The sequence below is a fragment of the Antechinus flavipes genome, chromosome 2 (assembly GCF_016432865.1).
Source record: "Antechinus flavipes isolate AdamAnt ecotype Samford, QLD, Australia chromosome 2, AdamAnt_v2, whole genome shotgun sequence".
Taxonomy (NCBI): Eukaryota; Metazoa; Chordata; class Mammalia; order Dasyuromorphia; family Dasyuridae; genus Antechinus; species Antechinus flavipes.
Window position 1 is genome coordinate 162,844,291 of NC_067399.1, and position 72,089 is coordinate 162,916,379.

Below are 72,089 nucleotides of genomic sequence, written 5' to 3' on the forward strand. Positions count from 1 at the left end.
TTACTTTTATGGTTGAGCTCTGCTCCTCGTTAAAAGTGGTAAAAAGGGCACTGTACCAAGCTGTCTGTGCAGCTTTGAGCAGAAGTAGCTTTTGCCTACTCTGTTCAGGAAATAGTCTGGTTTCCCAGAGTTTGTCTTCTGAGTTGGGACTGGAGGCTGCCCCCCTGCTGTGCTCCTCTGCTGAGCCAGGACTGAGGGGCTTAGATGCTGATCTGCTGTGTGAAAGACCCTCATCACTTTCCCAGGGTCTGTCTGTGTGGGGCTGAATACCCTTTTCACCCCAGTAAGACAGACCTTTCTTTAACTTTTTTCAGTCTATTTCGAGCTGGAGAATGGTTTTATTCTTTTGGACTCTGTTCAGAGACTTGGTTTCATGTGATTTTTAAGGGAAACTGGGAGAGCTCAAGCATCTTCCTGTCTTTACTTTGCCATCTTGGCTCCACCCTTGGAAGTAACCATTCACTTTTGCAAAATTCTGTTCTTAATTTCTCTCTCTCTCTCTCTTTCTCTCTCTCTCTCTCTCTCTCTCTCTCTCTCTCTCTCTCTCTCTCTCTCCCCTTCCTCCACCCCAATACAGCAATCAATCTGATGTTCAGTTCTTCTAAACATATTTCCATATTTGCTGTCATGTTGTACAAGAAAAATCAGACTAAAAGGAAAAAAGACACAAGAAAAAAAAACAAGTAAACAAACAATAACAACCACAAAAAAGTGAAAATACTATGTTTTGATCCACATTCTCCATAGTTTTCTCTTTATATGCAGATGGTACTTTCCATCATAAATCTATTGGAATTACCATGAATCACCTCATTATTTAAAAAAAGCCAAATCCATCACAGTTGATCATCATATAATCTTCTTGTTAAAGTCTACAATATTTTCTTGATTTTGCTTACTATACTCAACATCAGTTCTTGTAAGTTCTACCAGGCTCTTCAGAAATTAGCCTGCTCATCATTTCTTATAGAACCATAATATTTCATCACATTCATATACCATAACTTATTCAGCCATTCCCCCACTGATGGGTAATCCACTCAATTTGTAGTTCTTTGTCACTTCAAAAAGTTGCTACAAATATTTTTGCATACTTAATATGGATTTTTCATGACTACTAAGCTTTCTAAAAACAAGTAGGAGTTTCAAGGCAGTTCATAGATATCAAACAATGTCTCAAACTGTATCTGATAGTATTAAATCTGGGATCTATAATCTACAAATTAGAAGTTTTCTGAATACTATAAAAGGCAGAATGATCAAAGACCATTAAACATTTTGATTCTCAGTTTTCCCATAAGTAAATAATAACACTGATACTCCCAATACACAAATGAAAGGTTTATTGTAAAGAAAGCATTTTCTAAACTGAAAATTGTTATCTGGAGTTGAATACCATTTTGTATTGAAATTTTTTCTGAATCAATCCTAGGGACCCTATTGTTTCTAGTCTTGTTTAAAGATTCCCATGTATGCTAATCAGTTATTGTCAAGCAGTCTTCAGCAAATACTTTTAATCCCATCCCTTCATCCTTTGTAGTAATCTAGCAGTCAAAGATTGTCATTTGTAATTTCAAACCACTCTCCATATGAGGGCAATGGGGAAGGAGCTGAGATGCAATGGCCCATCCCCAATTGGAGACCTATACCTATCAGGGTTGTTTTGCTCTTGTTACAAAAAATTGTCTTCAAAAGCAGTTCCTAAATTGAATCCAGTGTTGGCCCCAGCAGCCAGCCTACCAACACATTTCTGCCTTAGTGATTTTAATAAACTTCTTTTTTATTTTTTTCTTCCTGAGTTTGCCAATTCAATTGGGATGAGGGCCCAAACATGGAATTTTCCTTTTAACACTAGATTGTAAAAATAAGAAAGAAAATAATGATACAAGGGGAATGGAAGAAATAGAAATTCCTCAAATCAACTCACATTCTTTTTTGTTGGAGATATTAATTTCAAGATTCCCTTAGTCAGTCTGGCTTTAGAGCTATGAGGATTGGTATATGTAATGTGACATAGTTTTATCCTGATTGAATCTCTGCAGTAACCACACATGGTCACCCAGCAGAAACATCTGCCAGGGCTCCTTGAATGGGAAATGGGAGATGAACAGCATCCTCAGAATGAAGAACTCTAACCAGGTGGTGCTGCCTGGAGCAGGTAAACATCAGAAAGCAACAGAGTCCAACACAAACAAGGCTCCCCATGAATCAAATGGAGATGTTCTTGGAGTGACTAAGGAGGGAGTGGTAGGTGGGAAGCAAGATGCTAGAAGGGAAAAAGCACCCTGCAAGGGAAGAAGGAAGAGAGTTATAGCCAGGAAATAAATAGGTATAAATATTTCATTCAGATTTCTAAAGGAACATTCAGAACACTGAGAAAGGACAATTAATAATGACTTTTTTTTTTAAATGTAAGATGCTCTGCAAATATATGCAAATGAAGCAGGGTGTCTTTGGGGCCTTCACAGTGTGAGAGCAGGAAATGAGCAGTGAATTTAGTTGATATTGTGACCTGCTAAATTAGATTATTTTATTAGGTGATTATGAAGAAATCTTTAAGGTACCTTTCCAGCTAAAAGCCTGGTAACTTTTAAGCTAGCATGTTACAAGTTATGAGTTTGTGTAATGAGTTCGAGCAGGAGGCAGGATTGGGGAGAGAAATTTGTAATAGTCCCAGCTCTAGCCAGTCTCTCTACCCCAGTCATCCAGGTGTAGCTAGAGATAACAGCCCTTCCTTGGGGGATGGACTCCCACAGAATCAGAGGCTTAGGCAGATGCTACTATTAAATGATTAACTGAGATCCCTTTCTAATTCTCTGGGAGCTGATCTCAGAGTCAAGTTCCCTTTTAAGTTGAGAAGCAGTCTTGTAAGTCTAACCTTTGGCACAGAAAATAGCCATCTCTTGAGAGGCTTGGCTTCAGAACAGGTGGGGCTGGAGAGGAAGATAATAGATAGCTACAGATAAAACAGTTGGACTAAGAAGGAAGAACTTCCTTTGAGATTGACATAAATTGGGATGTTACTAAAGATATGGGGGTCAGCAGCCTTTGTCCTACAATAAATTGGACATGTAGGCATCCCATCTGGATTGATAGGAAGTAGTTCCAGTCACTTAATTAAATGAGAGGGATTAATTAAAGGAGGAAATTGCTCTAATCCCAAATAGGACTGAAATGTAACTAAAAAAAAAAAAAAAAACCACAATGGCCATTACTCACATTGGGGGTCTTAGGTATAGGGGTACACCATGCAGGGCAGTAGCTAATTTGGGAGGAAAGAACAGGAGAGGAGAGGGGCAGGGGATGCCCCAGAGAGGAAATATTTGTGCCAGAGGAGCAAAGTATATTAATTCTCTTGCTTTCTTGTGAAGGGCCAGAGCTTTCGGTGTCCATGGTGCTGAAGAAGAGACTTGTTTCTGACATCTTTTTTGGAAAACGAGGTGTGGATAGATGAAGGAAATGATGAAAGTTACTTAGAACACCTGCCTGGGGCAAATTATAAAGAGAAGCTTTCATTTTTCCTTCTGCTTTTTCCTCTTACTAGTAATCCATTCCCACCATCTCCTGGCAACCACTGTCTTTCTCCTCAGGTTGTTCTGTCTCCCCCTGTTCAAGGGCACTGTGTGTGTGTGTGTGTGTGTGTGTGTGTGTGTGTGTGTGTGTGTGTGTGGACTTTGTGGGTTCAAAGTTCATGTTTAACATGAATAATTTGGTACTTCTGTCTTTCCCTTTCCTTAAGGCTTTTTTCCTGATTTGATCTTACTCTTCTCCCTCTTGTTATATATGAGAAGGGGAAGGAGGAAAAAAGAAAAATCAGAATTTCATTTTGAATGAATGACAATAAAAATCACTGAAGAATCTGAGTTGGAAGGGACTTGAGGCATCTGGCAGTTTGACCTTTCTATAGCTGAACAGAAACTTCCGTCAGATTTTAGATTATAGATTGAAACATGTTTGATCCCTCTCCACCTCCCACAACACATACTATTTTTCAGATGAGAAAACTGACTTTAAGATTAAGTGACTTGCCCTAAACTGCAAAGATAAGATTTGTGGTAAATGGTCATCAGTCCTTTGCTTGAAGGACTATCAAGAAGAATCCCAGTACTTTTAAAGGTTACTCATTCAGCTTTTGAGAACTCTAAATTGTGGGAAGTTTTTCCTTACATGAATCTAAATCCTTTTCTCTACAATTCCTATCCAATGTTCATAGATCTCCTGCACACAAGATTTTATTAAGTCTTTCTATTTGCCAGGCATTATCCTAAGAATCAGGAATATAAATGGAGATAGTCTCTACCTTCAAATAGCTTATATTCTAATGAGAGACTTAGGTAGAATGTTTTGGTCTGGTGAATCACAGGGATGGTGAATTGTTCCATAGTGTAGAACACAACAAAACAACCACCAAGCATCTCTTTTTTTAAAAAAAAATGTATATGTTTTGTTTAATATTTACCAATTACATTTAACATGTTTACCATTCATTTAAAAAATTGATTTCTAAATTCTCTCCTTGCCCCCCCACCTTAAGAAGCCATTCAATATGATATCAATTATACATGTGAAATCATGCAAAATATGTCCATATAGCCATGTTGTAAAAGTATGATTTCACACATACTGACCTAGAAAAAGAAAGTTTAAAGTATGCTTCAGTCTGCACTCAGTTCATCAGTTCTCTCTGAAAGTAGGTCACATTTTCCATCATGGATCCTTTGGAATTGTTTTGGATCATTGTCCAAGCATTTCTTAATGAAGCCTGGAATAGTATTACTTTTTGGTGGTCATATTATACTGTTGATTTACATTGAGTAAACTATGTATACTAGAACCAGTTTGTCCTTCCTACAGAAAGTCAACCATTAAATTTTCATTGTAAGCATCTACATTTCAGAAATCAACGAACTACAATCAAATGTTGATCTATTGTTTTGTTGATTCTCTAGCTCTATGTTGGAGAAAATGTTAATTACAGATTAAATTTAAAAGTGCTTTGTGTGAAAATTTAAGAAATTTTTTTCCAGAGAGCCAATTGTTAAATATTTACCAACACAGTTCACCATTTAATACCCAGATGATACGCTGATGAACTCTTATCTAGCCTCATCTCCTCCTAGTTATATTTAATAAAATTGAATTTTTAAATACAAGTTATAGTTGAACCAATTAATAATGATCATAACTAGTATCATCCTCTCACACACTGGCTAAAGGCTAGGTACAATTCGTTTTTACCAGTCACCCAGGTTTATTTGGTACCTGAAGAGGGGTTTGGAGAATATACTTAGGCTCTCTGCTTCAGCCCCCACTACTGTTTCTTCAAGTGTAGGTTCTCTGCCCTCCAATTCCATTTAATCACTACCAATAAATCAGATTTTACAAAGAGATAGTTATTTTGGAAGGTAAAATGACAAATATATAAACAGCTTAGTTCCTATAGAGCGCAAGTCCAGCTTCTCCCAGTCCTCCATCGCTCCCCACAATGAGCTCAAGTTCCAAATACCCTGGATTCTTTGGGGTTTCCTTTTGAGGTGGCTGGCTACAACATCATTTCTGCAATCCTAGCTTCAAGGTCACTCTGGCTTGAATTCCCTTTCTGGTAGGGATTACCTCAAGTACCTGAAACTGAAAAGGACAAAGGAAATGTAAGAGGTTCATTTGTCAGAGTTAGAGTAAAAGAGAGGGTTTTGAAAAGCATACCTCCAGTTAATTCAGGTCAAAGTGTGCTTATGATGTGGGTGAACTGTGATTGTTATCCACTGAAAGTAAAGTCTAAGTGAGACAAAAGGAGAGATGATTGTAGATTAACCAGTTTTAAAGAATTCTGGCTATGCAGCCAATCAAATGAGGCTCCAACTACCCATATGGTAAAAAACCACAGCCTTATTCAGGGCACCTTCATGTTAGAGAATATGTACATGTCCAAGCCACATCAGTGCTTTAAAGTTTGCAAAGAATTTTACATTTTATTATATTTGATTCTTACAACAACCCTGGGAAATAGTTACTATTATTATCCCTATTTTCAGGTAAAGAAACTAAGGCAAACTTGTTTAGTATCTGAACTCAGGTCACCTTGACTCCATGTCTAGCATTGTATCTCCTTCACTACCTGAGTTTTAAGATTTGGGGGAAGGGAAAAAAGTAGAAAAAAAGAAATTTACATCATAAATATTACTTATTTGAAAAGAATAGCTAGTTGTTTATAATAGATTTGTAGTTTAATGTGCAGTCATATTTTTATTATGCAATATTATAGAAATGCTTGTTTTACAGATTTAGATAAAAAAATCATATTTGTAGATGGAGTGAAAATAAACCTGACTTTGGGTAAAACATTTAGTGTCTCTGAGTTTCTCTTTCCTCATCTGTAAAAGGAAGGATTTGGATATTTTTTACAGATGAGAAAAGGAAGACTCAGAGACACTAAGTGATTTATCCAAAGTCTCCCAGAGAGTAAGCTTAAATATGAGATTTGAATCCAGATCATCTGACTAAAAAGTCAGGTTTTCTTTCACTCCATCTCCAAATATGATCTTTTTAAATCTAAATCATTGATAAAATGTTAAATCTCATAAAACCAAGGACAAATCCCTGAAGAACTCCAACAGAGAGCTCTTTCCAATTATATTTTGAACCTTAATGTGTACTCTTTATGACAAATCATTGAACCACTTATAAATCTATCTAATAATATTTTTATATCTCATTTTTCTCTATCTTATCTGCAAGAATAGTACAAAAGACACTGTTGAATGTTTTGCTAAAATCTAAGTAAGCTACATCTATGGAATTCCCTTAATCCACTACTCTAGCAATGCTGTTATAAAAAGAAAATAAAATTAGTTTGGTATGATCTCTATTTGATGGGATGAAGTCAGCATAACTATGTGGAATTACTGAAATATTTTCTAAATGATTTTATTACTTTAATATAGCCTAGAATTTTACCAAGAATTGAAGTCAAATTCATCAGGCTATAATTTTCATATTTTATTGCCTTCTCCCATTACTTTTTTTTTTTTTGAAATCTAGGGAATATTTTTATTTCTTCAGTCCTGAAGTATTTCTTCCACTCTCCACAGTCCTTCAAAGATTATTGACAATTGCTTAATAATTAACCCATCAGTTCTTTCAGTATGCTGGGATGCAGTTCATCTGCGTTTTGTGCCTTAATATGGTAAGTACAGATCATTTCTCTCTTCCTAGTTTTTATCTTATCTTTCATATCAAGTCTTTGTTAGCTATTTTTGTTTTTTCATTAAGATTTTATTTAGCAAAGAAAATAGAAGCAAAAGAATAATTGAATGATCCTGTCATCTATTAATTTTCCATTATTATTTTCTAATTTACCATAAGCAGTAGTCCTATCCTTTCTTTGTTCCCTCTCTCCATCCATCCTATATTACTCGAACATACTTTTTATTATCCCTAGAATGTCTCACCAACATTAGCTTATTATGGGATTTATCAATCTGATAATATTTTTACATGTCCAAATTTTGTTTCTGTATTCACTTCCCATTATTTATTCTTCTGAAGATGCCTTAAAAATTATTTCCCCCAGTTTTTCCAGTTTTTTCATAATCATTTCTCCATGTAATTGTTCCTAGTGTTAATTCTATTAGATGTACACAGCTCTGAAAGAAGAATGTTATATGTCCTATAATTATTGTTTTACTATCTATGTCTTTTTGCAAATTATTTAAATTTTCCATCATAAGTATCCTATAATTATTGTTTTACTATCTATGTCTTTTTGCAAATTATTTAAATTTTCCATCATAAATTTTTCCATCATAAATATGCCTATACATACATATGTGCATATATAGCTATTATATGTCCTCATATATGTGTATATATAGAGAGATACACACACACACATTTGATTTTCCGGTTTCATTCAGCACAATATAATTTTCTTCTTCACTGACCTTATGAATCATTATTTTTCTTTATTTTATAGCATAATTACAACTTTCCCATCATAATCCATCTCAATATATTTTGTCTAGCCTTTAATTTTTATTGTTTATGAGTCTTTATTGTTCAAATGTATTTCACATGACAAATTTTGGAGTTTTGTTTGCTTATATATTCTGCCACTTTTTAATTTTATTATATTGCTTAATTAATGTTTAAAGTTATAATTACTAAACATGTGTTTCCTTCAATCTATTTCTTTGGTATTCATTTTTGTTCTCCTCTTTTAAATCAATAATTTATGTGATAGTTTTACTTATACTAGTGTAATGGGGCTTGATGCATGCCTAGATCACCTAACATGGAGATACCCTACATCCTTCAGTCTCCTACAGCATGGTTGGGAATAGACATACTGAAAATGGCTATATTTTTAAAATATCTCTCTTTCCCGTTAATTCTATCTTGTATCCAGAAGGTAAACCTAATGCAAAGTTCACTGGCAGTGCAGGTATCTTGAACTGAATGGAAAATGAGCCATAACTTTCTTCTTTCTCTTTTGTAACTCTAAACAGTGGGCACGAAGGTGTTTATTTCTGGTCTTTTTTCATTTGTCTTCAGTTCTTAAGTATAGTTGGTAATTTCCACTGGATTTGGGCACTCAGGAAAGCCTTTGCAACCAGTGAGCCCCGCAGGAAAGCCTGGAGGAGCAAGGGATCCTGAGAAGACACTTAAAAACCTATTTCATAAGTCATAAAACTGAAATGGTCAAAGGTAGAAGGAAATATGTAAAATGAACAATCAAGAAAAGTAAGAATCACAGTAAAATCTGAGAGGTTTAGTAAAAGGGGGTATTTGCTTGAAAGTTTGGGGGTTCAAGTTATAATATTAGGAATTGGGCAAGTAATAGGTTCATAAATAAAGAGGTCTTTCAAACATTCAGTTGTTTGGATATCTACCCTGATAGAACTGACTCTTTTCCCCTCCTGTGTTTTATTAACTCCCTCTTTTTTCCTTTCCTTTTTTTTTTTTTTTTTTGGCTGAGGCAATTGGGGTTAAGTGACTTGTCCAGGGTCACACAGCTAGGAAATATTAAGTGTCTGAGATAAGATTTGAACTCAGGTCCTCCTGACTTCAGGATTGGTGCTCTATTCACTGCACTACCTAGCTGCCCTCCCTTTTTTTTGCAGAATTCTCAGTACAGAGTTGCACAAAGTCAATCCCACTCTTTCTTTGAATCATCAAAGTCCAGGGGAAGATCAAAAGTCAAGAAGGCTGGTGATGGCTTGTAATGCAGGAAAGACCTGTAGACATGTTGGTGACTTTGACTCCTGACCAAGCTCTAAAATACCTAAGATACTCTAAGATACCTCCCGCCTCCCTCACAACTCCCTTTCATTGCATTGCATAACTTTCCTAATGTCATGGTTCTCTTAGAAAAGAAGGACAAACAACAAATACTCCACAGAGCTTCAGCGGGTTTGAGTTCTGTCAGGAATACTCAGCCTGTTTTACCCTATCTGTAGAAACCACCAGGATGTAGTTGCTGTATTGCTATTCCTTCTTGGAATTACAGATGAGAGGTGGGTGAATCAGGCGGACACCAAAGGTTTATGAGCAGCCCTGAAAAGGGCTCAATAAGCCCTCACTCTAGAAGTGCCCTTATTAAAATGGGAACTTTGCATACCAGAACAATGAATCATCTATTTTCAGCCCTTAGAAAACTGAGGAAAGTCTGCCCTGCACAGCTTCAAATTAAATTACTTTGCCACCACCTATTTCACTCAATGATAAAAAAAAAAGGCTTATTTGCATAGTACATTATAATGTACAAAAGATATATACAAAGATTATCTCTCTTAATAATAATCAGACAACTCTGATATTGGGTCTGTGTTGGAGCTAGAATTATTTCTATAGTAAAGGTAAAGAATAGGATAACTACCAGAGAAATCAAGTCAATAAACATTCATTACATACTTACAAGTTGTCAGATAGATACTAAGCCCAGAAAGGTAAGGTTAAAAAAAGAAAAGTAAACAAATAAAGATAAATGTAAAAAGAACCAAAACCAAATTCAAAACAGGGACTGTTTTTTTTGGGGGGGCAGGATAATATGCAAACACATATGTACAAATAAGTTCGTATCAGGAATTAACTGGGGGATAAACTTAGGGGGAAAGGTACCAACGTTAAGGGGGACTTAGAAAGTCTCTTTGTAGAAGACAGGAGACTTTAGCTAAAATTTGAAGAAATCCAGGAAAGTAAAGAGGTAGAGAATAAAAGGAAGAGATTTCCAGGAAGAAGGGATAAGCAGTTTAAAAAAAAAAAAAAAAAAAAAAAGCCAAGGACTCAAGAGATAGCCCATATCACTAGATCACAGAGAAGATGGACTTCTCAGATATCAGTGGTTAAAGAGAAGAATGCTTTTCCATATCTTATAGTAGCAAGGTTTAATGGGTCACATGGATTCTGTAGTGTTGTGTCTTATAAATATCCCATTAACCAATTGTGTAGATGGATACATGTCTCTGTCTTATTTATTTCAGAAGATCTGTCTGCTCAAAATTTTTTTTCCTGAATATTTTCTCCATTTCTTCTTAGAAAATAATTTCCATTCCAATAAAAATCAAATTGATGGACAATTTCTGGTCTGCCCTAGGAAATATATTATTAAGCCTTTAACTAGTTTGTAGATATTGAGAAAAATCTGACTTGTTCCATTTCTATTTCCTCCAGTCTCTTAAATTGATGTGGTTTGAACTCAGCCCTTTGTTCTTTTCAAACATCTTTCACCCCTTTTAAGCATTTCCTGAGTCTTCCTGGCATTTCTGCATTCTTCAGCCATACTCGCCTTCAAGATGATCACTAATTCAAACAGAAGGATTCATTAAAGAGAAGTCTCTTCGGAGAGATGCCATTTTTCCCCTTGGCTTCTTTGCTTCATCACCCGGTGATGTGCTTCAGAGCCAAATATTGAATAGAGAACTTGTTCTGACTGAAGCTGTGAAGCTTAAAAGGGGAAGGAAATGAGTAATGAGCCTGAATGCTTGCCTAGGAGTGTCTGGACTTCATTTGGATAGGAAAGGGCATCTCTTCTACGGTGTACACATGACAGGAGTGTTTGAAAAGTTCACAGAATGGCAAGGCATCCACTTCCTTCCAAGTGGGCAGCAGGGAGAGAAGGGCATCTGTGGTCTCCAGCCTGTTCCCCATGGAACGTAACACACATTGTGTTTACAGAAAATGGTACAATCTGCCCAGTCAGATGGATATCACCTCCCTTCTTCATGTTTGTGGCTATAGTGCCTGGAACATTTCATCCTTGATTATTCTCCTTCCTGTGGATCTCATGAGCTTTTAGATGGGCCAGAATACATTCTGGCAAAACAATATGTCCCCTCTCTACCAAATCCATTTGAATTCATCTTCTAGTCTGCAATGCATGACTGATCATGGAGTTGCTATCTTCCTGTTGAATCTAGAGAAATCCGCATTAGTTTCAAACTAAATGGATCATCAGACTTGGAATCTGGAATACCTGAATTCAAATCCTGTCCTAGATACCAGCTGTATAACCTTGAACAAATAATTTTATCAATTCCAGCCTTGATTTCTTCATTTCTAAAAACAGAAATAATAGTACCTAACTTATTGCATTGTTGTGGGGGTCAAAAGAGAGAAGATGAAAAGTACTTTTCAAATTTTAAAGTACTCTAAAATGTTAGCTATCATCATTGTTGTCATTGCTCTTCAGTCATGTCTGGCTCTTTGTGACCTCATTTGGGCTTTTCTTGGCAAAGATAGTAGAGCAACCTGCTTTTTCCTTCTCTAGATCATTTTACAGATGAGGAAAGGGAGGCAAAAAGGATAAGTGACTTGCCCAGGATCACACAGCTAGTACATATCTGAGGCAGATTTGAACTCAGGAAGTTGAGTCTTTCTGCCTCCAGGCCTGACATTATCCATTGTGCCCACTTATCATCATTACTGTGCTATGAATTTATATAGACTCAGATATACGAGTATAGACTCAACTGTATTCAACAGTTGAAAAGTATCTCAGTTTTCATCTACTCCACTTTCTCCTGAAGCACAAATACCCTCTAAAATACTGTTGACAGATGTTCCTCCAGGCTCTGCTCAAACAATTCCAGTGATGGAGACCCCATAACTTGAACTGGTCGGTAATCTATTGCACTTTTGGACAGCATTAATTTTTAAGAAGCTTGGTTCCTCCACACCTCCTACTATTTTTTCCTTAAAATCAGACTGTGAATTTAGGGCCATGGGAAAATTTTGGTGAAGAACCTTCTTCTACCAATTCAAACTTCTGCAACTTGTAGTTTTAGAGAATATTTTAAAGTTTTAAGTTATATTTGCTATACATTAACTAAAGAACTCCAACCAAATGAAGAAGGAAGTAAAATAAAACAAAACAACAAAAAACCAAGGAGCCAGTATAAAGAGGATAGTTGTTAAAATTATTGAACCCTTGGGATGCCACATGGAGTTCTCCTGCCTTGACAACCCAAGGTCTAATCTGTGTACAGTTGCCTCTTCTTTTTCCTCCTTCCTCTTCAAATGTCATCATCCTTTCTTTCAGCTGGGGAAGTGGACACAAGGGTTCCCTTCTCCCTCTACTTTATTATTTCCTCAAAGAAAACCAAACTAACTTTTTTAATATCAGAGATTTCATCAGGAGAAGAGAATGGAGGAAATAAACAAGGGGGACTACTTATAAAGTCAGAGAAAGTTTTTAAAAACCCACATTTATCATTCTGGAGAGCAATTTGGAACTATGTCTAAAAGGCTATAAAATTGTGGGTAGTATCACTATTGGGCCTGTATCCCAGAGAGAGAAAGAGAGAGAGAAGAGAGAGAAAGAAAAAGGAGAGAGAGAGAGAGAGAGAGAGAGAGAGAGAGAGAGAGAGAGAGAGAGAGAGAGAGAGAGAGAGGACCCATATGTGCAAAAATGTTTGTAGCAGCTTTTTTGTGGTGGTAAGGAACTGAAAACTAGGTAGATGCCCATCAGTTGAGAAATGGCTGAATGGTGTATGAAGATAATGGAATATTATTGTTCTATAAGAAATAACCAACAGGATAATTTCAGAAAGACCTGGAAAGACTTACATAAACTGATGCTAAGTAAAGTGAGTAAAACCAGGAGAACACGGTACACAGCAACAACAAGGTTATGCAATGATCAATTTTGAAGGACATGGCTCTTTTCAACAATGAGGTGATACAGGCTAATTCTAAGAGATTTGTAATGGAAAGAGCCACCTGCATCCAGAGAGAGAGCTATGGAGACTGAATGAGGATCAAAGCATAGTAATTTCTTTCTTTCTTTCTTTCTTTTTTCATCTATTTTTCTTGCACAGCATGACAAATACATAAAAATGTTTTAAAGGATTGGACATATTTAACCTATATCATCTTGCTTGCTGCCATTAAGAGGGGGAAGTAAGGAGGGAGAAAAATTTGGAACACAAAATCTTACTAAAAGAAATGTTGAAAACTATCTACAAATACATGGGGGAAAATTCTATGGAGAAAAAAGTCCATGTCCTATCCCACTTTTAAAATTTAAAATCAGCTTCACCTGAAGCTTTTAGTCTTTTTTACCTAGGGTTTTATTTTCAGGTGTGGGAATTCTTTATTTCCTTTTACTTTGTGGGAGAAGCAGAAGGAAATTTATTTTTCAAAATCATCAACCTTGGAAGTGAACCAATAGAGTCTACAAAGAAAGGCACAAATAAGTATTGCTATTTCAGTAGAAATTACATATACATAGAATTTTGTCTCAATACTTTAGGAACTTTTAAATTTATATATCTTGTTTTATACTACCTTTATTTCTGAATGTTCATTTTCACTTCCCTATAGAGAGTACCAGTTTCTGTTGTAAAAAAGAAAAAAGAAAAAGAAAACTTTTTTTAAAAAAAACTCATCAATAAACTAATCAGCAGTATTTATAACATATAGTACCCATAGACCTTGATCTCTGCAAAAACAGCATCTCAGTCATAAAATCAAGTCAATTTCTTGGGGAATCCACTGTATACACAACAAGATACCTTTCCAGACTCTGAATTTGATTCTTCCCCCTATAAAAATTGGAGCAACTATCCTGAGATTCTTCCTTTTGCAAGGTGAGTAAATATAGGACACTTATCTTTTTCTATGTCCCAAGAGTTTATATCTGGGCTTTGTTTGATTTATAGATTTCTAATTCTACTACTCCCCAAATAATAACTAATTGAGAAGAGAGAGAGCCCCAAGCCTGGAGTCTGAAGATCTGAATTACAGCCTTGGCTTAATTATATCAGCTATGAGACCTTGAAATTCATCTTTGATCCAGTGCTGTTTAATATTCCCATCAATGCCTTGAATGGAAATCTATATGGAATATTTATAAAACTGGACAAGAGAGTTAGGGTCCCAAAAGACCTTTCCAGAGTAAGATGAAGGGCTGAATCTAATAAGACAATTTTTTTAAAGTTAACTGTAAAGTTCTACATTTGTGTAAAAAAATCATTAGGAATAGAGAGTTATAGATAGGAAATAATTTGTGTAAAAATGTTGTAGGAATTAGGGAATTATAAGTTTAATATGAATCCGTAGCAGGATGCTATAGTATTCACTCCCCTAAGGGAAATTTTTTTGTATTGCGATAATAATTTAGACTGTGTGGGAGAGATAGAATGTCCAAAAAGGGGGAGAAAATAATTCTGCTCTACTCCTCCCTCTTGAGTGCACATCTGGATTGTATTCAGTTATAGGAAGTGAGTTTTGGGAAAGACATTGAGATGCTGGTATCAGAGATATTAACTAGCAACTTGGTGATCTCTTCAAACTTTGCAAACATGCACAGGATGAGAAACAAGTTCTATTCATTCAAATCAGTTGTTTAAAAATAAATTCCATTTGAAAGGCAAACAACATATTATAGGGAGACAGATCCTTGGAAACTGAGAAAATACTGAGATCACTATTGGTAGGGTTGGAATGAGGCAGGAAGACCTAGGCTGTGATCACCATGGAAAGGGAGTGGACCATGTGGGAACTTCCTATTTTAATTATTCTTATTTATTAGGTGCTAAGCTCAGGTGTTTCTAGATGATCCATTAAGTTCTATCAACATCCTCTAAATATCTATACCTAAGGACAAAACCCCAATCATCCTCCTCTAGTTATAGCACTATTATTATTCAGTGTTTTAATTGTATTAACTCTTTGTGATCCCATTTGGGGTTTTCTTGGCAAAGATACTGAAGTGATTTGTCATCTCCTTCAGTTCATTTTACAGATGAGGAAACTAAGGAAACAGGATTAAGTGACATTTGGAAGGTGTACAGTAGACCATGACTAGGAGGTTTAAGTCTGTGCCATTTAAGCATTTATGAAAAGAAATAGGATGTTTAACCCAGAAAAGACTTCATTGAGATGCTATAGCTACATTTAAGTATCTAGAAGAAAGATTAGGCTTTTTTTGCATAAGTCCCAGAAAGCATACTTAAAAGCAATGAGTTTTAGAGAGGCAAATTAAAAAAAAAAAAAAAAAAAAAAAAAAAAAAAAAGGTAGTGTGGTCTGTTTTGGAGGAAATTGGTAGATTTTTTTTTTTCCTGGAAAATTTTTAAATGGAGGCTAGATGATCACCTGTTGGTTAGGCTGTAGAGAAGAATTACTTTCGGATACAGATAAGACTTGATAACTTCTGAAATTCTTTCTAACTCTGAGATTCTTTGATATGAATTCAAGAAATAAGAATGGAGATTAGTCATTTGACTTACCTAAGGTCATACAATTGGTATATGTTGGAGCCAAGATCAGTTGTCATATCTTCAAACCACAAATCTAGTGAGGTTGTTGTGGTTGTTGTTGTTGTTTATAGAGAGGCTACCAAATTTCCCAGTAATCAGGCAGTATTATATTGCCACAATACACATAGGCACATATGCAAACTGTGCTGATAGACTGGCACACAAAAAATAGAATCCTCTCTTTGATCCCCTGTTTAAATCACCAGGTTATTTCTTTCCATGTTAGCTCTGTGGAGCACAAACAAATTAATTGTTTTCTAGTCAATTCAGGATTTTTTAAAATTATGATAATGGCTAGTTGCAAAGCAATTGATGGGAATTTGCCCCATTCAAGCAAAATAATTGCATCTACTTTTATCATGTAAGACAAAATAAATCCTAGATTGACCAGAAAGTGGTCAATGTTACCATATAGCAGAGATTTGCTCTCTCTGTTTCTGCCCACCAATCTTCCTCTGCTCCCACTTTAACCTTACAGAAAAATATTTAGTAGGACACAAAACTTTGTGCTTTAGGAAAGCTGGTGACAATGACTGGAACATTCTTCCAAGAAAGCCAGTAGAAAAAAGCAGGACAGGCCAAAACATCAGGTCAGCTCACAGCTCCTGTCCTTTTGCATCATTTGAAAGTTGCTTAGAAACCCTGTAAAAGCATCACTGCTTTCTTGGGAGCCTGCTTTGTACCTTGAGGACATCCAGGAAGTCTGCTCCAGAGTGATTGATTAATTCTGGAGTTAGCAACTATGGCTGCATCACTTTTGCATGAAAGATGCAGCTCTGTGCTTAATTAGAGGCAGCTTAGTGATGCCATATTTCATCTTAGGGCACTGATTAACTCCACCTGCTGCATGTAGCTGACAGATTGGGAAGGCTCATGTTGAAGTTTCAGTTTGGTTTATGGTTCTTTTGATTTCTGGTCTCCTTTCCCATATTCCTTTGACCCTCACCCTTTCAAAAGGAATGCTCTAGGTCCCAGAGGTCATTTATAAGCTTCCTTTACTTGTTCACTTTTATTGGATTTAGGGATATCTGACACTGGAGTGAAATTATCTTTAAAAGAACCATAAGGAACAGTCTACCATTGATTTAACTTCATCTGAAACTCCATCTGAAAAATTGCAAAAATTAATCTTATTAGATTCTAATTACAGCACAAATCCTGTGATATGGAGATGATGAAATGTTTTTTTCCCCTTTTTTTGACCAAAGCTGGAAGTAGAAATTCAAAGAGTATCTTATAGTAATGATAGAAAAAAAACACCCAGAGATATAGATGTGCAAATTAGTACAAGTTGAGAAATTAAAGGTACCTAGTAGATAGAGAGTTGGAGCTACAGTCTGGAAGAACTGAATTCAAATTTAGCCTCAGACACTCCCTACTCTGTGGCTTTGGGCAAATGACTTAAATCTCCATCCTTGCCTTTAAAATGGGGATAATTGTAGCACTTAGCTCCTAAGACTCTTGCAAAGATAAAATGAAATGATATTTATAAAGCATTTTGCAAACAAAAAAGTTAAAAGAATCACATATAACTATATACATATATATAAATCCCACAAATATATAAAAAGGTATATTTAAAATATTATACATAATATAACTATATAAATGTTATAATGTGCATAGAATGTATATATAAATGTTTTTGTGCTGGTAATGATGTTGATGATCCATTGTAGGTTTTCCTTTGTTATTTCAGTGCCTTACTACAACTGGGTACATTATTAAAAGCACCAGAGCACTGGATGCAGATGCAGGACTCAAACTCAGATTTGTTTTGTTTTGTTTTGTTTTGCTGAGAAAATTGGAGTTAAGTGACTTGCCCAGGGTCACACAGCTAGGAAGTGTTAAGTATCTGAGGCCACATTTGAACTCGGATCCTCCTGACATCAGGGCTGGTGCTCTACCCACTGCACCACCTAGCTGCCCCAGACTCAGATCTTTTACTATTTACTACCCATGTAATCACATAAATGTCACTTGTCCTCTTAGTTCTTCCAGGCAATTCACTAAAGTTGTAAATGACAGGTGAGTTGCCAGTCTGTTTATGGGGAAGAAATTTTCATCCTGGAGTTCTCAACACCAATGAAATAATAGATGTAGATTCAACCCTCCAAATACTAATCTCTTTTCATCTAAATCTATTCATCTATAAAATGGGTATAGTAATACTTGCTTCACTTATTTCACAGGGTTATTGTGAGGAAAACTGCAACAGCCTTGTTTGTTGCACAAAAGTGAATTTTTATATTTTTGTTGTTATTCTTAATGAACAGCTAGAGAAACAGAGGCACAAAGATTATTTATTTGATGATAAGGTTGTGAATGCTCATGCATCGATGAAGGCAATGAAGACTCAGCAATGAATAGAGTCAGACAGCTGATTTATGGTCAGGAGCTTTTATTTTCTACAAAATGAGTCACTATCCAAGGTATCCCCCCAGCCCATACAGGATACCTGACCCAGCCTGGGCTCTGCCAGCTAAAACTAAGGATTGCTATTTCCCACGTCGTTATCCATGGTGCTAGTCAACATCAAATGTTACATCTCACCCCAGCACTGAAGCCAACAGTCATCTGCTTACAAGAAACATTCTTTGCACTAGCCTAGTGAAGAAAAAAAACCTATTTATCCGGAAAGAGGAATATTCTATAACCACCTGTCTGTCAGGGGACCAGAAGAGAGCCAACTATTGTGCCTCTCCAGCTGTCTGGGCCATGTTCCTGCCCCTGGATCTGGGAGACAATGGACCTCCAGGGAAGCCAGCTGTGCGGTGGCAAATGACAAATGGACCCCAGAGGAGGCAGAGATGAATAGATGCTACCAGCCGTTATCCTCTGCCCATCACAAGGGCTTCTTCCGCATCAGCAGGGGCATTTCTGATTCTTCGGGCTCGGAGCACCCCCAATACAAATGGAAGCAGTTCTGCGATGAGCGTTCGGCCCTTTTCCATCCCAGGTGTGACGTTCTACCACGGGCTGTACCACCTCCTCTGGTCTGTTCAGGTTCTGATTATCAAACGGCATACAAGGGTAGATGCCTGTAAATTAGATGGCAGGCTGCTCCCCAGCAGGTGGGCTCCCCACAGGGTAGTTGATCACTGTCAGCATGGAAGTGGTTTAGGATTTTGTATTCCAGTTACAACAGCTCACAGGGCTCTTTATAATCTGCACGGAGTCTTCATAACACTGTGTGCCATTTTCTGCACCTATTATGGGCTCCTACTCTCCTGGATAATGACAGTCCCCTCTCTATTGCATGACATCCTAGGTAAGCGTTAACCTTTTGATCCTGGGAGGTGTCTGTTCCCACTCTTAGGCTGCTGGGGAAATGAATGAACCTATGCATGTATGCATACATACATACACACACCATTTGGCTTTGTATTCAGATAATTTTACTATAAAGGTGCTTTCTGCGTCTTTCCAATGAACTCTTCCTGAATCTGTGCATGTCCCCAAGAATGATCTCAATCATCTACCAAATACAACCACAGCTGCCTCAAGAAGCCAAATACTTCCTGACTCCATTTATTTATGCCCTGTAGATGGCACAGGTGTCTCAGGTTGCTGGAACTTTGGGAGCTGGAGTGCATTAGATCATGGATTTAGAGCTGGGAGGACTAATGGAAATCATCTGGCTCAAACCCTTGTCTTTCACATAAGGAGTTGAGTGACTTGTCCAGGTTCACAAAAATAATAAAGCAAGATTTGAACCCATAAAACTCCTATATAGTAGCACTTTCTAATGCTGCATTTGTATTTTCTCCAAGTAAGCCACCAATTACTACACATAATACCAACAACACTTCTCATTAAGAGCATTTACCTTCCAAAGGGATTTTGAGGAAAAAGTGAGAAAATATCTGTAAAAACAATAGACACAATGCCTGGTACAGAGTAAATGCAGTATATATGATTGTAGTTAATGCTCTTTCTTCCTCTTCTTCTCCTTCCCCTTCTTGTTCTCCTTCCTTTTCCTCTTTCACTTCCCATTTTCCTTTTCTTTCTCCTTTCCCTTCCTCTTTCCCTTACCTTTCCTCTTTTCCTCCTTTTCTATCTTTTTCTTAAGTCTAAACAATCAACAAAACAACAGATAAGATCCTGAGTTATAATATTTGCCAATTTCCAAGGTTAAATGTTCCCAATGAAAATTTAACAATTGACTCTTACATACCAGCATAAGTTGACTCCATTTCAACTATTGTATAGGGAAGTAAAGCTGGCTTTGACAAATGTCAATTGTTATATCCCTAGAGAACTGGAAACCTGAAAGATTAACTGGTCCAGTGAATAATTGATGGGGATATGGGAAAGGAAAAAGTAGGTTTTACATGATTGTACCTGTATAAACTATATCAGATTGCTTATTGTCTCAAGGAGGGAAGGGAAGAGAGCAGGAGAAAGATGGATAGAATTTGGAACTGAAAACCTTCAAAACAAAGTTAAAAATTGTTTTACCATGTAATTGGGGGAAATTAAAAAGAAAGAAATCTGGTCTCATAGTCAGGAAGGTGTGCATTGCATGGTTTTCTCTACAACATACACACACACACACACACACACACACACACACACTAATAGTGGGACCATAGGAAACTCACCTAAGCTTTCAGTACTCTAGGCATCTTTCTAACATGATACATGATAGGTTGATTAAGAGTTAACAATAAGCAAAGTAGTGGGAATTTTTTGTTTTTTGTTTTTAACTGAGAATTGACTACACAAATGAAATCACTGATCTGGTTCAAAAGGCAGAAACTTGCTGGTAGGGCAAGCCCTCTCACTGAATGGCATTCTTCATCATTTATCATCCATATGATCAATAAAACATTGATATGATCAAACATTGATATGCAGTGACTAAACAACTGAGTTGGTCTTGGGAACTGGAGCAATCCAGCTAAGAAAATTAACTTAGAAATCTTATGTGCATAAAGTCTAAAGTCAAGTCTAATAAAAGAAGTCTGAATTAGTAGATTCAATTCAATTAAATAAATATTCATGGGGCAAGGGTCGATAACACATAAAATATGTTCTGCCCAGCACCAATCCATGCAGTGACTTGATGAACCTGCTTCTGGAAATGTATGCTATGATGGAGGGGTCCTCCTTGATTCACAGCATGAGTAGGTATTTGATGATTTCTGTCAGCTTACACTATGATGATAAGAAGCCTTTTAAATGGGAGCTGAGTCAGAATTAAGTGTGCAGACACAAAGCATGAACAGTCAAAAGTTTTCTTCCTCATTGGTAAATGAGGCAAGAACCGTTATAGAATTCCAGGTAGAGAAAAAGGTGGCAGTTGTGGCTGCTGACTACTTTCCTTTCCACCTGGGCCACCATATGGCTATAAACTCATGGCTGCCTTTGTTTCTTCTATTCTTAGTCTGTCTGTTGATTCCCAATCTATTAAGAATTGACTGGATGACATTATTACCTTGAAAACTTCAGAAGGTAGGAAAAGCCACCAGAGAGCCAGTGATAGAATCCATACCACAATCTTCTAGTAGCTGGAATAATCCAATCCCAGCCAGGAACTAGTCCTGTAGGACAATTTAATTGATGCTCCTTGACCTCCCAAGCAAACTGAGCCAACAGCTAAGACACTTTCTCTAGTAAGCCAGGAAATGATTTGTCCATTGGCAGATGCCATGTTAAGAGTTTTACAAAAATAGTCTCATTTGATCCTCATCATAACCCTGAGAAATAAGTACTATTATGACCCCCATTTTATACTTGAGGAAACTGAAGCAGACAGAAGTTGTGTGATTCAGAGTCACACATCTAGTAAATTGCCTGAGACTGAATTTGAACTCAGGTCTTCTTGACTCTAGGTCCAGTGTGCTATCCACCTAGTTGCCCCATCCAGGGCTGTTCACCCATAAGTGAACTTGGAGGAGAAATAGTTGACGATTATCATTTTAAATTTAATTCCACTCTTTTGAGGTACCAAAATGGTAGAGGAGAGTAGACTCCTGATTTTGCTACTGTTAAAGATCATGCTATATTTTCTTGATGAATATCCCTTTGTAAAAAAAAAATCAACTTGTCAAAATGATATTAGAGCATTAAACATAAGTTAGATGATTTGTGGGATTTATTAATTAGTGTTGCTATAGAGGGAAATACACCAAAACAGGCCTTGTGATTGATAGTCCTACAGAATTCCTCCCCACCCCATGCTTGCCTTTCCCTATCCATATCTCCTCACATCTCCTCCTGGAAATAGGAGGGGATGTAGAGTCTTGTTCTGGGCACTTGACCTGCAAGTCTGAGTGTGAGTTGATAGAATGATCACAAAGTCTACATCTTCTCAATTTATAAAGTGCTTACTATATACAAAACATTGCTAGGGTTAAGGATACTGAGATAGAATACAGACTAGCTCCTTCCTGCTAAGAGCTTTCAGTCCAGTAGAAGAATAAATCAATATTGTAATATAAGATATCTAAGAACTTAGAAGAGGTCAAATGGGGAGAAACTGAGAGATTGGGTAAGACCATTGAGGGAGGAAGTGAAACCAAATTTGAACCTTGAAGAAATTGAAGAATTTCAACAGATTTGAGCTCTGGTGGGACTTCCAGTTGGAGATGTCTAGCAAAAAGATGGAAATATAGGAATGTTGGTTATAAGAAAATCTAAAATTGGAGTTATAGATTTCAAAATCATTTAGATTAAATTATAATTGGAACCATAGAAGTAAACTAAATTACCAAGGAAGAGAGTAGTATAAACAGAAAAGAAAGAGAAGTCCAACCTCAGAGCTTAAGAGAGTACTTACATTTGGGAAGCTAAAGGAAGAAAGAGAATCAGTAAAGGAAATCAAGTAGAAGTGGGTAAAGAAGTAAAGTAAAGATCCAGAAAAGAGTGAGAAGAAAACAGTAGCAGAATGGGATGGCTCCAGAATAGCAGATATTATAGAAAGATTAAGGAGGGCAAAACCTGATAAAAAGAGTTGGGCTAGGTTATATGTCATTGATCACAGGATTTATAGCTGGAAGGATCTTAAAAATCATATAATTTAATCCAAATTTCTAATTTTACATGCAGTACCTTGGCTATTCTCATCTTACATCCTAGAAATAGGAATAATATCCCCAAGTTTAAGGTATTTTGTATATATATATATATATAGCCACTCAAAACCATATTTCTCAAGTCCTCACCAAAGAGTTTACTTTTGCCATCAGCCAAATGGTAATTTGGCATGGTAATAAAAAAGTTATAACATCTCCTCATCCCCTGAACTTGGTTCTCATTCTCTGATAAGTACACTAGCATTGATCACAAAAGATAGTGCTATGGTATGCTTGAAGACAATTAAGTGGTACAGTGAATAGAGTGACAGCTCTGGAGTCAGGAAAATTTATCTTCCTGAGTTCAAATCTAGCTTTATACACTTACTAGATGTGTGACCCTGGATAATTCACTTAATCCTTTCTCATCTGTAAAATGAGCTAGAGAAGGATATGGCAAACCATTTCAGTATCTTTTTCAAGAAAATCCCCAAATGGGGTCATGAAGAGTCAGATGTTATTGAAAAACAACTCCTCCTCCTCCTCATCATCATCATCAACAACAAAATGATACACTTTTGAAGGGACACATATGCAGAATGCATTTAACCGAGTACACATATGGGAAGCAGCTAAAATCTCCAGGAATATCTGCCAGTGTTTTCTGCTGATGTCACCACACTATTCTCATTAGGTCTATTTCCTGCTTATCTTAAAATCCCCTCAGGTATATAGTCTCTGCTGGACATGTGGATATGATGTGTAGTCTCAGCTGTTCTTGTGCCAGGATAGTCACATCCCCATTCCCAAGTCTTACTTCTCCTTAAACCCTGAGGGAGACAACTCAGAACTTTGTATCCCAGGAATAGGAGCATCCTCCAGGCCACTGATCCTAATTGTAGCCTGGCTCCTGAAACCGTCATCCTTGCTATCACCTTTTGCTGACCAACTGATAGCTAAGTCCAAGACTTCAGGAGAAGCAGAATTGTATAGACCCCTGGCTTTATTTCCTTCCTTTCCCCTAAAGCCATCATCCAAGGAAACAACTTTGTGTAGATAAAACCACCTGGCAGCTTCCCCTGCAGGAACTGCAGCCCTTGACTCCTCAGCACCCACAGCTATCAAAGACCCTGAAAAAGTTTTCCACATCAGAGTCCTTTTCACTCTCAAATCAGAAGTGAAGAGTTTCCACCAGTGGAAATGGCATTAAATAAGAAGCATTACAATTTTCTCTGTCTTTGTACCCTGTGTACTAGGGGATCTTTCCATCTGATTTGCAGTTATAAGTTTTATGGTCTTTTCCATTAAAATGTAAGGTATGGAGCAGCAAAGACCAGGCTTTTCTATTTGCCAAGGTCTCCCACTACATCCAGGACCATCTCTAGTTGTTTTGATCTTTCTCTTGCCACTGGACATACATGGCACCAGAGGAGAAAGTAAAGCTGGTGAATTTGCACAGCCTTTCCTTGATTAAGTCCAATTCATTTGCATGCCATGCAATCACCTTCCTGATGCCATGGTCTGCTTCAAGAACAAAGGACAAATATCAGTATTCTCAAGCTTACCATAGGGCTTTGCACATAATGCATAATCAATGTTTTTTTTTCTTCTTTTTTAGTCAATAAACACTTATTAAGTGCTTGTTGTGTGTGTTAAGCATTTTATTAAACATTGGCGATCCAGATTTGAAAAAGCCAGTCCCCCACAAATTTGTGGACTATTGGGGGAAGATAACATGCAAAAGAAAGTTGAAAAGTTGCAGTTGGAATAGTATATCAAGGGAAAGTAGAGGGGAGAAGATAATTAAGTCCAAAGTAGGAAGTCAGGTGGGAAATGAAGAGATAGTTGACCTGGGGACCTGCCTTTAATGAAAGTTTTCTAAGGAGTTCTTTATTATATCCTCCACTAATTAATTCATTTAAAGGAGGCTTCTAAACAAATGTATCTGAGGAAGAATGAAAGTTCAGAGAGCATTTCACTTTCTTGTTTCAGCCGACATTTCTACCTTTATTACATGTTTATGTCCAACAACAAGTGGACCAGCCTTGGAGCTACTCTCCATACTAATGAGGAAATGATGGCCCAGAGAAATTAGTTATGTGATTGCCCAAGGTTACATAGGTAAGAAGTAACAGAGACACAATTCAAGTGGCTTCTTGAATAACAACTTCTCTGACATTGAATCTCTATTGGGTGAGAAAAGTTGAAATTGCTGAGGAGCTGGAAGTAATTGAAATGGATGCCATCTCCATGGTCACAGCTGTTTGTTGAAGGCCCCAAGCTGTTTACCTCATCCCCATCCCACTGGTCCTTAAAGGTGTCACTCGCGACTGGGTGTTGATACCTGAAGGGTCTCTGACAGTCAGAGTCGTTTAGGAATTAGGACAATTAAATACAGGACCAATTGTATTAGCAAACCTATTCTGCCTCCATGACACACTTTTCCCCTATAAACCCATACTGTCTAAAGTTTGTTCCAGGAGAAAAAATCCATGGCTGCTGTATCAACAGGTAAGACATGTTGTTAGGGACTGCTGTGTGCCATTGTTCTGAAAGGGCCCCAGGCAATTAGCAGCCTCTGAATTGCTTGAAATGGTGAGGGGCCCTCATTCTACCTGCCATGTGGTGCCCATAGGTCCATTCATTCCTTCTGCAAGTGGAATTTGGCAATTTGGAGCCTGCAGCTTCATGCCTTAGGTGCTCCCAGCCTAATAAAACTGAGCATTTAGAGAACACTTTTCATTTTCCTGAGCTCTCTCTTCAAATACTAATTAGCTTTCCCCAGCCTCTTCTGAAGCAGGGCAAACGTTAGACACTACAGCTTTTTTGTTCTGTCTTGTTTCTACACATAGGAAGGTGAGGGGAGGCCATTGCTCTATCCTTGTAAGTAATCCATTCCCCAACCCTAACATGTGTCCCTCACCTCGGGTATCGACAGGCAAAAAAAACCACCTGACTGACTCTCAGCCATGGGAGTCCCCTCTGACAGCTGTCACTACTTTCCTGACTTCCCATATTTGCTCTCCTCCTTCACAAAACAGCATGACAAAGTACCTGAGTCTTTAATATGCTATAGGTAAGTGTGCCCAAGTTGGTAGAAAGAGGGATTTCATTCCCACTCCCGTCAACAAATGGACCATTCTTTGAAATAACATGAGTATAAATTCATTATGTGTTCTCAACTTTATAAAATGGCTGTCAAATACTTTCAGAGGCATTTAATGGTTTCTCATCTTCATGCATCTGAATTATCTTTGCTCTACAATACCATTAGGTAGCAGGATTTATACTGTGCTAGAGAATGAGGATCACCAACTTGATTTTCAAAGGTTCTGAGTTTCAACCCTCCCATTATCCTTATTATTAAGAAACCTTGAATAGATTCCATTTCTGGCCTCTAAATCAATTCTTTCACCTTTAGGAAGAGAAATGCCACATTACTATATTAAAGGAAATTAGACTAAATCACACAAGATGAGTAATTCTGATTTTCCTCTCTCTCAAGGGAAAATCATTCAAGGATCATTTGTGATGTGATTCTAATCCAATAACATCATGATGATGATGAAATACTACTAAAACATATAAAGTCAGCAGACAAGGTCCCTCTCAGGATTTAGATATTACCTGATGTGCCCAGATATCAACTTGGCTGCAGGGAACTGAGATTCATGCAGTCATTCAAGACCATAAAGAATTCTAATGTCTGGAATCAGTAGCTTCATCTTGATCAGAAAGCTTCAATAAATATATAAATATATAGTTGGTACTGAATTAGCAATAATCAATAGAACACTTCTGCACGAATATGGCATTTTTAGACTTTAAAATGAAACAATTACACAGAGGTTGTTCAAAGTCACAGAAGGAATTAATTTCAGAGATTGAGTTCTACTCTTTACCCCCTTCCCTTTTTGTTCCCTTGTGGAGAAGGAAATAATACCTATAGCACTTTATATTAGTGGTGCCAATTTCAACCAGACAGGGGACCACTAAGCTGTTACACAAGATCTCTGTCAGGAGCATACTGACTTTGAAAATTAGGGATCAATATTATCTGTGTTGTTTTGTATTTTATTGATTTTGTAAAATATTTCCCAATTACACTTTAATCTAGTTCTGGCTAAAGTGGGAGGTATCATGTTCCTTATGTGCCCAGTAAGCTGCCTATTTAACACTTTTAAATAATGATGAGCTTCACAAGTGATGTAGATACCACAACCATTATTTTTCTCATTTTATAGATGAGGAAAACGAGACTCAAAGATTAAGTGACTTGCTTGTGGTCACCAAGGTTGTGAATGACAGAGAAAGAATTTCAGCAGAGCTTTTCTTGACTCAGAGCCGAACCTTATATTCATCTCATTGCTGGTGAATAATATCGTGTTTTAAAAATACTACCCTGATTAGTTATCAAGGACAGTCAATCCCAAGAGTGGATAGGCTAGTTATGGGGCTTAGGTGGATATGGGAAGGTGGATAAGACAATCTCTAATTCTAAATCTTGTGGTATTATTTCAGTCTGGAAGCAACTGGTTGGTCTCCCTAATGACTTGCAGATGCTCAGGAGGCTCCTGGAATGGAGAATCAGCATCTCTGCCCCCTGGCCAATGGCACATCAGTGCACATTAGTCTGTAGAACAGGTGGCAGTAGTCCCTGGTGGGATCCTCTCACTTAGTATATCAGCCAGCACATCACAGGCAAAAGGGAGAACTATTTAGATGTTGAGCTGGGTAGGGCAAGGCAAACCCAGAGGCTTACAGCGAGGCTGATATGCAATGACATTTCATCCTAATAGTCTGTGACAAGTGGTAAAATAATCAGGGATGGAAGAATCTCCTGAGGCTGCCTAGGCTGGCTCAACCTTCAGGTAAAATTGTGCCTTGTAGACTCGTAAAAATCACGGAATTTCAGAATGGGAAGAAACTTTGGAGATCATATAGTCTAGATTCATAATCTTACAAATAAGAACTCCGAGACCAGAGGAGAAAGGACTTACTCAAATGCACATGGAATACATCAGAATAATTTATAGAATCTTATTGATTCTCACAGCTGCAAGGAAGCTTGGAGTTCATCTATTCTAGCCTTATTCTATAAATGAGGAGACTGAAGTTGGGGTTAGTGTGGCCAGGAAGGTTGGATTTTAGGGCAGAAGTCATTCTGGTCATGAAAACTGTCATCACGTGGCTACTATACATCCTGAAGAACATTATATGGTAGCATTGTAATTTTTTCTTTATTATAGCTTTTTATTGACAGAACATATGCCTGGGTAATTTTTTACAACATTATCCCTTGCACTCATTTCTGTTCCAACTTTTTCCCTTCCCTCCTTCCACCCTCTCCCCTAGAGGGCAGGCAGTCTCATACATGTTAAATATTTTAAAGTATATCCTAGATACACTATATGTATGCAGAACCATACAATTCTCTTGTTGCACAAGAAAAATCCGATTCAGAAGGTAAAAATAACCTGGGAAGAAAAACAAAAATGCAAACAGTTCACACTCTTTTCCCAGTGTTCCTTCTCTGGCTGTAGCTGATTCCGTCCATCACTGATCAATTGGAACTGAATTAGATCTTCTCTTTGTTGAAGAAATCCACTTCCATCAAAATACATCCTCATACAGTATTGTTGTTGAAGTATATACTGATCTCAACCAGGAGGTCCTGCTTATTTCACTCAGCATCAGTTCATGTAAGTCTCTCCAGGCCTTTCTGAAATCATCCTGCTGGTCATTTCTTACAGAAGAATAACATTCCATAATATTCATATAACATAATTTATCCAACCATTCTCCAACTGATGGGCATCCATTCAATTTCCAGTTTTTAGCCACTACAAAAAGGGGGTAGCATTGTAACTTAAACAGAAATCAGGGGAAACAGTTCTGCCCATAATTATAGCTTTTAACAGTCAACCTCAGTTTTCTTATCTTTAAAATGGAGATAATTCACATCAATCTCACTGGGTTGAAGTGAGAATCTATAAAATAATATATGCAAAGCATTTCACAAATGTAAATATTATCTTTTATAAGGAGATCTAGAATTATAAAGGGATACATGTCACCACACAAGTTGGTCAGCACCAGGAAAATACCTTAGACTGATAATGCCTGTTTCAGTCATTTAGTGGAGATTGTCATTCTTCCTGTACAAAGCATTCCAGGATCAACAGTTGAGTTCTTCAGTAGCTCCCAGGATGATTTCAGAAAGGCCTGGAGAGACTTACATGAACTGATGCTGAGTGAAATAAGCAGGACCTCCTGGTTGAGATCAGTATATACTTCAACAACAATACTGTATGAGGATGTATTTTGATGGAAGTGGATTTCTTCAACAAAGAGAGCTACCGAAGAACTCAACTATTGATCCTGGAATGCTTTGTACAGGAAGAATGACAGTCTCTTCGGTTTTTCCTTTATTCTGCCTTGAAGCAGAGAAGGTGGGGTGGCTTTCTGAGCTATATGGGGCAAGGGGTTCTGGGACATGTCCACATCCCCAAAGATGCTTTCCTGATCAGACTGTTACATCTGGTAAATGTCATCCTTGTTTTTAAAAGTCCCTCATTGAAACGCAAATGTCTGTCTGAGGGCTAATGCCTTAGCAGGAATTAGCTGCCCAATAGTAAACATTAACCCACTCATGGAATTTAGAATACCAGTAACCTTAATGATCATCATTAGTTCTGTCATTTTAATCTTTTTTTGTGTTTTGGATCCCTTTAGCTGATGAAGTCTTCAGCCCCTTTTTTTTGGAATCATCTTTTTAAATGTGTAAAACAAGAAAGCTAAGCTTAAAAAATAAAACCAATTCTATTAAAATACAATTATGAAAATATTTTAAAAACATATCCACAGGGCTTTGATTAAAAACCCTTGATTCTGGCCCAGTCTCTTCATTTCACAGATCAGGAAGCTGAAATACCGAAAAATCTATTTATAGGATAGAAATCTAGAAAGACCTGATAGATCCTTAACCTAGGCCTTTTGTATGACACAGAAAGAAACTAAAGTCCAGAGATGCACATTGTAGGATCTGACTTAATGCTTTTTGATTAAGTGACTAGGTCAAAGTCTGGTAGTAAGGAAGGAACTTGAATCTTGATTCTTTGATTTCTAAATCCAGAAGTCTTCCAACAAAGAGAGAATTCCCTTTAGGAATAGGACAGAGAAGGGTGACAGGGACAGCACGTAGGATTAAGAGCCTATGAAGAAATTATTCTGCAACTTGAAAAACTTCTGTTATGTCTGAAATATATTTAAAGGGTTTAGCATGGAAAAGGTCATGGCCCCTTTAAGAAAATTTCTAGTCAAACATATGTTTAAAAAAAAATCATAAAAGGCTAGAAGTCACTAGGGTAATTTAATCAGTCATTTTAAGTGATTCTATGCAAAAAAGCTTTCACACTATAATGGAGCCTTACAGGGAGTTGAAAGGAAGAGTGATAAATGTGTGCCCCAGAAAAGGAACAAGACAGGCACAGGGAAAATAAATCTAATACCTGACTCCATGTTCTGAGGGGCTTCTAATTAGGATAATTTGGACCAAGGGGTTTTACTATTTGTACTTTTAAACAGATAAAAACAAGAACTTGTAACCACTACAGGGAGCTGGCTGCTCTATGACTTCCTGGGAGAGCTAAAGAAGCCTTTCCTCTGATTTATTTATTTTTTTTTTAATCGAAAAACACTAGTAAAATAAGGGTTTCTCATGCTTGATCTAAGCAAGGAATAAATTGAAATAGTAAGATTTTGCACCAAAATTTCCTGGAGCCTTGAGTACAAGAGCAAGCAAAAGCAAGAAGGTTTGACTTTAGAGCAGTAGTGTCAAGATTGTGTGATTCTGGCCACGCTTGCAATCACAAGAACAGCAATCACGTGGCTACTGCATGTCTCTGAGAGTCAAGAGTAGCAAAGTAATCTAAACAAAAATCAGAAGTATGAAAAAGCCACATAAATCGTAAGAGCCAGCATAGCTGCTATAAAAGAGGGGAGTTTGTAAGCCTATATTTTGGACTTCAGAAAACCAGAGATTAATTAAGCTAAGTAGCTGTTGGTAACAGTGGAATGTAATTAGACAGTGAATTGTTCCTAAGGATTGTTTTTCTTTCAATTTTGTTCTCTCTTCAAAAAATAGGTAAATGTCCTCCCATCTCAGAATATCTTTTTTGATGAGGTTACATAATAATAAGAGGCAAGGTTGGAGAAGTTTTGTATTTTTGCAGTATTCACATTAGTCTTAACATGATCCTCTAAATTTAGGGTTCCTTGATGTTTTGTGTCATAGGATGTGTGTTTCGGGGTATTTTATAAAAAAAAATTTGGCAAGTCTATGGATTCCTTATTAAAGTAATATCTTTTAAATGATGAAAGAAAATACACAGGATTACAAAGAAGCAAATTATACTGAAATAGAGTTCTCTTTGAACTCCAAGATAAGAATTGTTTCACTAAATAAACATGATTGGGTTGCCATTTTGATAACAGCATGTGTAAGCTTACAATCAGTAAATATAGCCTCACAATCAAATATAGTGCTTGCTATATTATGGGTTTTTTGGTAATAACTATTTTTTTATTTACTATCAGCAGTAGTTGTAATGCAGCTACACAAAATTTGACAAGTTTGCTCATGCAAACTGAGAACTCTCTTCTGAATCAATCTTGTCAGGCATGGTTTGAATCAAAATATGTCTGTGATCACATACAATGGGTACTCAGAAGACTGTTGGTCTTCTGCCATCCAACAGAAGCTGAGGATAAAAGTGATTGAATAAAACATAGACTTTATAATTAGCAAACACTCAAAAAGTAATTACATTGTGTTTCCTTTATAAGAAATCTTTGGATTTGGTAAATGTAAAGGAGTGAAATATTTTACTTGTGGGGAAATCAAATTAGTTTTTTTTTTTTTTTTTTAACATTTTGCTTCTTATCTGTAGCTTAATGGGGAATCCCCTTTTTGGGATTGTGGGGGTGCCTAGGTAAAGGCAGCTAAGTGGTACAGGACATAGAGCAATAGGTTTAGAGTCTAGAAAACCTAAGTTCAGATTTGTTCTTAGGTGCTTACTAGCTGTGTAATACTGGGAAAGACACTTTACCTCTATTTGCTTTTATTTCCTTACTATAAAATGAAGATAATAATAGCATTTCCCTCTGAGGCTTCTTCTATCACATGAGATAATATTTGTAAAGCACAGTGCCTTGCACATAGTAGGAGCTATATAAATGCAAAATATTCCTGTTTTTTTTTTTTTTTTAAATTATTACTTCTGACTTAACTCACCACCATTCATGGAATCATAAATTTAAAGTAGAAAAGGACTTCAGAGTCATTAAGTATTACATTCTAATTTTGCACATGAGTAAACTGAGGCTTAGAGATGTTAAGAGCTACTGGAATTATAGGCATTGTACCTGCCTAGCCACCAGGTGGCACTGCTAACCACCAACCAGATTCTATTTAATAAAATGCATCAGAACCTGTGAAGAACCTTGCTGATCCTGGATATTATGCCCATCACTGCCAAGAGAAACAGAAGGAAGAAAAAATCTTTTATAGTCTCAACTCTTTCTTGAAAACTAAGGCTGTTGAGTGGATACCCATCAATTGGGGAATGGCTGAATAAACTGTGGTACATGAAGGTAATGGAATATTATTGTTCTATTAAAAAATGATGAATAGAAAGACCTGGAAAAGGTTACATGAACTGATGCTGAGTGAAACAAGCAGAACAAGGAATACATTGTATACAATAACAGCAAGAATGGGAGATGACCAACTATGAAAAATTTGGTTTTCTCAGTTGTTCATGGGAGCCACCTGCCAGTAGCTGCTGGAGGTCAAACTCAGACCTGGAGAATGGATCTCTTCATGTGAGAGGAGGATGATGATGATACAAGGGGACTGAGAGGCAGTTGCATTGTCTGACCTCTCTCTTCTTCCCTCTGCCTCCAATTTATTTCATTCCCAGTTCATAAGCAGCACCTGTGTCAGTTAAGGCTGCTTTGCAACTCCTTCAAATGTTATGATCCACAGCTGTGGAGGCTCTAGGAGTTTCCCCCACAGATGGTCAGTAAGTTTATGCATTTGCTGTTCTGAGTCCGCACACTAAGGAATACAAGCAGCATTATCATCTCATGATTATAGCAAGTTGATCTTGTGAGATGTCTTGGAGGCAAACTTTCCAATGGAGAAAAGGATTGTAGTCAGAACAGCCATTTAAGTCTTCATCAGTCTCTTGGCTCTGCCTTTTGATGTGTGGGCCCATTTAATTACCCCAACTAAAAAAGTTTTACCCGGGTTCTTCTCTGTTTCCTTCCCTGATGGTTAGTTTCTTTTACTGAAGGAGCTCTCAAACACTGCTACTTCTTTCTTGTGATTCTTGTGCCCCACATTGGGCGCCAAAATATACCATCAGGATTAGCTCTCTGGAGGACCTCTGGCCAGCCCAAGTCCTTGGTCTTAGTGGAGGAGTGTTGAAGCAGGAGACCCATGAGGATGGTCAAAGATGGAGTAAGTTTATTTTAAGTCCTCTCAGCCCCTAAATACCTTAGTATGATTACATCACTTCATTGCACTGAGCATGTGCCAATTGTAAAACCATTACATCACTATATCACACCAAGTATATGTGAACTAGAAAACCATTATCTCATCAATCACACTGAGTAAACACCCTGCTGTAAGTATCCTTGTTTCAAGTATACCCCTCCAAGAATTCCCCTCTATCTGCTGTCCTCTACATTCAGTGATCCAAAGCAAGGCCAATATACTTTGGACAGAAAATGCCATCTGCAACCAGAAAAAGAACAGAGATGGAATGTAAATCAACACATGCTGTTCACTTATTTTTTTTGTTGTTTTGTTTTTTTTGTCTCTCCCATGGTTTTTCCCTTTTGTTCTCATTTTTCTTTCCCAACATGATTCATTAAAAAATGTGTATTAAAAATAAATAAACTTACTACAATAAAAAAGAAAAAGAAAACTAGGAACATGGATTCAATCTTAGTATGGACTTAGAATTTCAGAGTTTTTCTTGTTGGTGCTCTGTTACTAATTGGGAGATTTGACTTTGTCTTGCCATGCTATACACTCATTATTTGTGGACCAAATCCAAAGAGAAACACTGGCTCTTTCTCATTATCTTGTTTCCTTCGTTCTTTCTCTTGTCTCTGACACCAAACCCTGTGAGTTTAATTTAATAAGGGCTGAGATATATGCCACCTATCCCTCAGTCCGGGATCTTAATTTTGTCCAAAGCACTTTTCATTGACTATCTTGTCATTTTCTCTTGTGTACTCCATTCTCACTTCTCTCCTGAGCAAAAAAAAAAAAAAAAAAAAAAAATAGCCTGGCTGTTCTATATGAAGAATGAAGGGCTGAAGGGCAAGAGGAAATATTGTACTTAAAAGGAAATGGAGAAACATTTTGGCATGTAGATAAGAGCTGACCTCAGACAGGGGATGGGGGGAATAAGCATTATTTTTAAAGTATCTAATATGTGCCAGGCAGTATGCTAAGTGCTTTACAAATATTATCTCATCTGATTTTTATAACAACCCTGGGATATAGGTGCTATTTTTATCCCTATTTACAGTTTGGGAAACTGAGGCAAAGGGTAAATGATTTGCCCAGGATCACTCAGCTAATAAATATTTTAGGCTTAGGTCTTCATGATTCATGGTTCAGGTCTATTGAACCACAGAGCTGCCTATTTAAGCCACTTAGATACCTGGAGATGGCATTGAAAGGTTAAGAATATAAATTGTTGTTGAGTTATTTCTCTTTGTGACCTTTTAGGGTCACATTTAGGATTTTCTTGGCAGAGATATTGGAGTGGTTTGCCATTTCCTTGTCAAGTTCATTTTACAGATGAGGAAACTCTGTGACTGACTTGAGCAGAACAATAGATGTCTGGAGCAGGATTCGAACTCATGAGGATGAGACTTCTTGATTCTAGGCCCAGTGCTCTACTCAGCACCACCTAGCTGACTTAAAATAGAAATTCATAGATTCAAAGACTAAGGGCTAAAAGGATCTTGAACCCAATCCCCTCTTTTTACAGATGAGGGAACTGAAACATATTGAGGTTAAGTAACTTGTCAGGCAGTATGTACTTAACACATGATTTGAACCAACTCTACCTGACTACATTCCTACCCACTAATTCATGATGGCTTTTAAATTGTTGAGCAGCTGCTGAAGTGCATTAGTTGAGAGAATTTCCCACCAGGAACTCCCTATGTTAATGAAATCTGGAACTGATTAAAATAAAAAAGAAAAGAAAAGAAAAAAAAAAAGAAGCAAGTAAGAATTTTCTGTAGGGACCTGAGAATGTCTTAAGGACAGAATTCAGTAATTTTGCATTTGCACTCAGGATTCCTCTGCAGATAGTTGTTTATTAAGTATAAAAAAAGAACTAAACTTCATACTGTACTAAGCAAGGAGTGGAAAAAATTCATAAATTGTTAGAGCTAGAGGGGGCCTGAGAAATTATATAATTCAACCCCCTGATTTTATAGATGTAGAAAGTGAGACTCTTAGGGTTACACATGATATTAGTTTAGAATCCTTACCAGGACAAAATGAGATACTCATAGTTCACTGAATAATTGGGAAGAGGAAGTTGCTTAGCTATAGCATAGCAAAGATAGCAGCAAGGATAGAGTGGCATTTACAGTTAGTACAACTGAATAAAATCCCAATTCTTTCATTTTATTATGTGTGTGATATTGAGCAAATTAATTTCTCTGAGCTTCCCTTTCCTTATCTTTTAAAATGAAAGACCTAAATAGCTTCTAAGGTCCAAATCTTTCTAGCTCCAAATCTTTAATCTGATAATCATACTGTAGAGATCCTGGCACATGGATCCATGGCCTTTTTGATGCTTCTGAAAGTAAGAATGCAATCCTTTGAGGTTCTTCTGGAACATGGTATAGCAATCAATCAGTCATGTTATTCAGTTATTTAGAATTTTCAAAATGTTTGCCATTTTCATCCCAGATTATTTTACAAATGAGGAAACCCAGGTAAACAAGGTAAGTGACTTGCTTAGGCTCACACAGATTTGAATACAAGTAGATCTGTCTTCCTGACTCCAAGCCCAGTGCATATTGAGCCTACCTAGCTATCAGTTATCAGTTAGCTGACAGTTATTGTTGGTTATTCCACTGTGCCCTATGCTAGTCCCAGATGTCTGTGAAATAGGATTCTGATGCTTAAAATATTTACAGTTTAGTTGGGAAAGATAAGACTGACATCCATAGGGATCACAGTATGTAGGGCTTTAAGGGACCTTAAAAAACCATTGGGTTCCCTTTTCTTCTTACTTTACAGATAAGAGAATTGACAGCTAGGGAGTATAAGTGACTTGTCCATGCTCATATAGGCAGAAAATAGTAGAATTGAAATTAAAATCCATTTTCTTAAATTTCCAGTTCAGTGTTATACAGTATTCTTTAATTAAACAATTTAGAGAACAATTTAATTGGGAATAGTATGAATGCAAAAGGAGTTCAGAGAAATGAAAGATCAATGAGGGCTAGCACAGAGAAGAATCGTGTTTAGTCACTATTTAGATTTAGTGAGAAAAAAATTCAAATCTTGGCTCACTTACATAGAGAGGCAATAGAGCAGAATGCATACTGTTGTACTTTAAGTCTGGGAAGTCTTAAATTTGAATTCTGCCTCAGACATAGACTAAGTGGGGAAAGTCACAACCTTTCCCAGCCTCAATTTCTTGTTGTTGAGTCATTTTTCAGGTGCATACAACATTTTGTGTCCCATTTTTGGGGTTTTCTTGGCAAAGATGTTGGAGTAGTTTGCCATTTTCTTTTCTAGCTCATTTTTACAAATGAGGAACTGAAGCAGACAGGGTTAAGTGACTTGCCCAGAGTCACACAGCTGGTAAGCATCTGAGGCCAGATTTAAATTCAGAAATATGAGTTTTCCTGACTCCAGGCCTGGAACTCAATCCACTGCACCTCCTACTTTATTTTCTACACTTGTAAAAATCAGAATGATAATTGGCGCCTCTCTTACAGAGCTATTGTGAGCATCAAATGATACAATATAGACTTCTATATATAAAGTACTACACAAATATCTGTTATTATTATTATTATTAGCTGTCTGTGTGGTCTTGAACAAGTTACTTTCCCCCTTTAAGCCTCAGTTTTCACACCTGTAAAATGAGATGGAGGAACTAGCCCTGAGGGACTGCTAAGGTCCCTGCTAGTTGTGAAGCTGTGGTCCTGGTTAGAGAAGGCTGCATGAAGGCAGTGGAATAGGAGCCAGTTCTTAAGAGACAGCCAAAATTTAGATAAACAGGAGAAAGAACAGCACTTTAGTTTGGGGAAACTGTATGAACACTGGCAGAAAAGTAGAAATAGCCTGAGAAGCATGGGGAATTGTAGAGAGACTGCAGAGGGAGCGAAGGTTAGATATTGGATGGGGAAGATTAGGGTAGGGCTTGATTTTGGAGCCCTGTACAAAATTGGTACCAAGGAAGCCCTTTGTATCCTGAATGTACAGGTTGGTGGGTACCTCTCACATTATACTTGCTACTGGTGACCTTCACTGCACTGTACCAAAAGGCTTTTTGTGTCTGCGTGTGTTTTTAACCTTTCAAAGGGAAAGGAGCTGGCTAAGTCGTTGCAAAGGTGAGAGTGTTTTCCATTCTTAAGGGATTAAGCAGAAAAAGGTGAGCTGTGTGGGGAATGAATGGCGTTCAGCAGGGTAGGACTGCTGGAAGTGGTGTCAATGGGAACTCGAAATCCATCTTTAAATGACAGAGTCTGGTCTCAGAAAGGCCAGAATCCTTGATTTTCATTTCAGATAATGCAGCTATAGGTTTCTGAGGCTCGTTAATCTTAAGGTACTTTGCCCAAAGATGGAGCTCCCTGAAGATTTCCCAAAGAAATGTCAATAGCAAAATGTTTTCATTTCTTTCCCGAGTTTCTTTTTTTTATACCAATGTTCTTTTGTAATTCTCTACAACTTAAGGGCCTCTTGCTTTGTTAACGTTAGATTGGGCATCTGTTCATCCTCCTTGAAAACATATGGGGGAGAGATAGGAGGAAAAATGGGTCTCAATATCTGTCAGATTCAAGACTTCTCAGAAACAAATTTTGGCCCCCTTTCCTATGCCGACATAATCTCATGCCAGGTGGAAACAGACCCTGACTGCTTTATGGCATTTCCAATAGACTGTAACCTTGATGTTCATTTAGCTCTCTGGGAGGGATGCACAGATGTGCAAGGTGTGCGGGGAAGACTCTAAAGCTTAATAACTCCTTAACGCTTTTTTACAGCTCTCATATGCTGTGTTAAAAAAAAAAATTAATTGTAGTAAGGATCACGACTCCTCAGGTGATGGAATTAATGAAGATCATAGCTGGTAGGCCTCTAGGGATGAAATGCAAGCCATCAACAATGAAAGAACACAAAGCACAAGCAGTGCCCAGGGATGGGTCAAAATTCAGGGCAATAAACGACCAGCTGTGAATAAATGGAATCCTTTTTTGGCTTCCCCCAAACTTTCATAGTGATTGGCCAAAAGCAGACTGGCCATTGTGAAAATCAGTCACCTGGGAAAATGTTTTGCCTTGGGGACCTGATCTTTAGATAGAAAGCAAGTAGAGGAAAACTTCTGCTTCCTGGTTTGAAGAGGATGACTTTTATGTGCCATCAGCTCTTATTTATTTGGGGTACTGGTTATAGGTGTTTGAAGATTGCCCCTGCTCCCCTCTGTCTTTCCTCTGATCAAGAGACAGAGCTATACTGCTGAAATGTTTATGGTGTGGACTATTTAACCACTTTTTTCCCTTGTGAAGACAAATAGGCAGAATAAACCATAGGGCTCAGCTTCTTAAACTGTGGATTGCAATCCCATATAGGATCTCATAACTGAATGTGGGGCTCATGAAATTATGATTTTTTTTTTTTTACCAATAAATGTTTGATTTGTATTTCTATTTTATATACCTATGTACCTAGGGCCATGTAAAAAATTTCTCAGTTGAAAAGGGGTCACAAGTGGAAAAAGCTTAAGAAGCCCTGGTGTAAAGCAAGAAGAGGGAGTCAAACTCAAATAAAAAATAATGGATATGCAGGGCAGAGGACTAACCCATGGATAAGGCTTCTTGTGGAGTCCCATATTGACTTAGTTTCAGAAATGTAATATTATATCTGTATTTAATTATGTTTTTTATTTTGTTAAATATATGTCAATTACATTTTAATCTGGTTCCAGCTATACTCAGAAGTATTGTGGGTCATGTTTGAGATCTTTGGTATGGTGGAAACAATTCTTGACTTAAGAGTCAGGAGAGATCCAAATTTAAATCCTAGTTCTGACATTTTTGAATTGAATAACCATGGTCAGTCACTTTCTTACTCTTAAGTTTCTATTCTGTAAAGTAGGAAATGACAGTAGATAACCTCACTAGATATTTGTAAGGTTCAATGATGATGTTACTCTGCTACATACAGAGGAAGATGACCAGGATGTTGGGAGAATTAAAAGCCATAATATCAAAAATAATATTAACATTAATAGTGATAACAATTGTTACATATAGTTTAGTATTATATAAATATGTGTGTATATGTATATATACATTATATATATACATTATATAAAAAATGTATATATACATTATATATATATTTATTACAGAGAGCACCGTGGATAGGGTACAAAGACTGATGTCAAGAAGATTCTTCCTGAGTTTGGATCTGACCCCAGACCCAAGCTATATGACCAAGCCACTTAACCCTGCTTGCCTCAGTTTCCTCATCTGTAAAATGAGCTGAAGAAGGAAATGGAAAAACATTCTAATATTTGGCTAAGAACACCCTAAATAGGGACACAAAGAGCCAGATATTACTGAAAAATAACTGGGTAACAATATGGATTATAGAAAAAAATAAAATTCATTTCATGAGTTTTTGTTACTGCTCACTTAGTATTTGTTGTTGAGATTAAAAACTGTAACTAGATATGAATTGCAAGTATACCTCCTCCATGCCTGGAGGGAGAGCTTCCAAGGTTCTCCCTCCTCAGTACTACCTGCAAGCCAACTTCCCTATCTTTCTTGAAGCTCAACCTCACCTTTTATTGGAAACTTTTCCTATCTCCATCTACTTGCTATACCTTCCATCTGAGTCACTTAAATTTTATTTCATTCTTATCTTCTATTCTTAAATTTTGTGCCTCAGTTTCTTAAAAGTGATAATAGCAGCTACCTCGGAAGAGTATTATGAAGGTCAGATTAGGCATTAGTAAAGTACTTTGCAAAATTTAAAGCACTCTATAAATGATTATTAATCAATCAATCAATATTTATCAAGTTCCTACTATGTGCCAGGCAATATGCTAAAGAGATAAAAGTTACTGACTGAAGGATCTGGGAGAGGATAAGTAGGGAATAATTCATAGAGGGAAGGCAGTAGAGTTAAGGAGAAAGCTTCCAGTAAATATGGGATGTAATTGGGATTTCTACTATCAACGTTATTATATTCTCTGAGATCTTTTCCAACTCTGAAGTCCAGTGACTCTAATTCATTCATCATAAGGGAGTTATTATTCACTGTTTATTAACTTCACCCTAAACTAATTTTAATAAGAGCAATGTGTACTCAGAAAAGTGTGAAAAGAAGCCATAGTAAGTAGAATATGCAGTAGTAACCTTAAACATATTATCTTCTGGTCTCTTGAGCTGACTTGCTAAAGCTCTATTGATTATTTCATCCTGTTTCTCATTATTTAATTGTTTTTTCAGACATGTCTGGCTCTTTGTAACTCCCCCACCCCACCCCCTTTTTTTGGGGGGGGGCATGATGCTGGGATGGTTTGCTATTTCCTTCTCCAGATCATTTACAGATGAAGAAATTGAGTCAGAGTTAAATATCTTGCCCAGAGTCACACAGCCAATAAATAAGTGTATGAGCTCAGCTCTGAACTTAGATCTTCTTGACTTCAGGCTTAATATTCCATCCACTGTGCCCCTTGGTTATCCTATTAAGAGCGATTATATTTTACATAATCTACAAGACCCTGGGAGAGAATTATAAGCCCCTAACAAAGTGATATACACTGTAGCTTCTTGCTCCCTCTTCCTATTTATACAACATTATTATTATTATTATTATTATTATTATTATTATTATTATTATTATTATTATTATTATTATTATTACAGAGCCCAACTCTGAAGCAAAAGTTCCCTTGAGGGAGTGCCTTGAATTTTTTGGTAATTCTAGGTTAGCAAGTGGCCACTCAGGATCTGCTCTCCACAGATCTGTCTGTGCTCTGCTTAGGTGGCTTTTGTTGTTTTAGGGTTTGCACTGATTTATTTTCAACTCATCCACAATCTGCCCCTCCTTTGAAGAGCCAAAGGGACAGAGATGGATGCAAGGATACCTGTGTTATCCTGCCCTTGGGAATGTAGCGATGTGCCACAATGACTTCCTGCTGCCTGTCTCCTGCTCACCTTTGAGACATCTTCTCTTTCTCTTGGTGTGTGTCTATTCATCTCAGAATACTTGATGCTGCCCAGAGTGCCCTGGGGAATCCTTCCAGTCCCTGAAAGGGTTAGATAAAGTGCCTTTATAAATCTGTCTTCTTTGAGACTTTGCTAGAAACAGTCAATTGAGAGGCATTCTTGCTAATTTAATTCAATTCAAATCAACAGAAATGTACCAAGTATCCATAATGTTGGAAGCATCATGAGAGATGAGGAAAGGAGGATGGTACTGGGGTAGGGTAAAAAATATACATATATACATAAGACATAATTCCAGGTTTTTTGAGCTCATAATTAAATATGAACTCAGTTCATTCCATGAATAATACAGTACAAGACAGAATCTGTAGGGATAGCAGCTAAGGTCTCACCCACATCCCTAGGTTTCCATAACCTTAAACTAGGTACCCTTCAGAGTACAAGAAAGCATTGGATGTCTCAATGAATAAAACAGATATTGGCCAAATATCAAAAGCTGGATTTTTGTCCCAGCTCGGTCAATTACGAGCTTTAGGGTGCTATAATAGTTTGCTTATCTCCTTGCCCTGTATCTCTCTACTCCTGTCAATCCAGTGCTCATAGTTTATAGAATTAACCTCAGTTCCAATCAGTCTGGTCTAATTCAGTAGCACATGATCCCTGGTTTTGTTAACCACATCAGTAATGTTGGCTTGGGCATCTCCCAAAGCTCTGTCTTGGGCTTGATTTCTCATTTTCCTCTATACTATTTTATCATTGATCTTATCAGCTCCCAAGTCTTCCTCTCTATACAATCTGGCCCAGTATCTTTTTTAGTGTCTCAGTCCCTGACACACACTCTTTGACTCAGTGACATTGTCTTTCTGCCTTTCCCATGAACAAAACACTCCATCCACGGCTCTCTTCCCCTGTGTCTGGAACACTCGACTACTAACCTGATACTGAGCTTTCCTTAAGTCCCAACTCCAACCCCACCTTCCTCCCATCCCTCTTACTTACAGTGCTGTCCTTCCATGAATTACCTCTTCTTTGTCCTCTATGGGGTATTGTGGGAGGACTAACCCGGCCCCTTTTGGGGGCTGCTCACCTACCGTGGCTGTCTACCTGTCATCCAACTCTCCCCTTTGTCTCCAAGAACCTATAGCCTGCACAGCAGTAAAGCCATGTCAGCACACAGCCTAAGTCAGGGAGAGGGTAGCTGAGAAGCTTTAAGCACATTGGTAAGTTGGGGGAATGTCTACCCCAAGCATGGGAAGACTTTTCCCAGCAGAATGGCCTAATGAGAACAATTTGTTCCAGTGACCCTAAAGATGACTGGTGGTTTGCTTAGAGCTTGGTCAGACATCAGAGACATCAAGGTCGTCCATTGCCTCCCAGGCCATCCCTTATCTTGATTTTTGTCTTGCGACTAGACTTTGATGATTCTGGAAGAGAGAGTGAGACTGAGGACTCTGTGCAAGTCCGCTCCAATTCACACTTAAGGAAAAGACATCACTCATTCCATTGGTCTTCTAAAACAAAGGCAAACAGCAACATTTGTCCTGTATCTAGCTTAATTTGCATGCATTCGTTTCCATGTTGGGCAAGGTCTCTTTTTGTAGCCTAGAACAGGCACTTAATAAATATTTGTTAGCTAACTGCATAAGAAAGTGTGTTTGACCACTATCTCTAGTTGGTAAAAGTTCATTGTTTGCATAAAGAAGGTCATCAAAGGACTAATTCCTCCTTAGACTCTTTCTTCCCTTTGACTTATCTACTCTTATTCTCTACAGGGACTGTCAAAATATTTTATTTTATCTCATTCCTTTTGCTTCAGTCCTTATGAGATTGAGGGAAAAAATGATGTAAAAAAACACAAATGCTACAACCACCATAGAAAGAGCCAAGTCTGGCCTATCTCTAGATACACCTGTCAGCCTATCTCCTGTCTACTATCCCCTGTCTACTCACCCAGTATTGCAGATAACCACGACAGGAGGAGGCTAGAAAGCCTAGAGAGGCAGATTGTGTTGTATCTGGGGTTACAGCTCCAGACTTGACTATCTGAGCTCAGCGTGGGACACCCTCCTCAGTTATACACCCTATAGCATCTCCCTCAGGTACACTCCCCATCCTCTTTATTTAGAATACCTGCTAATCTATTCTTATTTATCTAAATCCCCTTCCGGAGCTCTGTGGGTAGGGAGAGAGGAAAAAATCAGGAGTGAATAGAAAGAAGTCTTCCAGGAGGCAGTTATTCTTTGTTTTGTGTTTGGGGTTTTTGAGCCAGTGTTAAATGGGCTGGGAAGACTTCATCCTTGTTATCTCCCAAGTTTGGCTTCCTTCCTGGTACCCACTATCCATATTGTTATTGTTCTTTCAAATTTCCACTGAATTTGATCGTCTTTCTTGGCATCCTGAACCTGAATTGAACCATGATTCTCATTCCCCACTGGAACCTTGGTTCCCAAGGAAGGGAATCCCACTGGACAGGAGATAAGCAGTCTGGAGACAAGTCCAAGCCATACTCCCCCCACATTTGTGTTCTTTATAACGAGCCACTGAACCAGGCAGCCCAGCTGAGACTTATTCAGGGACCTTTTCTAAGCTTGTGAAATAGAGTCCCTCCAAGCAGATGCTCTCAGCCCTGAAGACCTGGTTTTCCCAGAAGCTGCCTGGCAGCCTAGGTAAGATTCTGTGGCTTTTCAATCGTGCTTCCCAATTTCCCCTGTTTCATAAACACTATTATTTGGGTTTTGTGCGCACAGTACAGTCTGTGTCAATCTCACTGCCCAGAGAAATGTCTATTTCCATCTTGCATGGCTTTCAAAAGAGGGAAATAATAAGCTTGTGGCATTCACTACCATCGTCATTGAGACCAGCTATTAAAACACATCATGGTGCATTAACATTTTTGCCATGTTGCCATGAAACAGAATGACACAGTCAAGGTTTTTGGGAGGTGTTTCTCCCTGCCATGGAGGGCTGCCCAGATCCTTAAGCACCTTTTCCCCCAACCTGGGGAAGAGCCAGATCCTATCATGGAACTCACCACTTGGCCAGATCAGATAGTCTACGACTGCCAATTGCTACTCTCCTATCAGAGGGAGGCAGCCCATCTATGTCACTCCCTCCCTCTTCCCCACAGCCCCCTATCTGCATAATGGTTTGCTGGCAGAGGGAGGATACAGCTGTCTGTCCTGTTCCCTAACCTGCCAGCTACTCATCAGGCTCTTGTAGGCTTCTCAGGCATTTATTAGCCGAACACTTTGTTCTTTAGGGTTCCCAGGGACTAAAGAATGTGCATTCTAGCAAGCCCAGCATGTGAGTTGTCTATATTAATAAGCAAACATAAGTTTTTGCTTAAATTGTTTATATTATTCCTAGAACCCAGGGATTATAGAGCATAAATACAAAAGATGCACAAGCCCAGAATGCTAATTATTTACACTAATTACAATATGAGAAGTCCAACTCCATTCCAGGCTTTGGTACCAAGGAGACCCTGAGTTCTTAAAAGTCTTGCTAGAACTTATGGCTCTAAGAGTAACGGAGATTTAAAGGAAGAACTTGGAGACAGAGTGAGAGTAGGATTTGGAGTTAAAACTTCTGGTTCGAATGACAGATTTTCTACTTGGGCAAATCACTTAGGCTTTAAAGTCTCCATTTTCAAATCTGTAAAACAAAAATAAACTAGATGCTTATAACTAGGAAACAGAATGGCAAGATTCAGCTGGGTTTTAGTAATTGCATGTTTGAGTAGCTAGGTAAGTAGCTAACAAAACATTTATTTAGTACTTATTTTGTGTTATCATGTGTTAAGCACCAGTGAAAAGAAAAATGTTTACTGTCTTCTGGGAAATTATATTCTAATGTGGGAAGCCAACCCACAAAATGGTCCTGAAAAGTGGAGAAGGGGCAATAAAGATTCCAATTCTAAAGTCCAGAGAGTCAAAAGTACAACTGGGAGGAAATGAAGATTAATTGTCTTGAAGAGCTCTATAAAATAGAAGCCTTTAGAGAAATTCTGCATTAGAAGGGGAGAGGGATTTGTTATACAGGTGCTATGCAGAAGGATATTCCAGGAGAGAAGGGGTGGATATTCCAATGTTAGACTTCAGATGAGACATGGAAATTCAGAAGCACAGCTGGAAAGATGATGAAGTTTGACTGTCCTGGGCCTCTATCCAATGGTAGCTCAAGTAGAAAATTAGCAATGGAAGAGGCCTACAATGTATGTTCCTTAATAATACATTTCCATTCTTTTTTCAGGAAGATTTGTGAGTGTTATACCTTAGAGTTATCGTGATGTCCTACTCTGGTACTTCATTATCATGTGAAGGCCATCCTAGGTTCTTGTAGACTATTCCAAGAGTCCAATTTCTCAGGTTCTATCGCACCATAAAGGCTATAAGTATCATCGTAACAATAGACTAGAACTGTCTAGCTAACAGTTGAACTAAACATGTATAGGTTCAGCACCAATAGGTCAGCTAATTGGTAAAGAATTCTTTGGCTTTGGTACCCCATGAAGAAAAGAAAAATTCAAATGTCTCCTTTGTGCTTCTGTAATGTGCAAGAAAGTAGCAGAATATTAGGCAAAAGTTATCAAGAATCATAAGATTACATTTTCTGGAACTTTATGTTCTTTGCCAAGTTATCTAAAGGAAAGTGAATTCTTTAGCTGTGTGGGTAGAATTCAGCTGCCTTACATAAAATGATCAAAGAAAAATAATTTTTCTTTCTTCATGAAGTCATCTTCTTAGTTCTGGAATGACTCCAGAATGGTGGGTCTTGAGTAAGAACCTGGTTTTGTCCCTGTGAATAATATCGGACCCTCCTAACTTCTACTTCAAGTCAAGGATGAGTGTTGGTCTAACAAATCTCTTCTCTGAAGGACTCTCTAATAATAGGTAACATTAGATAGGAAAAGAAACTTACAATTTTGTCTGAGTGGAGAGAGTTTATAGATCTTCTTTTTTGAATTCTTTTGAAAACGGGACAAATTCTTTTTGGTCTTAGAAGTGCCAACCAGTCAATTAGTTTCTATTAAGCAGCCATGCAAGGCAGCTAGGTGACACAGTAGACAGATCTCTGGCCCTTCAGTCTGGAAAATCTGAGTCCAAATTTGGTCTTAAACAGTTTCCTCATCTATAAAATGAGCTGGAGAAGGAAACGGGAAACCATTCCAGTATCTTTGCCAAGAAAACCCCAAATGGGCTCATCTATAGCCCCTGCTCTCAAAGTGCTTATGGGGGAAATAACTGGCAGTACGATGGAACAGACAACTATGCATAAGAAAGATATACAAGGAATGAATTGGGGGTAATCTCAGAAGAAATTGATTCAGCCTGAGGACAGAGGAATTAAACAAAATGGCCCTTTTTCTAATGCTATTATCTGTCAAAGTTAAGAATCCATTATTTCCTTCAAAACTTTCCTTAAATCCCTCATGTTCCCCGACTGTGCTTATAAATGTTTCATAACCAGGGTTCTCTGAAAAACATGCACTTTTAAGCTTAATTTGAATTATTAGCACTATTTTAAGTTTAGGCAATTAATAAAACAGTAAATCAAGCCTCAATTTGCTGTTCCTGAGAAGTAAATGTTCACGCTCAAAATACGAGCTAATGCTGGCTCCAGCACACCCCAGTCTACTTATATAAAACTTTTCCTGCTCCATCTAGTTATAGTGTTTCCTCAACATTAATCTTATATTTTGTGAATTGGAGAAAACCATTTTGATGTGCCTTCCTTCTCCCTTCCCTCTTGCTCACCCCTGATGCATGCTAAGAATAATGAACCCATCCAGAGACTGGGCATTCCCCATCTAGCTTCTTGTTGGATGGCACAATGAAGAGTGGTTCCCTACATTCCTTTTCCTCATTCCTCACTCCTTATTAGGCAATTTAGAAATTACCCTTATTGCACTACTGATTATACTACTCTCTTGTCCTATGGATGACAGAGCAATAGTCTGTTGTTGCCAGCTGGCTCTTTGTCTAAAACTAGATATAAAAAGTTTGAGCCCTGAGGGATTCTGGGCCTTCAACTGGAGTACAAAAGCCACTTTACAATTCCACCTTTGGAAGTCACCCCATTTTGTGCTGCCATTAACCAAAGACAATGGATGCTTGTTCCCTCTTAACATCTGTTCTCTTTCCCCCTCTTGTGTATAGTGGTAAAGTTTTGTTCACTACTCCTTATCTATTCTGCTATTCTATCTCTGAATTCTTCTGTATCACATATTTATATAGTTAGCACATGTTTTCTACATACCCACTAAATATGCGCTGTGTGCTATCTAGATTGATAGAACAGTTCTTGAGGAGAAGGACTGGTTTTATTCTTTCATTTTTTTCCCTTTGTATTCTCAGCACCTAGCACAGTAGATGGTACATAATGGGTGTTTAATAAGTTCTCGGCTATAAATTGTTGCTGTGGGTCAAACTGCTGTGAGGCATATAGTTGTAACAGACAAATATTTTATTTTAACCAGATTTCATTTAGGTCCTGAGGCTGTGGATCTATATACTCTTTGAGATGATTTATGTCAGTTTATCTATTTTCTATTATCAAGTCTCTTGAATAAAAATTCAACTTTAAAAATCTTCACAGTAACAGAATGTCTCAAAAATCTTACTATAACTTGAACTTATATTAAACCTCCTGGGACATCCTATATAACTTTAATCCTTATTTCCTTGGCAGGGGTGGAGCTGTCTTAAAACATTAATACTAACTAGCTAACATTTGCTAAACTCTTTCCAGTTTTCTCTTTTCCTTCCTTCCTTCCTTCCTTCTTTCCTTCCTTCCTTCTTTCCTTCCTTCCTTCCTTTCTTCCTTCCTTCCTTCCTTCCTTCCTTCCTTCCTTCCTTCCTTCCTTCCTTCCTTCCTTCCTTCCTTCCTTCCTTCCTTCCTTCTTTCCTTCCTCCCCCTCCTTCTTTTCTTCCTCAACATCTATTATTTCTACATTATAACTCTGTGGGTTAGACTGGGTGAAGTCTTCCTATCCCTACTTTATAGAAGAAAAAGTGGAGATTCAAAGAAATTTTTTGATTTCCCTCACAATCTGGTGAGTGATAGAGCTAGATCTTGAGCCCTGGTCTTCTGAGTCTCAGTCCAATGCTTTTTCTATTACATATCTTCTGTTTTAATTTGTGTATCAGCAGATGCTAGCATCAGTGATGTCACCTGAAATTAGACTTTTCTATCTGAATGAGGAGGCTGCCATCATTCGAGCCTCAGATGGTGGTATTTAGGGAAATGAAATGAGGTTTTGGAGAATATAGACCCAAAGCCCAACAGAAAAAAAATATGAAAAGGGCAGCTGATGATTCAGAAAAAAAATTATAAATTGTGTAATAACATTTATGAAAAATGACTTGGGAAAAATGTGGTCCAGATATCATAATCTGATTCCATTATCTAGTTGTCCTTTATAAGTAGATATAAACTTGGCCACTTTGATTAATGCAATAATAAACTACAAGTCTAAAAGGCTAAAGATGAATCTTGCCACCTGCTTCCTTCCAGAGAGATGATGGGCTTGAAATCCAGAATTGTCTTGCTTGTTTGCTGTTTGGATTTGTTTGTTTGTTTGTTTGTTATTCAACTTGTGAAGGCAAGAGCTGGGAGAGACAATATAGGCTTATAAATATAAAATTTAAAATTAAAAAACATCAGTACTTCAGCATTCTAATTATGACAAACTGTGCTCAAAATGTAGTCCCAGGGTAATTCACACTAAAACCTTCCTATCACCTCTGGCCTCACACAGAGTTTTCATAGGAGTAAGGAACATATCATGCTTCAGACCATCAAAGATAATTAAATGTACTAATTTAATGGAGTTATACCATGGTGATTTCACATTCTGATGTTTCCCTAGCATTTAGAGTAGGTTTTATGTCTCTCACCTGCATCAGCTTCTCTTACTGTTTCAAAACTTGTATGTCCTCACTAAATCTGGCATCAATATGGTGAGTCATCAGGCTGCCTGAGAAAAGGTGAATTGTCTGACATTAGGAAAACAAAACAAGTTAAATCTTTGGTCCTGATGAGTATTAGGATACCAGTCTGTGAGTGGCTGTTGCTGTTACAGATTGGATTAGATAAGAAGACCCATTCTCAAACAAATAGACAAATAGAAAAAACAAATATCTTGGGCTTTTCCCCTTATAGGGAAGGATGTTGGAGCTCTGGGGAAAATGTTTTCCCCTGTGAATGATGGGCAAAATGGAATTTTACTATCTATTTATTTCCATTATATAATATTAAATTAATCAGTTATAAAGAGGCTGGAAATAGTAACTTATTAGTAATGTGATTGTGAATATTATTCAATATCTCTTGCAAGTCATTGTGTTAAATACTAAGCATATAGTTAGAAAAATGAAACACTCATCTCAGTACTCAAAGAGAATGCATCTTATTTGAGAGTGGGAGGTGGGGGGTTTTACAAAGTATACACATATCTGTAAATACAAAGAATTCACAAGCTATTTATGAATAGAAGAACAACCATAACTTGGGGAAAATCAGGAAATGTCTCATTCAGGAGATGGCACCTGAGCTGCCCTTTGAAGAAATTTAGGAGTTTCAAAAAGTTGAAAGGATGAGGGAGAGCTTTCCAGGGACTGAAGATAGTCTATGCAAAAGTAGAAAGAATAATGTGAAATGAATCTGAAAAAGTAGGCTGAGATAGAGAAAAACCATGCAAAAGAGTTTGTATTTAATTTCAGAAGCAATAAAAAGCTACTGATGTCTCTTGAACAGTCAGATTTATTCATTAAGAGTATTCATTTGTTGGCTATTTGAAGAATGAGTTCAAGGAAAGACTAACTGGGAGGCTAATTGAAGGGTATTGTAGTAGTGCACACTGCCAGAGTGCTAAATGTAGGAATGAAAGGATTGGATGAGAAAGATATTGTAGGCAATTGGCTATAGAAGGTGAAGTATAGGAAGGAGTCATATATCATAATAATGTTGCCTCAAACATCATTTTAAAAAAGTTATCAACCTGTGGTTTGTTATTGTTGTTGTTACTCCTTGTCTTTGGTTTTGGAAGAATACCAATTGACATCATGGTGCCATCTTGAATTAGCTCTCTTACCCCCCTTTGTGGCTTCAGTCACTTTGTGACACAAACCTAGATTACTTGGAAGGTAAATCAGATCTTTTAAGCCATAAATCCCTTCATAGAATTACATAATTTTAATATCGAAAGGGTCCTTAGATATCAATAAAGTCCAATTTGTCTTCTTTCCAATTCATTGTCCACATAGCTGCCAAGTCATCTTTATAAAGATAGGTCTGTCTGATCTATCTATTTATGACCGTTGTATAAGAATCTTCAGTAGCTCATTACTGCCTCTTGAAAATTCAAAATTGTCAACTTTCCATTTAAAGCTCTTAATCTGGCGCTGACCTACATATTATCCTTCATATTGATGGCATATTTTGTATTTAATTTCTTACTTTGTGCCCCGAGGACCTAGAAATATGCATGATACATAGTAGAAACTCAATAAGTGCTCCTTGATTATTTGATTGATTGGCACATCCCATGTTCCAGCCAAATTAACTTACTCCAAACTCAATATCCAATCTTCTTTGTCCATTTTTTATGCAGACATTCTTCTTCAACACCTTCCATTAGATTCTCTAACTTTCCTCAAGACTTTAATAAGATGCTGCTTGTTCTAGTAAGGTTTTTGTAATTCTCCTAAATGTTACCATACTCTCCCTTCTCAAATTATTTTGTATTTGCTTTAATGTATAAATGTGGTCCTCCCTTCTCCCCCAATCTCTCCTCACACTAGGAGAATATAAGCTTTTAGAAGACAGGACTTTCATTTTGTATGTATCACAGAATTTAGTTTTACAACTTTCATGGAGGAGGTTCTAAATCTATAATTATGTAATGGAATTATCTCATTTTATAAAAGAATAAGTAGATGTTCAGTGAGGGGGGGACTATTTAAAAGTCACACACCTAGTTACAGGTAGAGCTAGCTTGCCCTCATATCTAGTAAGATATATTAAATAATAACAATAGCTTCCATTTAAGGTTTACAGAGCACTTTATTTTCTTTTGATTGTAGTAAGTTTGTTTATTTTTACAAATATTGATTTGTGAATCATGTTGGGAGAGAAAATCAGGGCAAAAGAGAAAAACCATGGGACAGAGAAAAAAAAACAGAAAAAACAAGTGAGCATAGCATAGTTTTTTTTTTTTTTTTTTTTTACATTCAGAATCCTTAGTTCTCTTTCTGGATGCAGATGGCATTTTCTGTCCAAAGTCTATTGGGATTGCTTACAAAGTACTTTATATGTGTGATCTCATTTGATCTCACAATAACCCCACAAAATAGATGGCTACTTTTAGCCCCATTTTACAGATGAGAGAGTTGAGGACCAGGGTCACTCAACTATGGGAAGCAGGATTTGAATTAAGGACTTCCTCACACTAATTCCCACACCCTGGTTGCCATTTCTTCCATAACTTCCCTTGTGTATAGGGCGCAGGTTTATCCTGTGATCCACTTCATGTCTCCCTATTTGCTACCCATCTCTGATTTTGCTCACTGCAAAGAGACTCTCCTGAAGGCTGGGATAAGGATGGCTACGTCCTCTGTTCTCCTGCCCTCGCTATACCCTCGCCCCTCAGCCATCCGCCTTCCTCTTCTATCAATTATTCCTTCTTTCTGTCCTTGCTCTGCAATCCCTGCATGGGTGAAGGAGCAAGGAAAAAAAGAGTTGCTCTTTGGCAGTGCTCCTGAATGACAGGCAGTCGGAGCTCAAAGGCACCGGGAAACCTGCCGGGCTATAACGGAGGCTGGTGGTTGGACCGGCCCCTGCATCCCAAGCTGGCTGTTGTTCTCTGACTCCTGCTAAGAGCGGGACGTTGGGGGCAGGGGCAGAGAAGCCGGGGACGGGGGTGGCTCCATCACTGCTGTTCCATCCTCCCAGTCTTCCCCTGGGCTGGCTTTGCTTTTGGCCCGCTGACCCATCCTCCTCTTCAGAATGCTGCTGGCTCTGCGCGGAGCTGGGGTAGTGCCAACCGCGCGGCCGCTGTCTGCGGAGGGAGCCGCTCCCTCCCCGCTGTTTGTGAAAGCAGCTCTTTGTTGGGGGCACGGAGGACTCCCGCTCTCAGAGAATGACTTTCATCAAGACTGTGGCAGGGGCTGCTCAGCGGGTGCCAACTGACTGAGCCCACTGCTGTGTGTGCAACTTGACTGCTGTAAGTGGCAGATGGAATCTGACCCAGGCCAGTGAAAAGTGGCTTCTTCAATATGCCTTTTTCCTTTTAATCTCCTCTTGGACAGAAGTGATCAATTAGACTGGTAATTATTTTAATCTTCTTCCCTTTCCTCCTTCCCCAACTCCCAGTCATGTCCAAAATTGTGCAGCTGGTGAGAAACAAGGGCGGCTAGGTGGTGCCATCGTGCACAGAGTGCCAGGTTTGGAATCAGGGAGACTCCTCTTCCCGAGTTCAAATCTGGCTTAAGCCCTTAGTAGCTGTGTCATCCTGGGCAAGTCACGTTATCTCAGTTTCCTTATCTGTAAAATGAGCTAAGAAGGAAATGGCAAACCGCTTCAGTATCTTTGCCAAGAAAACCCCAATTTAGTCACTGAAAATGTCTAAAGTGAGGCATTGTGAAAAGATACAATAGCCTATCATTCCTCGGTTGGAAACTGTGTTTCAAGTCACAACACCTCTCTGCAGCTCAAGATATCATTGCCTGTTGGATCTGGGTTCAAAACTGTGTCTGGTTCTTGCTGACTGTGTGACTTTGCACAAACAGTCATTTCACCAGTCTCAGTTTATGTCAAAAATAGAAATAATACTTCTACAATCTGCCTCACAAACTTCTCTCTCTCTCTCTCTCTCTCTCTCTCTCCCCCACTCCCGGCACATATATACATGTATGTAATTTTTATATTTAATGTATTTATTTTTCACTTATTTAATATAATAAATAAATATAAATATAAATTCTCCATGAAAATTATGCTTATGCAGCATCATCTTAGAGTTTATTACAGCCAGAGGAGCATAGCAATAACAATGGTTAGGAAAATATTTGTTATAGCCTTGCCTCTTCACTTCAAATGTGACATTGAGTAAGGTCCTATACTTCTCTGTTTCCCTACTAAACTAAGTCTCTCTATGAAACTATGCAAGCAAATAATCTGTACAGTAGTTGAAAATTTTTAATTGGGAAAACCTCCATAGAGTTCACTTGAGAAGTCTTATCAAATAACAAAAGGGTCCTGAAGTTTTGGGCACTTGATTCATGGGATAATTAATCCTTCCTGTGGTTTATTTTCATCTATGGAAAAATGAAAATAATCATCTTTTGTAGAAGATTTTAAGGTCACTGAAAAGAACTATGACTGGCAGTATTTTCTGTAGTGGAAAAAGTCCCTTATTTAGAAGAAATTTTCTACTCTTTAGAAGAAGCATATGTCTGAGAAAGAATTGGGGTCTTTGTTCCAATCCTTTAGTTTGAATGATTCTTTTTAGTGTTCCAGGCCTAGTCTCTGAGCCTCTCAGTTCACACAAAAGAAGTGCAATCTTGAGATTACCACCAAAATAATTTCTTTCTTTGACTTATTTTGTCCCTTCCTAGTATTTTTCTGTGAAATCTCAAATTATATCCCTTATATCCTAGTTTCCATTTTGTTCAGTCATTGAGTCATGATCTGATGGGCCAAACAACATCAAACCCTCCTATCCTCCACTATCTCTTCTTAGATGTCTGTGAAAGGATGTCTGTACAAGCATTCTGAGTAATACATGTGGGATACAAGATAAACTTTATTCATCTCTACATAAAATGCAGGAAAATAAAGAATCATTATAGTAGTAATCAACAGTAGATATAATTCTCTTCTCTTTCTATTGAATGCTATCTTTTACCCTAAGCCCTAGATAGTCTCTCCAACAAATCATCCCACTATAGTTTGGGGTTCTCTAGGAAGGAAATAAATCTGAGATCATGATAGAGAAGAACCCCATCCCCCAATTCTACTTTCATCAAATGGAATTATTCCTAGCATTAAGTTCCTGCCTGGAAAGTTTGGACTTTACTAATAAGAAAACAAACTTGACTCCTTTCTTAATAAACCTGTTATCCAAATAACTCGTGGTAAAAACAGAAGGCAAAATCTCCATGTGTTTCTCTTCTCTATGCACTGTCTTAGTTCTTTTGACTGCAGAAGACACATGAGCAATTCTCTCGAAGAGGGCAATAATTTCCATAAATTCCTCCTTTTCTTTGTAAAAAGCTACATTCTAGAAATGTTCTTCAAGACACATGAGTGAGAACATATGTAACTCTCTTGTGTCTCTTCCCCTTGTCATTATAGACATCTAGGGATGAGAGGAAAGATATATGTGGGCCATGGCTTCCCATCACCCCATGGGATCCAGCCCAACTCTACTCCTGGCTCTACTTCTCTTTGGCACAGTCTGTGAAAATTGATAAAGGGCCAAAAGGAACAATTCTATAACTGAGCCTTCCCTTTTTACAGGATATATTCAACTCATAGTAGTCTGGGATAACTAGATCATTTCCAATTGATCCATAATAACCTAAACCAATCAATTCATCTGCAATCAATGAGCAAACATCTATTGAACTATTAATTTTTTCTGGCTAGTGCACACAGGGGAGAACTAAACCATAACCATATCAGTAGGTCTTACTGCCATGTTGTCCTGCTAAGTGGTCAGTTTATAGTATTAAAACTGGATTAAAAAGACCAAAAAAAAAAAAAAACTTTTTCCCCCTACAATTGTAAGACAAATGGGGCCAGGACTGCTGGTTTACAGAAGTATAAGGTCGGGAGATTGATTAAGGTTAGTGAAACATGACAACCAAATTATGATTGGAATTCTAGGAACAAGTATTGCAAGTTGAGTGGATTCTTTTCATTATCCTGCCTAGAAACAGCTTTCTTTTCCTTGGAAATACATTTCTTCATAGTGTCTTCATATTAGCAATACCTACTCTGCCTATGGAGCAGCGAAGTGGAAGAGTGGACAGAGCACTGAACTTATCAGAAAGATAAGTTTTCTAAGTTCAAACCTAGACTCAGCCACTTACTGGTTTTGTGACTCTGGGCAAATCACTGTTTCCCTAATTTTTTTCATCTGTAAAATGAACTGGAGAAGGAAATGGTAAAACCATTCCAGTATCTTTGCCAAGAAAACCCCAAATGGGGCCATGAAGAGTCAGGACTGAATAGTACTAGTAGTCTACCTGTCCACTTCACTGTAAATGCAATTCAATAAGACAGATCATATTGTGGATTTCATCTTGCCTCCCCCCTTCTTTTTATATGTAAACTTCCTCTATTAATTTGTAAGCTCTTGGAAGACAGGGACTTTATCTCTCTGGTGCTCAGCACAGTGCCATTGGCTAGAGCATAGATTATATGCAGAAGAGACATGTCAAACAAAATTTTGCTGTTTACTTAATTTTTTTCACTGATGGGACCTTTCTTGGAACTGCAATCTAAATGTAGTACAGAAGGAATGGTAGAATAAGTATGTTTGGTTGGATTTAATAACCAAAGTATTGGTTATTACTTGCCCACCTGATGTGATCCATGGGGCTTAATCTAGCCATAGTGGAGAAGGGGGTTAAAAACAAATCCAATCAGGATTAACTTGAAAACACAAAAGAGTTTATAGAGGCAAAATGAATCAAAGAAATGAACAACTGATTTCTGAATTTAATTAGTATACTTAACTTCATTGGATAATTTAAGTAATAATTGAATTTGTTTCTTGCAGCTTCTGAGTTTGGATAATTACTTAATTTTATAAAAAAGGGAAAAATAGGTAGATTTTTGAGAATGTCTGTCAAAATAGTCAAGAAAATATTTTAATCTAAAACAGTACACAAATGGGTAGAATTTATTTTTCTAAGAAAAAATCATTCTTACCCTTGTATGCTTTTGCCTGTTGAAGCTGGGATTCTTTTTAGCCTTGCCGAATTGAATCAAAAGGCTCCAAACGCTTTCCCCCACTTTTTATTTCTGACCTTTTATTACTTTGCCTAGTGATGTCACTCGACTGGCTTCTACTGGCTGAAGTCTTTCTTGCCAGATCTCCAATCCCGAGACATCGTCTGACCTTTTGACATTGGTGAGCATGACTATTGAAATGTTATGTCTCTACAGAGGATCTGACCTTATGGGATGGTTCAGATGATTTTGCTTTAAGAAAGAAAATTAAATGCTCAGATTTGGTTGGCTGATTTGATGGGAAATTTACCTGAACGATTCATTTCCCAGTCACTTTGTAGACCCTTGGTTATCATGGACCCAATGGGATAGCAGCAAGAAGAGGTAGAAAAGCTGGACTGTATTTTCACTAAATCATGAAGTTCTAGCAGTGGAAAGGGCACCCACGAGCTCTATTAGCCATGATTTTTCCTGTAAAGGACTCTAGACAGATTTTTAAAAATCAATTCTAATTGTTTAGGTCTCTGCAGAGATTTTCATTTTCTGTAAATAGTGCTTCCAAGTATTTAACCACTGCTACTAATAAGAAATCTTATGTCTAGCTCAGTTCAATGCTTTAATTTTATAGATTAGGAAAAAGAGTCTGGAGAGGTTTGTCAGCCAGTTAAGTAGCAGATTCCGCATTTGAACTCAGGTCTTCTGACTCCAAATTCAGTTAGGGGTCAGTAAGCATTTATTAAGGACTTACTCTGTGCCAGGTATTGTACTAAGTGCTGGGGATACAAAAAAAGGTAAAAATATGGCTTTGCCTTCAAGGAGCTCACATTCTATTGAGCATGATGACATTCAAATAACCATGTACATATAGGATATATACTATATAAAATATATATACACGTATATAAATATATACTCAGATGTGGATGTGTTATAGTACATTAATGTTTTGTATGTATACATATATGTTGTTATTTTTGTTGTTGTTTATTATATGTCTATCGAAGATTCAAGGTACAAGGTAATTTCAGGAGACGGCACTATCACTGATGTGTAAATGGAGAGAAGGGGATGTATACAGGAGAAGACAATCCATGAAAATGAATGAAATCACTAAGCAGAATGGTCTAGAGGGAGAGTGAAAGAAGGCCCAGAAGAGAGCCTTGAGGGATACCTGCAATTTAGTGAGAGCGGATGGAATACAAATTTGTATTGTTGCATGTTGTTTCTCAGCAGGGTATAGTAGATAGAAGACTGGTCTAATAGCCAGAAAGCCCCATGAACTCTGATGTATAACTGTTTTTGATGATATTGGTCAAGTCACTTAACTGTTCATTGCCCTTTGAAACACTCCAGGACTAAGTTGCAGAAAGGATGATAATGTGAATTTGTAGAAGGAGATTGTTGGGGTTTTTTTTTTTCATCTAGAAGTTTTCTATATCAGTGAAATTCCAAGTCACTTAGCCTGAATATTATTGTAGTTGAAGACTAAAACTTAATCCATTCTTTTTCCAACTTCCCCATTTCAATTCATAATAGTAATATCATGTATATAGCAGCCATCCATACTAGAAAACCTAGAATCATCTTTGACTCTTCCTATGAAGGTAATAATATTCTAATGTTGATTGTATTTATGCCTCATTTTTCCTATTAAACTATAAAGTTTTCAAAACATTGTGTGTTTTATCATCTTTGTATCCATAATCAAACATCATCATTCACCTGTTCAATAAATGACTGAACATTTACAGATTTTACACATATATATGTAAAATCTATTTTCTTGATTTCTTAGAATTGAACCAGAGATGTTTTCACTGAACCTATAGAGGCTGAGTTTATATCTTAATGCTTTTATTTAACTACAAAAACTATTTATTTTGTCCATCCATACCATAAAAAATAGATTTTGAAAAGATATTATCAGTATAATGATGTATCAGGGCAATTTCTTTATGAATCTCATTGAAAAAAAAATAGAATATTGGGTCTGTATCCCAAAAAGATCATAAAAAAGGGAAAGGGACACATATATGCAAAATGTTTGTGGCAGCTATTTTTGTAGGGACTGGAAATTGAGAGGACATCCATAAGTTGGGGAATGGCTGAAAAAGTTATGGCACATGAATATAATGGAATATTATTATTCTATAAGAAATGATTTCTATAGAAATTCCATAAGAAAAGGATGACTTCAGAAAAGCCTGGAAAGTCTTACTTGATCTGATGCTGAGGGAAGTGAGCAAAACCAAGAAAACATTGTACTCAGTGATAACAAGATTATGTGATAGCTTTTCAACAATGAGGTGATTCAAGGCAATTCTAATAGACCTGTGATATAAAGTGCCATTCATATCTAAAGAAAGAAAATGAGACTGAATGTAGATCAAAGCATAATATTTTCACCTTTGTTATTGTTGTTGTTGTTTGTTTATTTTCTTGCTTGTTTTTTTTTCCTTTCTCATGTTTTTCCCCTTTTGATCTAATTTGTCTTGGACAGCATGACGAATATGGAAATATGTTTAGAAGAATTGCACTTGTTTAATCTCTATCAGAGTGTTTTCTGTCTTGAGAGAAAAGGAGGGAGAAAAGGAAGAAAAATTTGGAGCTCAAGGTTTTGCAAAGGTGAACACTGAGAACTATCTTTGCATGTATTTGGAAAAAAATTTGAATATCAAAATAAAAAAAGAAAAAAGAATAAACTAATAAAATAATAACTCACATTTATATAATGTTTTCAGGTTTGAAAAGCTCTTAACACATATTCTTATTGGACCATAGTATAATGCATGCTCATTAAGTGATTAGTATATGTTTATTTGTATTATGTTTTCTTATTTTTTATCTCCAATTGCAGAAAATGGATGGCAAGCAACTCTTTGAAAATACCTTTTTTTGCCAGACTAATGAGGCTATATAGGCTCCTTCTCTTTTGTTCAGAAGACATTGCTTCTCATCAGTCTTATTCAAGGTGAAAAATAACTGAAAGGCTTAGGATCAGAAAGAGGACATGGCTTTACAACTCCTGTGACATTCATTCTCTTATCATGGTGACCAAGGGAGAGTCCCAGTGTACTTGCAACTCAGCTGTACATTAAGATCCAAGAAAGACCAAAGATGGCCTGTGTGTAACCAAGCCTCTGAGTGCTGACTCCTTGACCTTGAGTAGGGGGGCTGAAAGCATAATGATGAAAAGGCAAGGAGTCCAGCAGATAGCATTTTAACACTGAAAATAATTGGTTCAGCTACAAATCAAATCAAAGGATTCAAAGAAGAATAAGTTTGCAATTTGCAAAATTCATAAGATCCAGAGGAAAAAAAAACTAGAAAAAAACCCTCTTATTTTAGACTTCAGTAAACATAAAACATGTCCACATTACAAAAGTAGTTTGCTTTTTAAAAATGTTTAAATTTCTTTTATGTTTTTGAAGTTAATGAGAAGAAAATAACGATGATAAAAACAAACCTCAATTTTTGCTTTTTAGAGAAAAAAAACATGTGAAATATGTTCTTCCCCAAAGCAGACTGTTTATGTGGGATATTACAATCAATCTTTCTCTGGCCAATACACACACCACATCCCATTTATAATGGACTACTTCCATTCCACCCTTCTTTCTTCATTTTACCCCACCCGTGGCTGAGCAAGCTTCTCCTCTGCTTGAAATTTTAGTTTGATGTTTTCTAACAGCCTTTAAGTCTTGTTACAGAAGTTTTCTTTTCATCGAAATAAACATGAAAAGGGATCTCTTTGTAAAATGTGTTTCCAATGAATAGCTTCTATGAAAGGGTTGTTGAATGGACACCTTTGCTACTAGTGCCCCTTTGTCTTCTAAGGAAGGGCAATGTCTGCATTTTTAATGTCTCTGATTTTTTACAATACTCTTCCTCTCACATGCCTCAAAACAGCATTCATTGAGACTCTACTCAGAATACCCAAGACCACCCCATAATTTCCCCTGTATGAATGTGTTCCACTTTTATTTGGGCTACAACTCATCCATATTCTCTCACCTTATATATTTCTTATTCAAGTTTTATCATAAATCCTCTAGAAAGGGCTTATTTAATTAGCTAGGGAGATGAGGGAGGGCTTCCTTCATTTTTATATCTTAAGGATGCAATATTCTCTCTAAGTAATCCATCTTTTATTCTTTTTTTTTTTTTTTGCTATATGACTTTCCTATTTCCTTTTCTGACCATAAGAATTTTAATTATTTTCATCCTACATATTAATAATAAGAAATCATTTTTAAATGGTGCTGTGAATTATACCAAATTGTTTGCTCACAACTCTTTGAGTTTGGTGGGGCAATGCCCTACCTAATTAATTCAATAATTGACTTTTTAGGCTTACAGTCAGTCTAGTTTGGAGGCAGGACCTAAACTGAGGTCTTTTGGACACCAAGATTTCTGGCTTTTTCACTACTCTAGGGGTTCTAACCTCTTTTTGTCACAGGAACCTCTTTGGTACTCTGGGGAAATTTATGTATGGATTCCTTCTCAGAACAATGTCTTTAAATAATTAAAGGAAATACTAAATCTCCTTAGCATTTTCCTCATTTGGAAGTGAGTGGAATAAGAGTGTCAATTTTCCCCCATCCAGGATCATGATTTCCTTGACCCTAGATAAAGAATTATAGAAATTTACCAACTGCTGTTATATTTGAACTTCTTGACTCTTAACATTGCATCCAATCCACTACACCACCAAATTGCTTTTGTACAGACCCTATTTTATTCTTTATTGAACAAAATAATTCTGTAGTCATGCATCTATCTCATGTCTATAGTGTGCTCTAATTGTGGTCTGTAGTGGTCAAAGTAAGGATCAGTTTAAATACCAATGCATAAAGAGCCTCATTTCCAGAAGATTGGCCACTCAGTGATAGATTCCATGACACTGTTAAAATTGTAGACTATTTCTTTTTCTCACTGATGGCTCAAGAAGCAGAAAAAAGGATAGAAGTATGCAAAGAATCACACAGTTTAAAAATTGCTTACTAATATTAATTTAATTATGGGAACTCTTTTATCCAGTCCACGTTTTTGCCCAATTAACTGCAACTCATGAGTGGAAGACCTAAATTCTATTAATATTGACATGGTCATTAAAAGTGAAACCAGGACACTTTAATTCATATTTAAATGGAAGCTTAGTTCACATGTTCTCCTTTGATGGCAAATGAAAGAGTAAGTAGAGTTTGTTTCTTCTGTAGATCATAAAAAAGATTTTTCATAGAATATTTGGGTATTTCATTTTCCCATATGTATACACAAGTAAACAAACTATTTTAAAGGTAAATATAGCATGATGCAGTGGAAACAGCAATAACTTTGGATTCAGAAGCCCTAGAATCAAAACCTGACTTTAACATGTACTACATAGTGAATTTAGAAAAGTCACTTAACATCTCTGGGTTTATTACATCACTGGCAAATTGAGAGGTTTGAACAAACTGATTTCTATAATGCCCTTGAGACCTAAATCTTATTTAAGACCACAAATACAGATGATGAAGTATGTGTCTCTTAACTTAAGTGATTGTAACTCAAATCCTCAGAATTGGGAAGAGACATCAGAGGGAATCTAATCAAAACCAAACCTGAACAAGAGTCCACTTCATGACCTTAGCTATCACTCCAGATTTTATGTCATCTGCAAATTGATAAGGATACCTTTTATGTCTTTATCCATTTCATTGAAAACAAAGTTAAATAGCAGGAAGCTAAACACAGACTCTCTAGACACTCTTCTGCAGGCTACCTTCCAAATTGATACAAGATTATTCTTGTATTGGACATTCAATAATTTCTGAATCCATTTCAAATAATCAGTCAACACATATTTATTAAATTATCTATTAAATTAACATTATGTACATGGCATTGAGTGTAGGTGCTGGGTATAGGAATATAAAAGTGAGATAGTTCCTCCTCAAAGAATGTACATTCTACTAAGGATACACATGTATATTGTCATTATACTATTATCTAATTTTAATTTTTTATCATTTTCATATAAATTATATGAAATAATTGATGGAATTTTGCTAAAATCTATATCAACTATATCAGCAACATTAATCTATCAGTTTAATAACTTGTCATAAAAGGAAAAAAGATTAGTCTAACATGATTTTTTTGACAGAACCATGGTGATTTTTTTGTTAACATTACCTACTATTTTAGATCTTTATTAACTATCTCTTGAATAATCAAGCTATTCTAGTCTTTTCCAAGAAATCAATGTCAAGCTTATTGTCCTATCTCTAATATACAGATATGACTCTCTACCCTTTTTAAGATGCTAAAAAACATTTGCCTTTTTTGGTGTTTTATCATTGATCCTGTTGTCCATAATCATTTAAATATCATTACCAGTATTTCAGTAATAAAACCTGTCAATTCTTTTTACATCCAGAAAATGGAGTTCATCTGGAAAAGCTTAAGGCAACTAAGTGTGTTCTTTCAATTGTCTTACTTTGGGTGGTATCACCTCATAATTTTAGCCATTTGCCCATTTTCTTCCTATTGCAAAGGTGATTTTGTTGAGACCCTTGACAGAGAAAACAAATTAAAAAAAAAGACAATCTGTGTTTTTCATCTTTTGTAGTAATTGTCATCCTCTCCTCCCTGTGTACTAGTCCTACCCCTTCTTCATTATTAATTTTCCCCTCCTTCCCATGACTGTTCAGAAGATAACAGTCATATAACATAACAGTCACATATAAATGGAACACTCAGACTTATCTCTCCAACTTTTTTTTTCTCATTTATATATTTCTATGATGGCAATCCCAGCTGCAATTTAAGCTATAATGCCTTAAGCCAAAGAAGTATCTTAATTTTAAAAAATTACTTAACAAACATTACTAAACATTTCAATATGGATGATGTAATAAGCATTTACTACGTGCCTACTGTGTGCCAGGCACTGTACTTTGTACTGAAAATATTATCTCATTCAATGCTCACAACCACTCTGGGGTGTTATTTTTAATCTCTAGCTTACTGAGACAAATCCAAGTAAAGTGAGTTGCCCACAGTCACAAAACTAGTAAGACAGTGAAAAATGACTTAAAAACAAGTTCTCCTAAATTATAGACCCAGTATTTTATTCCCTACATCACCTAGTAGTCTTCATTGTGCAAAGCAAAACAGAAATCACAGCTGCATATGAAACTATAAGCTTCTGTAATGTATAATTTTTCAGTGTATAATAAATATAACAAGAGGGACACAGCTGTTCTGCTTGTCTATATCCCCTTCCAAATTTCTTGGTTTTACATTTTGGAGTTAAATGTTATCATGACTCAGAAATCATCAAAGAATTTAAGCTAACCAACCTTAAAAAAGGACTGATTTTAAAATAACAAAGTCAAAATATTCATTTATAATGGAAGATAAATTAGTTCCTCAGTTTCCTTATTTGCAAAATCGAGATAATACTTTGGACCTAACTTACAGTATTGTGTAAAACTTAAAAGTATTACAAAAATTTGAATGATAAGGATGACTAATTAGTTGTTGCTATTGTTAATCAAGGTAAAAGACAAAATAAAAGAAACAAAAAGGTATACGGATATTGGTCATCTACATTCTCCTTATTAGTAAATCCACTAAGGAGACCAAGGTGCAAAACCAGAAGATTGCTTACTTAATAGAACTTCTATACTTAATAGAACCAGAGGAAAAAAAAGTTGGGTATTCTAATCAAATAGTGATAACTTGATGTGTTGTACTTCTCTACTCTAGGGAGAATTTCATTAAAAGTCAAGTTAGTTGGTTATTAAGAATCAGAGCATATTAGGAGTGTGCTGGAGTCAGCTCAAACCAGCTCTTGGGAGAGTTAATAGTTATAAAGGCTCAGAATCTAGCAAAATAGCACAAATCAAGGCTTGATTTGTTATTTGTCTTGATTATTCAGACTTAAGAAAGTAGTGGAAGATGTTAATAATGCAGATTAAATTTAAAATGTGTGGTGATTATATTTCTTTTTCTTTTTTTTTTTTTTCTGGAGAATCAGTTGTTTAAAATTTACCACTTGAGCTTTTATGGCTGGAATAACTACATAATACAATTGACAAAATTCTCAATTTGGAATCACAGAATTACAGAATTCAAGTAAGCAGCCATTTAATCCAACCTTTAGATGAAAACAATCCCCACCATAATGTACCCAACAAGAACAGACAAGGAGATGACCAGGTCTTTGATGACCTCCCAGAATCCATAACTTTTGAATCAGACTCGCCCAGTTTGGGACATTTCTAATTGAATTGATAAAACAATTATTTTGATCTTGACCCTGAAGTTGTTATTCTCAGTTGTGCCCAACTTGCTGTGACCCATTTGGATTTGTCTTGGCAAAAATCCTGGAGAGACTTGCCATTGTCTTTTCCCAACCATTCTACAGAGAAGGAAACTGAGGCAAACAGATTTAAGTGATTTGCCCAGGATCCAATAACTAGAAGTGTCTGAGGCCAGATTTTAAGTAGATTTCAGGTTGAGCACTCTATCTACTGTGACCTCTATTTGAAGTTGATTGAAAATTTTTCCTGGTTGTGATTTCTGGGGACAAACATAGCAACTGCAATCCTGCCTTTATACATCAGTCCTCTAAATACTTGAATATAGCTATTAGGTTTCTTCCCCATCTCCGAAACTCAAGTCTCTCTTCTTTAGGCAAAGTATACCACGTTCCTTTAACTGATCCTCATATATCTAGGACTTATGGTCTTCATTAGCCTGGTTCACCCCCCAGACACTCTCTGATACATCGCACTTTTTAAATAGTGGGACTAGAAATGAAAACACTTCTCCAGACAGATCAAACAGGGGCAGAAAACAATTGCACCATTAACTCCCTCTTCCTGGAAGCTTTCAGTCCAAGATGGCATTCATTTTTTTTTGTTGCCACAATCCACTGCTGACTAATATCGAGCTTGCAGAAAATACAAGAAACCTTAGTTGTTTTTTTTCCTAGAACAATTCTCAACAATGCTTTGTGAAATTGATTTTTTTATACTCATGATTTTAAATTTATCCCTTATTGTGTTTGAACTTAATAGAATCAGCTCCATGTTCTAACCTATCAAGGATCCTTTTGGATCCTGATTCTGTCATGTGCTTTATTGGTTCTCCCTGTCAGCTCTGGGTCTTCTCCAAACAGAGAGTTACAGTTTATAGTTTTATTTATATTAAGCTTTTTATTTTCAAAATATAGGGACAGATAATTGTTCAACGACCCTTGCATAGCCTTGTGTTCCAAATTTTCCCCTCCTTCCCCCCACCCCTCCCCTAGATGGCAAGCCATCCAATGTATGTTGTACATGTTAAAATATATGTTAAATCCAATATATGTAAACATATTTATACAATCACTTGCTGCATAAGATAAATCAGATCAAAAAGGAAAGAAAATGAGAAAGAAAACAAAATGCAAGCAAACAACAACAAAAAGAGTGAGAATGTTAGGTTATGAACCACACTCAGTTCCCACAGTCCTTGGAACTGACCTCAATCATCTCATTGTTGGGAAGAGTCACATTATATTTTTATTTCTTGATCGGGTCCCTTACTAGCCGAGGGCCTCATATAAGTCATATCATTTTCTGAGTCTTATGTTTCTTATATACAAAATAAAAGTCCTTTCTAACTCTAAATCCATTGTTTGTTTTTATACAGGCACATGTATATCAACAGATTTTTAGATTTTCTTCCTTCTTTCTCTGGATTTCATGCAGAAACCATCCTTCTACGTGGCAGTGGTAATGGGGCGGGCAGTAGAATGAAAGTTGTCTTCAAGGATTTAAGTGAAAATGGGATTAAACCTGTCCTACATGACATCAGAAAGCAGACCCAGAAACAAGGGGTGGAGCTTTCAAAGAGGCAGATTGAGATTTGATGTAAATAATTATAATAATTATAGCAAATTTTACAGCACTCATTGTATGCCAAGTTCTGTGCTAAATTATTTATAATTATTTCAATTGATCCTCATAACACCCTTAGGAGATAAGTCTAATGTTCCCATTTTACAGATGAGCAGACAGAGTTAAGTGATTGGGTTAAAGTCACACAGCTGGTAACGGTCTGAGGTTGGATTGGACACACACACACAAACACATATATGTATGTCTCTCTATATCGATGTATATGTGTGTACATATATATGTTTAAGTGTATATTATATATAAATATATATGTAAGTGTGCTTATTGTATAAATGTTATAAAATTAAATCTACATGAAGGTAAAATGGGCTGCCTTGGAGGTAGTGGGTTTTGGAGACAATAGCTAGAGTAGGGTAACTAGAACTTTGCTCTATGGTGTTGCTTCCTGGGGGCCCTTCCACTATGTGCTAGTTCTTTGACCATCGTCCTACTGGAGTTTTCTTCCTTAGCCATCAAGGATCCCACCATCCTCATGCCCCTCTTCCTGGGCTTCCCGACTACACTGTGAAACTACACCTTCCGTCTGGCCCAGAATCAGCGACAGTGGTGGATGCTGCCCTTTCAGGAGCAGTCTCACAGGGTTCTTGGGCACTTCCCTTCCCCTTTATCCCATGGATTTTCCCCAGGGTCTGCGATTCCTAGCGACAGCCCTGCGAAGTTTCTCTGGTAGAGGTCCTCGGGGAAAGACTGGGTGACGGCCACGCTGGAAAACAGACTCAATGACCTCTGAGGTCCCTTCTAGCTCTGAAATTTGGGAATTCTACTGGATGAACATTGTTCCAGACAGGTCCCCACATCACACCTGCCCAGAGAAGTCCTGCCTCTCCGAGGAGACCCCCGGAGACCCCTTAGGCCTCCTGATGGAGTGCTGCAGGCCAACTGTAATTGAGTAGAATCACAACTTGTACGTTATCCAATGCAACATTACCTTATATACCGTTTTCTCACCTTATAGTTATACTTTATATTGGCATCTTTCTCCCAAGTTTCATTGGCGAGCCATCCACATAGCACCTTCTATGCTGGTTACTTCTGTGGCTGGACAATAGCATTCATTTCATGACAGTTCTATTTCAGAGACTGACATGTTCCAGACATTGTTCCAAATTAGAGAATGTAATATATATGGGATTTTATGAATCCCTATGTACCAGGCAACCTAGGATTATAATATACACACTATAATTCAATTCAGTTCAACTCAACAGATTTTTATTAAGTGAGTCTCTGTGCCAAATGCTGAGGAGACAAAGATGGATATAACACAGATCTGCTTTCAAGGAGCTTGTGATTTAAGGCAGGGTTGGCAAAAGTCCATAGACAATGTGGTTTCTTAACCTTTATTAAGTCCTTTGATGAACCACTGATCCCCAAAGGTCTATAAATAGCTTTCAGTGGGTCTGGGAAAATTTTGTTGATAACTATTTCATGATAAGTAACTTACTTTGTAATCTTATGTATTTTGTGCATTTAAAAATTTCATTCTGAGAAGGGGCCCCTAGGCTTTACTACGCTGCTAAAGAAGTCCCTAATTAAAAAAAAAAAGTTAATAACTACAGAGATTCTAATGGGAAAGATACATCTCTATTTCTATCATCTCTCTCTATCATGTCTTTCTATCTGTATCTGTATCTATATCTGTATCTATATCCACACCTGTATTTATATCTACATTCATATCCATTTCTGTATCCATATCTTATTTACATTTACATACAACTTTATGGCACACACAAAAAAGAGGAAATTACATGCAAAGAAGAAATCCAGGAAAAGTACTCAAAGAAATTTGAAGTCATTTTCACCTTGTATGGTCAGATGCTTCAATAAGAGATCTGAGTTGACCTTTGAAAGAAATGAAGGATTTCAAAAGTCAGGAAAGGAGAGAGGAGGAAATCCATTCATCAATCTATTAATTCCATCGTTAAGAGAATTTAATTAAAAGTTCCTGGGGCATAAGAATGAAGATGGAGTAGTAGTTGGAGGGTAATCTTAGATCCCCTGAAATACAGACTATGTAAAGGAGAGTAGTATGAAATTATATTAGAAAGGCAAATTGGAACCATATTTTGGAGGGCTTTGAATGCCAGGATTAGAGGTTATAGTATATTTGATGGACATTGGGGAATTACCCTAAGGTTTTGAGAAAAGAGGTGACATGATGTAAGTAATGAATTAGATTGTATCTTTAGTGGCACTCTCAGATTTCTGTAGTATGCTTATTTTTTTGTAATGTTTCCTAAAAATTCATTATGTTATTACTTACTAAAAGATTAGAATAGCAGAGGACATTTAGACAGAAGACTTGAAATTGGGACTGTCTAGGAAATTTTTGACTTATGATCTTCATAACCATGAAGCACTTTTTTGTTTTTTTACATAAACATGTGTGTGCCCAAAGTTTAAAATCATCCCCAGCATTTGAACAGCATTTTAATTTTTCAGAGTGCTCTCCATTGTCTCATTTCTTTTTATAATATCTCTGCCAATTAGTAATGGTAGATGTTATTGATTTTTTTTTTTTTTTACAAATAAGGATATTGGAGTCATTGAGAGGTATCCTAAGACTTGTGTCAGATCACTGAGCCAGGACCAGACTCTGGCCTTCCCCTATCAAAGTCCTGATTTTTCCACTGGATTTCTAGCAATCAGGCCTGGATTAATGCCTAAATTATAAATTATGGAGTTTTTAATGGAAAAGCCCTAAGTAATTTTCAGAAAACGACCCAATCTCCATCATTTAAAATCTAAGTCCCTCAGTCTCCAAGTCATCCAACTCCAAATGGAATATGGGAAGCATTTTTTGCTGTTGTTGTTGAGAAGAAAAACAAGACAACAAGCTCATCCAGTGGTCACTTCCCATTTCAGTACCACATTTTGGAGTATGGCTCCTTATCCTACCAACTATATTACTCCAGAGATGCATGAGTCAATTGTTCACCCTATAGAGGTGTACATTCAACTGGCACAAGAACATAGTATTTATAATTAGAAGGGACCTTGCAAATTAACTTGCCCTATCCCTTCATTTTATAGATAAGGAAATTAAGGCCCAAAATGGAAAGAGATTTGCCCACAAAATTAGTAAAGAGAATACCCAGGATTTAACTCTCTTTACTGTTCATCTTCACTTTCTGCCTGGATTCACAAGAATTAGTAATATGGGGGTAGAGGTGGATACAGTGTATAAGAAAGAGATTGGCCTAGAACAGAGAAATGATGCAATGTAATTTCTTCCTTCTTTCCTTCTTTCCTTCCTTCCTTCCTTCTTTTTCTCCTCTCTTCTTCTTTCCTTCCCTCTTTTCCTCTCTTCTTCTTTCTTCCCTCCTACTTATTTCTTTCCTTCCCTCCATTCTTTTTTCTTTCCTCCCTCCTTCCTTCCTCCCTTCCCTTCTCTCCTTCCTTCTTTTTTTCCCCTCTCTCATACTCCCTTTTTTCCCTTTATTCTTTCTTCCCACTTTCTTCTTCTTCCTCTCCTTCATCCTCTCCTCTCCTCTTTTTCCCTCTCTTCTCCTTTCCAATCCCCTTTTGCTCATTCTCTCCCTATTCGTCCTTTCCATCTCTTGTCTCCTTCCTTCTTTCATTTCTTTATCATGATTTATTTGAAGGCAGAAAAGTCTCCTTGGATGTCTAGTGGATACTTTTGTCCCCAGAGCAAATATCTACTTATTGTTTTTTTGAAATCCATCTTTACATTTTTAAACCGTTTATTTTGTTTAGACTTTACAGGGCTTTTTATGACTCATAAAACTGAGGTTGTTGCTCAGCAATTCAGGCTCTCAATGCTATCCATTTGTCTCAGTTTACTTGAGAGAATTACCTTATAATTAATACTTATGATAATTTTTGTTACATGCAATATTCATTAGCTTTTAAAAAGCAGTTACCACCTATAGACCTAATTGCTTTCTTTTTTAGATCTCAGAGTTTTAAAGATTCATTTGAGTCCTATTTTAAATTGTAGTATGAAAAGGGAGGCAGTGTTTCAGAGAGTTTAGAATTTCTCTGTTATTTTTCAGTCATTTCTGACTCTTTGTGACTCCATTTGGGATTTTCTTGGACTAGATACTAGAGTAATTTAACATTTTCTTCTCCAACTCATTTTAAGGAAACTGAAGCAAACAGGGTTAAATGACTCACCTACTGTCACATAGCCAATAAATATCTGAAGTCAAATTTGAACTCAGGAAGACAAGTCTTCCTGACTCCCTACCTGGTATTTTAGCCACTGTGACACTTATCTGCCCTCATTAAGAACCCTCACAAGAGAGCTGACTAGTGTTTAGAATACTAGACTGGAAATCAGGACACCTGGGTTTCATCATTGCCCGTTTTTGTCCCTGCCCTTGTAACTTCTCTGAACCTCAGTTTCTTTATCTGGAGGTTGGAGAAGAGATGATTCCCAAGCTTTCTTATTGGAGTGCAGTAATTCCCAATATTCACCATAGAAGAGGCTATACACCATGCTCTGAATATCATCCTAAGTCAAACCTTATAACAACAGATGGACTGCTTCATTGCAACTTGAGTAGAAATAAATGACTTTTCCTTCAAATGCATCCAGCATTACCTTTTGATATGGAAGGCCATCACCCCTGTTCTAATGAAGCAGCAGATAGATGAGGAGAATGACTTTATTATTTCAAATTGCAGCCACATTTGAGAGTCTTTAATGAAAACTGCCCTCCATGCATGACCTTAACCTGGCAATTCTTATCAGTCCCAGAAACCTGGCTCATTAATTAAAATTGCCCTTGAAGAGAGCTGTATCCAAAATGATGATCAGCTGGGGAAAATGGCCTAGTGAGGAATAGACTAGAATCTGGGAGAACAATTATGAGCTTATATCATTGTACACCTGAACAATTAGAGCTTTCTTGTGGTCTCCTCAAGTCCCACATAAGCAAAAGAACCTTCATTTTCTTTTAGGCTTTGTTCATTTATGTCTAATTTTATGAGTATCTTGTCAAGAATAGCCATTTCTATTTAACTGTCTATGGGAAAGTGAATGTAAGCATTCACTAGGCTGCCATATATCATCATCTTCATCATTATTTTTGATGTTATTCTATATTTCTATGGTGCTTGAAGTTTTGCAAAATGCTTAATCTTATTTAATCTGCAGAACAATTCTGTGTGGCAAGTCCTACAAATCCCTTTTATAAATAAAGTAATTAAGTCATATAGAGCTGAGGTGACATCTCCATGATCATGCAACTTGTAAATACCAGAGGAAAGGAAGTTAAATTCATGTATTCTTGATTTGAGACTAGTATTCTTTCCATGATAATAGTGGAGGCCATGAGGAAGAGGAGGAGCTACTCCTTCACAAAGAGGCAGAGAACAAGTTGTCTGCAAAAGCAAAAGGTTAATCAAGCCTTTACATTAGTAACTTGATCCCTAAGACATTATTTGGCCTCTGGGGAATGATATTTTGTGAGCAGCTCCTGGAATATTGCAGCAGGACTTCTCTCAGAGGCCAGAGGTTGCACCTCTGAAAAGTAGCCCCTCTTTGGGGGGTGGGTTGACTTCTGTGAATGTTGCCTGTGATCCTGTCAGTTCCTTTCAAGGTATCTTACTGCTGAATTCTACCAGCAACATACATGCTTTATCCAGCCCCTTCCCTCTGAAAGAGAGTATTTGCAATATTAGAGAATGACTGATAATATGTCTCCTTTGTCCCTCAGCTGGAGTCTCTACCTATCTGACCTAAGGCGTGAAACTGGGAAGAACAATTTAAAGCTATAGCCATCAAATGAAGCCCAAGATCATAGGCCACTGAAGGTTTTTCTCTTATTCCACATATTTGGACATTAGAGCTTTGCTTTTAAGTTATAACTTAAAAGTTTGATTTCTATAGTGTTGAAATATGTAG

General features: G+C 37.1%; 1 long non-coding RNA gene across 1 annotated transcript; it reads right to left on the minus strand.

The window, feature by feature from the left end:
• Positions 1-1,093: 1,093 nt before the first annotated feature.
• Positions 1,094-41,374, minus strand: LOC127548472 (uncharacterized). The gene is made up of 3 exons (XR_007950393.1): positions 41,283-41,374; positions 5,507-5,628; positions 1,094-2,285 (listed from the first exon to the last, which is right to left on the minus strand). It is a non-coding gene; the product is annotated as an uncharacterized LOC127548472 (long non-coding RNA).
• Positions 41,375-72,089: the final 30,715 nt, after the last annotated feature.